At 34.5% G+C, this 72,089-nt stretch overlaps 2 protein-coding genes and 1 long non-coding RNA gene across 4 annotated transcripts; 1 reads left to right on the top strand and 2 right to left on the bottom strand.

The window, feature by feature from the left end:
- Window positions 1-19,806: 19,806 nt before the first annotated feature.
- LOC123554652 (perlucin-like protein) lies at window positions 19,807-51,862 on the top strand. Of its 2 annotated transcripts, none has more exons than XM_045344920.2 (6): window positions 19,807-20,016; window positions 49,494-49,591; window positions 50,130-50,226; window positions 50,665-50,751; window positions 51,316-51,442; window positions 51,743-51,862. In XM_045344920.2, the coding sequence occupies exons 1-6, from the start codon at window positions 19,968-19,970 to the stop codon at window positions 51,765-51,767; spliced, it is 483 nt and encodes a 160-aa protein (XP_045200855.2). In that variant the 5' UTR covers window positions 19,807-19,967; the 3' UTR covers window positions 51,768-51,862. The 2 variants fall into 2 exon arrangements, with proteins under 2 accessions (XP_045200855.2, XP_045200856.2); XM_045344921.2 differs by lacking the exon at window positions 19,807-20,016 and adding an exon at window positions 47,962-48,100.
- Window positions 20,454-22,660, bottom strand: LOC123554651 (single-pass membrane and coiled-coil domain-containing protein 3-like). The gene is made up of 2 exons (XM_045344919.2): window positions 22,513-22,660; window positions 20,454-21,507 (listed from the first exon to the last, which is right to left on the bottom strand). The coding sequence occupies exon 2, from the start codon at window positions 21,495-21,497 to the stop codon at window positions 20,826-20,828; it is 672 nt and encodes a 223-aa protein (XP_045200854.2). The 5' UTR covers window positions 21,498-21,507; window positions 22,513-22,660; the 3' UTR covers window positions 20,454-20,825.
- Window positions 25,324-29,084, bottom strand: LOC123554653 (uncharacterized). The gene is made up of 2 exons (XR_006687079.2): window positions 28,344-29,084; window positions 25,324-27,476 (listed from the first exon to the last, which is right to left on the bottom strand). It is a non-coding gene; the product is annotated as an uncharacterized LOC123554653 (long non-coding RNA).
- Window positions 51,863-72,089: the final 20,227 nt, after the last annotated feature.

Below are 72,089 nucleotides of genomic sequence, written 5' to 3'. Positions count from 1 at the left end.
TTAACAATTCTCGTCATATTATTTTCGTGTATGTTTCCCATTTTCTTTATAGCAAGAAAAATTCTGTCAATAGGGAAGCAAAAATACTAGACAAAGAGATTCAACCTTTATCAGTGATACATCACGGACTATTTGTAATATCCTCGCAAAAAAACGTCAGATCGCTCTGCTTTTTGTTGAATGTATCTGAACAGATATATGCTTTTGTAAATGTGCTTCCAGTATTGCGAGAGATGGTTGCCCACGATCAGTTCGTCGAATTACATAGTAGCACATTTTGATAAAATAACTGTTACGAGTAAAACTTGATTAAACTTCTAGCATATACGCTTTTTAAGGACTGAATCACTTTATATGTTATGCAATTCAGTAAATACTGATTTTAAATTTTGTAACATTATGACATTGAGCTTACACTAAAAGGACATCAATTTCTAATCTGAGAAATCCTTTTTATAATAGCGAATAAAAGTCTGAGAGAATCGTAGAAAACAAAACGACTTTTTGGCATGAAGGGGGCAATTAGCCGGATATGCCTCCGTGGTCCACTCGAATGTAGTCCATATCAATATATAGTGCAATTTTCCCGCCTAGTAAAGGCCATTTTCATGCCAGATATAAGCTTTATTTATGCTTGATTGTAAAAAGGAATGTCCGCAGATGATTTTAAGCTACGTTATATGCTTCAAAAGTTGATTGGAAGCTGCCTTGTAAAATGAAAGTGAAAGTAGGTATTTCCTGATGTCTACCTACGCAATATTAACGTTTTCATCACGTGTCTCAGTCACGTGACCATGGTTTCACTGCATTATGGTCAACCCCATATTTTTTGGGTATATTTTGATTGCCTAAAGACAGGCCTTCAAGACAAGGGTAGTCTCGCAGGAAGTGAAAGGCTAGAAATCTTGATAAAAATATGTTATAAGTTGTTAATTTTATATAGAAAATAGTAGCGGATGCATTTAATACCTTCATACCGTTTGAACGTAGCGAGGGTCTACAAGTAGGCTTTTGATTAAAATGCCGGCATTCAGACTGTTAACATGAAGAAAACTTATGACGGCGAATCTTTTAAACTATCCAACACAGAAAACACGTGGGTAAGTGATAGAAACTGTGTCACTCAGTTAGCATGGTTTGATAGTATTTGGCAAAATATTTAAGAATTCGTATACATGACTTGTGTATGTAGGAGTTGTAAACAGATTTTCATCGGTTTACATGTAAAACGTAACCTGAAATCGTTATTTGTTTGGATAGAGTTTTCAAAGAAGCTACATGAAACTTTGAGTCAATATGTGCATGAAAATACTTTATAACTGACATCAAACAATTAGATTATCAGTGTTGAAACAGATTAAGACTTATGCGCACCAACTGTATCTTGTTCCTTATATCACAATGAAAAGTCACTCATCAATATAATGCACTTGATTCGCTTCAAACCTATCTGTACAATATTTGTTTAGCATCAAGCTCGTATTTTATATTCATTTCTCACGACATGAAATCAATTTGCTCGGCGAACCAACTTGATGATTCTATATACATAATATTATTTATATATTCGCCCTATTCATTTCCATTGAAGATTTGCCGTTCATTTTGTATGAACAGCAAAAGGAAAAGCGCTTAAGTAAAGACAATGCTGCATAGTGATAACGGGCCGCTGTTTTAATGACGTCCGCGTATGGTCAGGGAAAACGTTCCTTAGATGACGTCTTAATTGTTCCATCTGATGAACAGAATGGCCGGGAAGCTGATTTTAATGTTAAATGCAATAAAATATGTGCAATTTATAATGTAACCTTCTTTACAAATGGAAAAGAAATATAATGTTAAATTATAAGAAATGAATTTTATATCAGAGTTTATGCAAAATTAATGACAGGAGAGGATGGTTCTAGCCTGTTTTTCTCATAATATCCTGAATTGGTTTGCTTACATGCAAAACGCAGTGTCTTTCGCCCAAAGGATATCAAAGTAAAAACAAAACGAGATCCCAATGATTTGCCATTGAAAAAAATCATTGATTGGAATCTAGATGTGGAGGAGTTATATCACTAGGATGCAGCCCGGGTAAAATAATATGTATGCATCTGACCGATAAGAAAAATGCATTTATTCAATGTTAAATCAATGTTTGAGATACATTATTTCACATGTATAAAGGATTAATATCTACATCTTCGCAGACAGTTATCAGTTCTGAGCTTGTTTTGTGTGGTTTTGTTTTCCAGCGCGCAGCTATGACGTTTGACGCTACGTCATAATAATTGTGACGTACAAACAATGCATATATCGCATAAAACACACAGTTTCAGAAAAAATATTTTCAACCAGATTTATATAGTGTCCTTTTCCTGATAAAGACGTTCAAAGACGCTTTATATAGCGAATTTATATAAATATGACACAAATAGATAAAGTATTAGAGATTGTGTTATGTAACTATAGACGGCAATTTTGGGTTAACACATGTGAATAAATGTTATCCACCCACACTAAAGCATCTCTCCGTCCAAACCGGTTCCCAACTCCTGATGAATATATTTCAACCATTTACATGTTTTGTAGTAACGTGCATTGTAGGTTTTGTGCATGTTCGAAAATGCAAGAAATCCGTAAGAACGCATTCATCTTTGTCGTTGTTTAAAGTAATTATCGACGATCCACGCATCTCTAATGTCATAACTTATGTTTTCCATTTGCATTATTATATGAAATGATTTATCTAGGAAAACAAATTCAGATAATATAGTCTAAAAGAACAAAGAATCAATAAATCATTCATTACATGTCTAATGCTCTCAAAATTTATGAAAACCAGTGCATAGAAAGTATACGCTGTCAATTAAAGCTTGGTTTACAGCCAGACGTAATCAATCTTTCTTTATTGACCGAAGCTAATGGAATTGTTCAGGATGTATTGATTAACGGAAGCATGCTCTGCAGCTGCGTCATTGACTTGTCTACACTCTACTTGATTTATATTTGTGTAAATGTCTCTCATTTTGATATTTCTTTTTTAAATCTATTTAAGTCTCAGAGAATTCATATTCAGTCAAAGCTAAAAACATTGTATCAGATGTATTGTAAAAACAAATTGTTGCAAGTGAATTCATTCAAACAATTTCACGCGATATCAGACATAAGTCATTTGACCAGTCAAAACTGGTCTATGTTATGATGTAATTATTAACAAGGAAATGATATTATGTTATTATGTTTCTTGTTTGTTAGTGTGTTTTTGATTTTACCATTTGACTAGATATTATGTTATTATGTTTCTTGTTTGTTAGTGTGTTTTTATTTTTACCATTTGACTAATTATGGCCTGACGACTTTGTTAGAAAAAGATCACAGTTTACTTTAAATTGTCATAAGATAAAAATTACTTTTCATGCATGTCTCATTGATCGTCCTGGAATCATTCTTATCTCGATAAATATAAGGCTACACTCTGTAATTTTCAAAGTTGCTAAAATGCGTGCACATGTATAATGCAGATAATGTTCGGCCTTGCCATTTTTCGACAACACCATAGTTCGACGACACAATAGCTTACGACTATTGCAGGCAGTTTGCCTACATGATAACAAAGTCAGGTATCCCAATAATGTCTATTTCAACCTTAAGGATACAGGTTACCTTGTGACAGGGAAGTCATGCTGCAAGTCATTTGTATCGCCGTGTAACTAAACGTTTTAGCTGTTAAAATATTATGTTTCTTTATCGGGAGAAGTTTTGAGCAGAAAACCAAAACAAAACAGATCAAGTAGAACAAGTGAAAGACCGCAGATCGCCCAACACGACATAAACGAAAATGTTTTGGGCTTGGTTTGATTGAGACTGTTCATGGACGGCAGTGGAAATGCAAGCTAACGTCCACGCCCTCTAGCCTCGGGTTGAGCAGAACTCAACATTTAACATGTTATAAGTACAATAATATAATTTAGAGACATCTGCAGATGTATTCATATGGCGGTGCGCATAGAACCTTCAATGATGCACAGAGTGCAATTTCATGAAAAATGGGGTATTGTCCCCAGTTAAAATAATGTCTTTGCCCTAAACGAGAAAACAATGAGAGGAACTAAACAAACTGAAATATACAGAGGGGATCAGAGGTTGTTATGGAGCCTTCATATCACAGACACTGCCAAATGACCCAAGCAGAAATTTTCAGACGAAATATGGAGTATTCTTGCATACCAGACGGGGATTTCCGGTATTTTTACCGGTGCTGGAAAAATCCATCTTACACCCCGGGGTGTAAGATGACTCTCGTGATGTAAATGACGTACTACGAACTACATATATGTAGAAGATTTATGTAGTAATTTATATTTTATTTAAAAAACGGAATAAAATTCAATACCTTGACAGTTCCTATTGGTTCCTGATAGTATATTTCTCGATTCAAATCACGTTGTTTTATCAAAAATTCATAACGTTACGCTGCAACTGATAAAACAAAACCGGAACTAAACATTGTTATTTGTTTTGAAACGTCATGACGTCTTTCCTGTTTACGGACGTTGGTTTCCCGCGCTTTGTTTAAATACACTGCTATAAGAAATAGTTCTAAAAAGAAAGCCGTTCGACTGATTTTATTTTCATTATTTTATCTTGATATCGGTATGCAAGAAAAAGATTCTGTCACTGGTTATAGGTGCAGATGGGAATATCCGGCTCTCGGGTAACTGTTTAGGCGGTAACTCGGTAGGAACCTCGTTACCGCCTAAACAGTTACCCTCGAGGCCGGATATTCCCATCTGCACCTACAACCAGTGAAAGAATCTTATAATACTCACTTCAGGATATGAGTGATCTGATTTAATCCACAATCAAGTATAAAAAGGTGCGTAATATTGCACTAACCAGTAGCTCCCGTGAATAGACAATAGAACAGTGTCTGTCGTCATGCGTTCCCTGCTCCAAACAATCTTCTAGATTTGTTTCAGAGTTTCTAAATCCAGTCTTTTTGTTTGATAAATGCACAATCTAAACATATATCAGTCGTTCCCACATAACAGGTTTAATGCAAATGCCATGAATGGCAAAACATCAGGAACTATTTGAAGAAGAAGAGCTTTGTCTTAAGTTTCAAGCATCTTGAAATACAATACAAATTTAATTGCATTTCATTAACGGGAAGGTCATTATAGAACGTTTTCAGTTTTTAGTAAATATACAGTTATGATGAACAACTATCTGCCTGTTCGTCAAAACATGCGTTCTAAAGAATTACAATGAACTATCTCATTAAAATGCAAATGTTTTGCACCTTTGCGAAAAACCAGTTGTTTTGCGAAACTTGCTAACAATTACATACAACATAGATATACAAGAACATTTGCCTACCGTTGGATATTTTAAACAAACAACGTTAGCTCAAGAGCTATTTTCCGACAAAAGATATGTATGAACACAGAACAAACAAAAAAGCAGCTGTGATGCACACATTAATCAATATGGCATATTAAAATCACATACGAACTAATAAATTTGCAGAAGGAAAGACAATCATAGCATGCAATCTGTAATATTTATCACTTGACACAGAACGCTGATGTTAATACAAATGAAAACCTTTATTGTTTCATTCTACAAATGTAATGTGATGCGCAATAAAATTGGCTGATGGTGATCCTGCTTGATCTACACCTGAGTCCGTGACAGAGATATCTGTACAAGACAATATAGGTCACAAGAAAACTTCAGAACTGTTGAAGGCATCCAAGCCAAAAAATACCAGACTTGATATCACGACATTTACCTTTCGAAGAGATGACCTTCATTTCTATAGTATTATTTTTTACTGAACACAAGGTGCTTCACATACATGTTTGATGCAAGATTAAAATCAAGGTTGCATAATGACGAACAGTATCCTTTTTAACCTACATTCTAGAATTACCATTCAAAATTGTAGGAAATGCCATTCCATTCGATTTTTAGTATCTTTTCTCTATCTGAAAAATATAAGTATGGCTTTTGTTGGAATTTATTGAAATACTTTGCAGTTTAGAAACATATATTGAAATATGCCAAATTGTTGATAATACACTAGAACATTTACATTATTGTTCGGCCTTATATGGCAAGCACATTATATTTTACTTGATACAATGCCAACAATAAGCGCGACTCCCGTCAAAGTTCAAAACCATTAAGATAAAGAAACGTTAGAAATGTCAATCATAATCTGTTGCTTATGATACAACTTTTTATCGTTTTAATGAAAATCGCATTGTTACTGCCAACAAAGTTTGTACCGTTGTAACATGTAAAGATATAATACTTAAGCTATGTACTAACCTAAAAGTATTAAGGTGGTGACCAATTTAACTTCTGGGCGAAGGTCGTTGTGGGGGAGGCGGATTTTACTTACAATAAGGTATTTATTTTCGCTTTCTATGAAAATATCTTTTGTTATTTGAAAATTAGTTAGCAAGATAAAGACATTCTTTCCTGTAATGAGTTTTGCTTTAATAAATTCACATGAAATAACTAAATGCAAGTCTCTTTTATTAGATTTTTACATAAGAAGCCGTTTGACACATGTTATAGTTTCTAAATTTGAGCACTGTCATATACCTCTATAAATAAAATGGATAACAATCTGCTGACTATGTACAAATATTTAATTTTTATGATTGATACCTAAAAGATAAAGACGAGCCATAAGGGTCAAAGCCAGCCAAAAAATGGATGTTGATGAATACAATGGTTGGGTCCCGGCAAAAATTGAATTGTACATGAAGCTCTGGTGCATTTTGATGTTTATTGCAGAAATGACCTCCCCTTTTTGAATTATTAATATAATGAATTATACCTGTGAATTATATGCCTTTATAAATTACACATTACAATAAGAAATTTTGTTAAAAATGAAATGGGTATTTAAGTGTACATTGTACTTGTATGCTTGGTTGCTCCACTGCTAATTTTGTCTTCACTGCAACCGATTCCTCAAATATGGAATATTTCTACAAAATTTGAACCAAAGCGTAATATGTAATACGCACACGTTAAAATTATTATTATTATTATACCAGATTTATATAGCGCCATTTTCATGTTAAACACGTTCAAAGTCGCTTTACGTATAGCAAACGCAGCCACACAGGGCACGAAATGTATCCTCTACTAGTACAGACACAGAGCGATCTGACCAGAGGGACAGAGTGAGATAAATCCCTCAGAACAGTCAGAGAGAACAGAGAGAGATACAGGCCTGTCTGGCTAAATTAGCCTAGCTCTTTGCGAATAGACAGTTTGGTTCTTTAACGTGCCCGATGTATAGCACCGATCCACGCAAAGTTGTATTTCCTGGGAAGAACCAGTACATGCCTCTTAGTCAGGTGGGAGACACTCAAGCATCTCAGAAAGTTCCAGTTCCTGGACCGGGATTCGAACCCCGGACCTCTGGATTGGCAGTCAAGCGTGTTACCACTAGACCACCGGCCCACCCAAATATTTCTTGAAGTTACAAAAATAGACTTCTGGTGTATTTTTGCACGTTCGATCAAGAACTAACAGGTCTCCATGCTTTTGCATGAACCAGGGAGCGAGGGTTGGGCAAAGGAATCGAATATCATCTACCTCTAACCAACTAACTCCGTAACTGGTAATATAAATGTTATTTAAAAGTTATTGCGTTCAACTGGTTAGACATTTCGGTTTATGATTTTATCATCATATTTACATTTATATGGTATTAGGCCTAGTAGATTTTTCTGAAACCGCCTCTCAAAGCAAGCAAAATTGAACTTTTGTCTAAAGACTGTGAAACCCTATTTTCTCTCATTATGAAATAATAAACAATATCGTGTGTCTGCGACATGATACTACGTGATGAAAGTCACGTATGCAGAATGCATTATCCTTGTATTCCCTCGAATAATCTAATTTTAAGTTCTATAATGATCTGTGGCTTCGCGTGAATTGGTTCACTACATCGCCAGGTTCTGCGTACAAAAAAGCTAGGCTAACTAAACTGGACATCTCTCTTTCTCTCTGCTCAGGCCTTTCTTTGTCTGCACTGGTAGAGGATGACTTGGCACTTTCGAGTGACTGCCGTTGTATGTGTTGATATATGTATCAATGTAAACACTTGTAAACCCGTTGTCATTAATAGAGTGTTATATGAAAACAGTATTACCTGTCTGACTTAAAGTACTTGATCTTCTAAAAGAAGATCTGAGAATGACCCATTCACATTCGTCTTCTGTATATTTTGGATTTCCAATATTGATATTTTTATTTTCGCAAATCTATTTTTATTTGAACCAATCAGACAACGTGTTCGAATGTCAAAGAGTAAGAAAAATGTGCAGTCAATCTAGGAATCGAACCCGGTACCCCTCGCTTACAGAGCAAGTGGCCTACCGACTGAGCTGACCGGCTATCCGACACATTACGACGTAAGAATTGTAAATATCAAAAATCAAGGCTTACTATAGATTTGCAAAATGTTGTACGTTAAGCTCTGATTGGCTAGCGAAAGGGTCGTCAGAACGAGGCTATCAATAGCTCGTTCTCAGATCCTAAGCGTAGCGTAATAGGAGATGTACTTTAGTCAGATTGTAGTATTACGTAACTAAATATATGTCAAGTGATGGTGTGATAAAAGATCTAAATAATGTAAAATTTTCCTGATTTTGCCCTGCTTTATTCCGAAATGCTTAACGCTTTAAAATATATTTATATATGAATCTGATATATACACCTACTTTAAAGATCTTGACAATATGAAAATAAAATGACACGGATTCCTATAAAATAATTTTCCCGGCAGTCTCTTGGGCAGGTTAATTATGTTAACAAAATTTAGAAAAGATATCAAATTCACTTCGAAAACTTAATAATGTCAGAGAACTTTATACATTAGGTAACGTAATAAAATTAGTCTCATCCTGAAATCTAATTTACGACATAAGGATGTGCGTGTCTTAAATGTCAATGGGAAATTATAAGTGATAAAGTCATTGACTGCTTCGATATTTCTAGTAATTTAACACACCACTGATAGTATTATTGTTCTTTTATTTATTGAAAGCCAATCTGTTAAGTACATTGAAAACAAAAATTGGTTACCCAGAACATGCAATTAAGCATTGATCAAGCATACGGAAATGGTAAATGATAAATCAAACCAAGAATAAATGGCGATCCTGACATATGAACAAGTTTTGCTACGTGAAAATCAATCTAGCTCAGGTTATAAATTCAACTTTAACTTGAAAAAAAATCTTTGTAGTTTAGGGCAAATATCTCAAAACTAATACATTTTCTTTAACGATTCATTAAATTTTTCGTTGTAGGTTTTAATATACCCTTAAACGACGTAAAATCTGTTATTTTTCATAGACCTATATTATGAAAATTTAACTTGCTTGAACTTTTCAAAATCAGTTTAGCAAAATTCAAGCACGTCTCTATTTTCTTCATTCGCTGATTTTAGTGCAATATGTTGCTTTGAAATTTCTAGTTAAATCATATTCTACGTTAATTTTTAGAAAATATTTTGATCCAATTGTGAATACTTTAATAAGGGGTATGTTATGTATCTAGAAATCTTACCTACAACCACTGTCTTTGTCATTAGATAATTTTCTACTTGCTAAGATATAGTCACCGGTTAAAATAACTTCACTTCTAAAAACTGATATTTTCGAAAATCCAACAATTTTTAAATGTGCGTATCAATTAAATGATCTTTCTTCATTAAAAGGATTTTTTCTTTTCACACAGCTCTGTCGATTCAAATTCTGTTTTCTTCAAGGATAATTACTACAGGTGGACTCACTTTATGGACAAATGTACCTTTGTCTAAGCTTGATGTAAAACCATCAAGTATTTTAGATTACTCAAAGGACATTAAAAAGAACTGAGACTTTATTGTAATTCTCTAAGGTTCCGATTTTCTATTTGTGTTCTGCTTTACAAAATTTAATATATATGCTAATCTAGCTAAACAGTTTTAAGAGTGCATAATTATAACGAAAACTCCCTAGAAAATTTACCATGAGACCCAACGTAGTAACATAAAAAAATGCAGACATTTTAACAAACAGCACTGAAGACAGCAAATGTTACTTTAATAATATGTTCTACACGAAGATGTTGAAGATCTGAATTAGTCTTAAAAGAAAATAATACATTAAACAATTGAGTTCAGTTTAAAGAACTGCTGTTCGTCATTCATTCGAGTTGCCAATTTAAACACGTGCACTATTGACATTTTGCACTTGTAAGAAGTCGGAACAGTTCTGTTTTAAGAGCGGAATTGAGCCGTGCCATAAGAAAACCAACATAGTGGCTTTGCGACCAGCATGGATCCAGTCCAGCCTGCGCATCCGCATCATGCTGTTCGCTAACGGTATTTCTAATTGCAATAGGTTTTGAAAGCGAACAGCATGGATCCTGACCAGACTGCGCAGATGCGCATGCTGTTCTGGATCCATGCTGATCGCAACCCCACTATGTTGGTTTACCCATGGCACAGCTCAATTCTACTGTTATTTCCTTCACATTTGATGCTGTATTTAAAAATGTATTAATTTAAACCAAACTGTCTGCATATTTAGAATAACCATACCATACGTTCAAAGTTTGTTTTATCATTCACACAAAGATGAATAAATCGATTAGGTCCGAAACTAAGTATCACCTATTTAGAGGGAAATAATCTCATAAAATGTGTGACGTATGTTCCTTTTGAACTTACTGTTCAAAGACCCGTTTTGATCATAATATTATAACAATTTGTATACAATATGTTCGCAATGAGTTGAGTAAAAACGTCAGCTGTGCTTATTTATTTATGTTCTTATAAAATACTGTGTCAGTCAGAAACAGATACTAACAAAATAAAAGTCCTCTTAATAAATAAATTTCACTTAGTGTGCAGAAAGCAGACTATAACCACTTTTCCGCGTAACCCTTTTGCATCTACATTCATCACTTCCAAGATTGATTAAATATTGATATCACTTGCATCAATTCCAACCACGTCATAATATATATCACTAAGCAAATGTCTTTTTGTGCATTAAATTGATTGAAAGTGTCAACCTCGCTTTTATAGTATCTAAAAGGATTTGTGATGTTTCCAATACAGATATTAGAAAACTAAGGGTAAATGCAACAGTTGCCTGTATGTATATAGGGCAAAAATTCCTACGGACAGAATTTCTTTAAACTTTGTGTACTGACTGATAATCGAGCTGAAAACGGAGATATGTATCAAAAATCAAACGTACTCAGGCTTGATCTTGAATTATCTGCACTTGAATGTAGATTTTTTTAGTATTTTCCGACATTCAAGTTCAGATAATTCATGACCAAGGCTGAGTTCCTATGGTTAGTTTTATGTCATATTTCTGTTTTTGATTTGATTCTCTGTCATTAAAATAAGTTTAAAGAAGAAATGCTTCCTCTAAGAAATTTTTGCCCGTTGTCAGTATAGAGACTGTTGCAAATGTCCTTAACTATGAACATGACAAAAAGATACCGCAATGTCCATGTCTTTCCCATGGACCGAATTTCTTTAAACTCTGTATACTGACTGCAAATGAAGTCTGAAACAGAAATAGAATTTAAAATGCACAGTTCTCTTGCCTTGATCTTGAATTGTCTGCCATTGAAAATTAGATTTTATTTAGTATTTTCTGATTTTCAAGGGCTGATAATTCAAGATCGTTTTAAACTTGATTCTCAGTCAGTACACAAAGTTTAAAGAAATATACATACAAGCAACTGTGGCATTTATCTTTAAGTGGTGTGTTCCCTAAGGTCGGCATTAAATCTCCCGCATTGAGTGTACGCACGTATTGAATGTACAGTGTAAAACCTATGTTAAACCTAACCCTAACATTTAGTCAGTATATAGGACACTCAATACGTGCGTACGAATAGGCACGTACATCCGATAAGGGTGGTTTAATGTTGGCGTGTTCTTTAATAAACATATGTTCAGAAAGGAGTATCAAGTGTATTTAAGTCGATCATAAAACAGGAAATTTAATGAACCTGGAATAAAGATATATATCACTTTCAATGCAGTACAAAACATGGCTACATTATATACATTAGTTTTATTTATGAATTTGAAGATAGATTGAAGATAGACTGTACCTTGTGGTTCGGTGGGAATAGTTTCCCTGATAATGCCAGAGGTTGTTGTCATTTAAGGAAACGACATGACAGAAAAAAGACACCTATGTCATTCTGGGAAACAAGTGGATTACGACGCACGTCTGTCGATTGGTCTTGCGTCATGAAATAAACTTTTTTCCCAAAATTATATATCTCTCTTTATGGGTTTGACTGTTTTGTCGTCTGAGAAAAGAAAATTGCGGTTGAATCTAAAGAAATATGCGTAAAATCTAATGTTCACTGAAGGCTTATTGTTACTTTAAAAGAGATTGTATAATGCATTTCTTTTCTTCGGATATAGATGTTTAAGGAGGTAGGATACCTTGTTACCAGGGTAAATTCAAATTAGTTGAACCGCAGTGATTTTTTGTATTTCGTGTAATTTAATGTTTTAACTGCTACAATCTCAGTTCCGTTTATCTCTGTCCCTTCAAGTACAATTTTTATCCAGGTTTGAAGTACATGACCCTCTTAAGGTATTTTATATAGAAAGAAGAAGGAAAATACGGATATTTAACACTTTTCAGTGTATTTTGGTTTCATTGTTATCCGTAGAAGTCTGCATAATTAATAGTTTTACTAGTATGCGCATTAGCTTTCTAATAAAAGCTTAAAATGTTTATGTCGCGGGGCTCGTGTTTCCATGGTAACGCATTTTCTCTCATTTTTCAACAATTATGTATGATAACGGGTTTTTCGACGGCTTCAGTGCCATTCTGTTATTGACCAACATGGAATATTTGGGTAATATGATTAGCAAAATACCTAGAACTTTACATGGTACTATGTTTTTCTTAAAGTTTAAAGTAACTATGGCAACAGAGATGTTTAAAATAGCTTATATGTTGCTTTTTATCGTAATTTCTTATAAAAAAATATTATATAAAATTATCTTTCTTGTTAATGTAGCTTTAAAACATCTTATTTCTAACGTTAGTAATATTTTCGTATGAATTGCAGTTAATTTAACAAATTTCACAGCTTAAAATACTTACAGCAGTTCCCGTCGTCTGACATTTTTATTGAAAAATCGTTCTGCATGCTGCTATTATTCTCATGGATATTGTTGAAATGAAAATAAAAAGCCGAAGCTGTGTTCCTTAAATAGACCAGTGTCAACGCTTTTGAATTTTACAATTAGACATATAGGTCACGGGCTTCGTTTCCATGGTAACATCAATTTAATTCAAGACACCACAATTTAATACTGAAAATTGAGCTTAGTTTTAGTATTTAAGTAACAAAATATCAACGGAAACTGGGAAATAGGTATAACAAATCAAACTGCCCAATTTTTATTTGTAAATGACCGTATAAGTTACCTTTCAGCCAACTATATTCCCAATCACATCAGTTACCATCATCCATTTTCTTACATTCCGCATAACATTTCCATATAATTACATAAAAGAAGCAAAATATTGATCATTTTTCAGAGCAAAAGACTAATAAAAAGTATTTCAGCAAATAATGGCTGTTTGAAAATAGTTCAAATAAAGAAAAAGCACAGAATAACGTACTTTCAAAATAAAAGCTTTTAATTTTGCGCGGTAACTGACACGTAACGTCATCACGTCAATGACGTCATTTTAAGGCAACAATGTTTTGAAGCGTTTCTGCGGCAATTCATTCATTATTTCTGCATTATTAAACCATTAAACATAAGATCGGAGGCAGGTTCAAGATTTATTTCCAGAAGAATGGATATACAAACACATTTAGTTTGTCGTAAACGTCGTCGTAAATGGTCAAGTTAGCTTCCGGTTGGACATGCGCACTTACAAATATCAAGGTAACCTACCTCCTTAAAGGTGATCTACTGTTCCGTTTAATTAAAGACGTTTTGTAGGTCCAGGACTGTATACTAATATACCTTTAAATATTAAGCGATGTAAACTCATATACGTTTTTAAGAAAAATCTAAATTTTAGAGATTGTTAAGCTTTTTTTTTCATGACACAACACTTTGGTTGCTACGTTAATGCTCGTGTGGATGTTTGTATTGTCTTTAGATGAAATGGGTTCTTTGTACTGTATTTTACAACTATTACGATTATTGTTATCATTTATAATGTGTCAAGGGTCTGTTTTCGTTTCTGTGCATATTTTCCCCGTTTCATATTTTCTTATAGAAATAATTTATAACTCGACAACACCCGCATTGCTGAACACTGCTGGCGATTCCATGTAGGAAACTTAATTTTGTTTGCAATGATTACAATGAACGAACGAATATCTGCTTTTAAGATAGGATCTGTTATGAAGTCCTGTGCAAGTAAAGAACGCAACAAAGCGGGGGATGGGGGGGGGGGGGGGGGGGGGGGGGGGCAGAAATAACGACACCTGAGCCATTTTTGATATCGCTCAGCTGATCCGTGTAGAAAAGTCAATCAAAAACCGCAGCAAACAAAGAACAACTTCCCTACACATCATAATGTGTGACATCCTTCCAGTAGATGGATTTAAGGCATATGTATGTTGCACATGTGAGCCAAACACTGTTTTCATAGGTTTTTCCTTTCAAAATTCAAAATGGTATATCAGATAATAAGACATGTATCCATACTCCTAAACACAAATGAGTATAACCCTTATCTATACATGTTCGGGACATTTTTGATATACCTATCTATGAATATTCATGTTTCTCAAGACGCCTACGGACAGTATGATGTCAGTGTCACCTTTCTTAAGTCACAATTACAATCTTTACTTTACTAGTCTAGGCAAGTTTATAGCGTGCACGATGTATTTATCAAAAACGTTTTGTTAATGTAGTAAGCATGTTTGCTAAACCGGAAGTAATGGCGTAACGTCATTCATAATGATGACATATAATAAAGCCAGGACTCGGAATACGGAAATGAAAATCATTTTATGCATTAATACCGACGCGTGAATAAATTTATTAAAACTTTGTTTGCTCGAACTCAGATAATTCGTACACTATCTTACACTCGAACACATCGTTAGGTCCCGGCAAAATATCTATATAACGTATAACTTGAACAAATATTGCTTGTCACGTCGAGGTTGAGTGAGCAAAGTTCGACTGTATTACTATCATTCTAAAAATTAAATATGATATTAAAACGTTTTATCTGATGAATTATTCCAAATGATGTATCAAAATTGCGTGAAACGCGCAGATCTTATTACTCATGTGCAAATATCTAAAAAAACTACCACTCGGAACAATTCGTCATTTCATTTAACTTTATCAATGATCATGTGTATGTTTACAACTTTAGAATACATCGGAGAAATCTTTCTTCTTGCAAAAATATCACCAAATTTGTGCATTTCCGATACACTTCCATTTTGAAAACTTTCGCGAGGTGCAAATTCATTGCAATAGTCTAGCAAAGATATCAACCACATTACATTATATCTTTACTTGCCAAATTTTGTAAGATCATTCTGAAGTTTTGAAAAAGTCAGGGTTTAATCAAACTCTGTATTGTAAGAAAAGGTTAGATCTAATGTGCAGAATTCTCTTGAGAGTCATCATTAAACGGTTTCTCTCAATATCAGAAAATGTCATTTAAAATTGCCCACGCACACTAGGAAAGATTACTACTCTCTCAACTAACATAAACAAACAAAATAACTCTATGATATTAATATTGTTTTACCACAAATATCTGCTTAGATAAGGCACTATCGGTTTAGTATGAAATCACACTGCATATGCATTTTCGGAATCTGAAAAAGTTGTCTTGATTCCTGACCCATACTCTAGGACAAGTTTTTTATGTTGCAACGTTCTGTAAATTACTAATAAGCACAATGAGGACCTTCATAGAAACTATTCAAAACATGCAAATATAAAAAATCTGGCTTGGTTACATTATAAACTTCCAAAGGCTTTAGTAATAGATTTTATAAACTATCACGTCAACAGCAATCTTTAGGTGCCGCATGGTGGCTGGGAAAAGTCTCCCCGTACCTGGATTCTGTGTTATTACATTTTCTGGTCCTTTGTGATCACGAAGTCCATTCAAAATATATGTAAGATATTCATAGCTTTAATTCTAGACATGATGCCTGTCAGTTTCATCTGATTTACAACCAGACATAACCGTAATCATATTAGGCGAAGCTAATGGTGTCTATTCACGACGTACTGATTTAAGAAACACTTTCATTAGTGACAATGACATTCATACGGTCAAAATCTTACAGAGAGATTCAACGTTTCTATCAAGAAATACATACGCGTTAGGTGCTTTATAATTGTTTGGAGAGCTAGCAACATTTCTTTTATTTTAGATGTTGTATTACATTAGGACTCAAGATTAATTTCTCCGACAGGGCCGTGGAAGTTGCTGACCTTAGATCACTTGCGTCACACCTTTCGCGGTTGGTACCCTACTCTGATTGTTTGCAGGTCAGTGCTTAACTCAGATGCCCGCTGGTGCCTGAAAGTCATTTAGATGGCAATATATTCGTACAAAGAATCTCATTCTAATTCTACAGATAAATGATAAATGATATAATCCCTTTTTACATATTATCTTTATCACAGAGATTTGCTTTGTATACATCTAGGGATGACAAAACAAAAAATCTAAATAAAGGTCATGCCTTCGCATTTGTACCTTGCTGCTGCAAATGGTTTTAATAAAATTATATTTTAAAAGAATTCTGGTAAGAGTGCATATAGAATTTTTGTCAAGCCAAAGTTAAATTCTGTTCATTTCTGCAAGGGTATCACATTGTTCCAAAGTAAAACCACAGTGTCGTTTTACAGGAAGGTCCTATAACCGTATTCTTTAATGATCAAAATTGTTTTAAAGATTCATTACGTACCATGTTCTAGAAATCTAAGGCAAGTCTATGCAATAACACCATTATCTAGACAGGACTATCTTGAGCTTTACTGTAAAATATTATAGCTTTCCCTGAAGAGTATTGTACTAAATGAAATTAGTTCCCAAAGTGTCAAGTTATATACTGAGTAAATAGTTCCTTTCAACACACATTTTGCAACACACAGATACAAGATGATCAAGATGACCCTATAAAGCTCATCAGAGTTTCAAAGCAGCTCAAACAGATAAAAAACATAACAAACTTAATGGCTTCCATTATCGCCAGTCGCATGTTTTATCATTTTGAAGAAAATTGAATTATGGAAAATATTTGAAATGTCTTTTATATTTACAGACGATAAAAAACGACAAAAGTGTCTACATACTTATCCGTTAAAATGTTGAAATATAGTTTCCTGTGTCACTATGTTTGGACCATCCGCATTTAATTCCTATCCATTTCAAATTTATTTCACATTTATAAATTGATCAAGCGAAAACAACAGACACAGCTAACGTATAATATATGGCACGAGATATAAGAATATATGTCATTTATATAAATTCTGTAAAAAAAAATATGCTTGTATTTCAAATTAAATATGAACAGACCGACAAAAATTCCGTATTGTTCCCCTTAAAATCCGTATTGTACCTTCCGTATTGTATGCTGCCGGACTATTTTCATTAATATGCATGACCCGACTCATTTGTATAAAAAGCACACATAAAAACTTAACTATGTTCCATATAATAAACATTGAAGATTTCGTTCAAGAACAAAACAAGAATCAAAGTGGTAAAGGTATATAATAAAAGGGTCATTATAACAGTAGCTAGATCTGGGACTTTGTATTCGGCTCTCGTGGATTTTGCAAGGTCGGATCACACTCGGCGCTTGCGCGCTTCGTGAGATCCGATTTGGCAAAATCCACACGAGCCGAATACTGCATCCCAGATCAAGCTACTGTTATAACAACCCTATTATATTTAATAGCAAAACAATTATTAGATATTTCTTCCTTAGGAGTCGTTCCCTTAGTCTGATAAGAGGAATTCTATTATAGAAAAATGAATTTACTCAATGATCCAAAAGGACCATAGACTTTATTAATACTGAGTTCAAGTATGGCGAGACTTTTAACGGCCGCCACACAGCACTTTGAGACTGCTGTTTTGATAGTCAATTTCTGTAAAAAGATCCTTTGGAATGCACGCAAGCAACTTAACAGCAGATTCGGTTTGTTGAGTCTGCTGATGAGGAGACAGAATGAAATATGCAACACCCTCACACCCACTAGCATCGGTTTAAGCGGAATTCTAGCATGTACTTCATAATTCCAAATAACCAAAAAATATAGCACCACTGAGTCGTTTCCTTTTCCGAGATGTGTTTTTTTTATAATAATAAGTTACCAATTGTTCTTGGGAATATGTTTTCTACATGACAGTATTTCTATACACGATTGATGTCAAATTTTCAGGAGACGTCACTTGAACGCTAGGAAAGAGATTGACGATGTAATGACTTTCATTTTATCGGGTAGTTCTGACAAAATACAATATCCACTAACTGTAAAAACGAGTTATTCAATTTGCCTTACATCTCTTGTCCGTATTTAAAGTCACATATGGCTTTAAATTTATAATATAAAGTTTCTTTGAAGTTAACTTATAAACAGAATCTAACTGTCCCCTTTGATGGCACTTTCATTATGGGTAGGTTTTGCTGGGACTGCATGAGGTGGGATGTGAGATGCCGTCGGTGGAAGATGTTGGGATATTGATCAAATAAGGAATTGTATTTGATTTGCTTTAAACCACTGTACTTCATTTTTGTCTCCTTTTTTCTGTTTCATTATCATTAGAACACATGCTCTGCACACAGTCTTTCCATTTTGTATCGACACTAATGTACCGTAATCTAGTGAGGACCGTTTACACGTGGTCTAATCCATTTGTAAATGTTTTGTAATGTATAATAGTATGTTGTTTCAAACTAAACTACAAGGGATGCATCAATTTGCAATCATAACTATTGACAGACGAAAATACTGTTGATTGTGTCCGGCTGTATTATCCTGGACAACATACTGACGTGGGAAATAATGCACGATGATCAAATTATCTTAAGATTTCTGCCTAGCTAAATTATTCTTCTATAATAATTATCAACGGAAATTGCAAATTAAATGTATGCAGCAAGTTTTTGTGGCGAACAGTACAAAAGGTGTGTAGGCTGTTTATTTGATACGAACGTAGAGCATTTTAAATATTTAACGATCGAAAATAAAAAAAACAACACAAAAACAATCATGAGGTCTGAAATAAAGAAGACCCCCAGTACAAAGTGGGTTTGATCGCTAGCTTACAATCCTTAGCCCCATCTGGCCGTTGGTTCGGAACTCCGCACAGAATACAAAACTATTGTCTTTGAGGAAATGATCAACTGGCCTGCGGGAGCCAATTGTTCAACCAACTGACAGGTACTAGCCCGTGATGAAATGAAAGCCCAGCTAGATGACCACCTAGACTCTTGCTCATGCACTCGCACTTTAAATTCGTTTTATGACATAAACTGAGTTGGTGTGACTTAAAAAAATATTAATTTCAACATTCTGATTTTGGAAATATATTCAAGTTTAAGTAAGAATTTTGAGCAGATTTTCTTGAAAGATTCAGTTTTGCTAATAATCGTTTTCTGTCACATTATTTTGGCATAATGCTTAATCGTATTTCAGACATATTTCAGTAACTCACAATGCAACGAGTATTGAATTTCGTTTTTATCATTAAACTATATAGATTTTGTTATTTTATATATTTGTCGTTATTTTGTAAATAGTTATAAAAGATTCAATTTTCAAATAGTAAATTGAAATGTAAAATGATTTTCAGAGTGTGGTTGCTTAGTGGGAACATCAAGGTGAATGTGCCGGTAGCTTTGTGTGTTTAAATCAAATCCTGCAAAGATCACGTCTTTATATGAAACCAGTGCTGGGTTTTCCGCGAAGCGGACTCAAAAACGATTCAAGTAAGTTACAAGATTACATCACAATCGGGTATAAACTTACAATTCGTAACTTAATCAAAATAGTAGGACAAGACAACTAGACGATATTTCATATGTAGACTATAATATTCATTTCAGAATAAGACGTATAGTATTGTACCTGAAAAAAAAACCCGAATAAATTGAATGCCTTTGACTGACAAAAACGTCGTATTTCTAGATAAATAGTTTTAAAATTAGGGATCGGGCTCTGTTACTAAAATTAGACAGGCGAGGTTTATCTACGATTTTGTTGGTAGACCCTGTTCAATGTTGCATGTGATTTTACTCTTACCTTTTACTATTGCCGTAAGAATTATAAAACATTAAAGAGAGACTTTTGATATATATCGTCTGGTGGTGAGTTCGGACTGTTTGATAATATTATGAAATGTTTATATAAGAAATGACACATTCAATGCTTTTTAGACTGTTTATTCTAGATATAGGTACATCATTAATACAGAATTGTAACAGGTTTTGTTAATGACCATGATTGAAATAACATTGCGAACTGGACACGCTATTATGACAGTAATTAAGAGAACGTACACTCTATTTGTGTACCTTGTATATATTCCATACAGTTTATCATTTAATAAGATAAAACAATTGTTCGGTTAGTTGAAAAAGATATAATATTATTCATTGTTTTCTCAGTTTGATTTAAATTTTTTACTAAATAAACAAAAAGCATTGGTATAGTTTTACATGTTAGGAAAGTCTGAAAAGTTACGTTTCTTGATTGTGTTCAGAAAGTGTAAATTTCTTCCAAAAATATCCAAATTGCTCTATTTTGATGGGATCATCTCAATTCTAACTTTAATTTCTTCAACATTTTCTATATAGGGCGCCGTCATTTTCTGCATGCTCTCGACACATTTCTCTGTTATGTCGATCTCTTCAATCAATTTAGCTCTTTCGATGGCTCCAATTATTGCCTCAGCTATCAATTCAATTCCAAAGAGCAAGACTCCAACTCCTATTGCAGCAAAGGCGGAGGTTGCTGTCTCACCGACCACTTCAACGACATTTTCTAGGAAATCCATCCCCGCAATTGTTGTTGAAGACAGTAATCCAACCACGCCTCCAATGGAGATAAGAGACTCTTCTACGTCTTCAGCAATTTTGATCTTGTCTTCAAATGAAACTGTAACATCCATTAGCTTTTTAAATATTTCGGGATCAAGCTTGGTTTTTATCTCTTCAACTTTTTCTTTGATGACCTTGTTTATGGCGTTGACGCAGTCAACGATACGCTGGGCGTTTGCTTTGATCGTGTCGTTGTTGTTGATTTCCACATGTGTGATATTTTGGTGTAAATGAGTATTGATGATATCAACAAGGTCATTAGTTGCCTTTACATCTATGGTAAGATTATTATAGAGAGCGCCTATATTCTGTTCCAGCTTAGCCCTCCTCTTTGGATTATCTGGATAAAATAGATCTTCAAATACTCCCATACTGCTTTGTCTGGAAAAGACAACAGGCATTCTGTTTACCATATCAATGAAAGTGAATAATTAATAGCTGTACTATGTAATCGATAAATGAATCCTTACATACTGTGAAATCATTACTATTCGTGGGGGACTAATTTTCGTGGATTTCGTGGTTGAGTCAATCCACGAAATTTAATTCCAACGAACAAGCAAAACTTCCATTTATTTTATGTTCAAAAGTTGATATCCACGAATTCATATACCCACGAATTTGCCGTTTTGGCCAAAACCACGAAATTTCATGCCCACGAAAATTAATGATTTTACAGTAAATCGGCCGACATTTTTGTGCTATATAACCGGTATATATTAAACACAGAACTTGCATGGCTAAAACGAAAATAATCTGAAAAGAAGATCCCTCGGAAGCACCGAGAACAAGGCAAACAGTGAAAAGAGCAGACTTGGTTTGATTTAGTCTGTTCATGAGCAGTAATGGAAAATGCAATACTGCCCACGACCCTACCCCTTCCCCCGAATGCCCAGAAAGTATAACAACACTGTGATGAAGTCCGGGCGACTTTTTACGGCCGCCACACAGCACTTAACACCCGCTGTTGTGAAGTAAATATAATCTGAAAAGTAGATCCCTCGGAAGCACCGAGAACAAGGCTCATGTAATACAGGACTTATTGAATTTCTTACCTGACTATTGACATATAAGCTTTTTAATAAGTTTCTCTCAAGGGGTAAGAATAAAGAGGTAAGAATACAACCTACATAAACCTCATATACGAAAACGTCACTTTACCTTTCAAACTGTCTTATATGTTTTATATTAGAGAATTAGCATACACACAAAATAAAAACATACACATTAAAATATAATACAAATGATATACAAAAAAGCATATACAAAATATGCAAAATTCAAAAGAATTTCAGTAATTGTTTTCAGTGAAAGCAAAGCTTCAGAACAAAAACATACGTTAAATTTTCAGAATACACATATAAAAAATATTAAGATCAAACTTACGTTTATCCTTTCTCAAAAGATAGGAATCCTCTGCACAACTTTTACCGCCGGTCCAGTATTTAAATTGTCATTTTCCACGTAGGCGGGCATACTTAGGCATAACTAAAACAAGTTGTGTTTCTTCATTTTCACGATATACCCTACGATAATGGAGCTAGAATTTAGGACCCTGATGTTTTACACACTTTTTATAAACTTTCAGGGAATTTTGCGAGTGTTCTTTAATCTACCTTACTCGCATCATCCCAGATATGTCACGTGCAATAGATATAGTTCAATAATACATTAACTCCATCTCTATGCGTTTCACCCTATGAAATTTGGGCTATTACGTAATGGCTTATCCAATGGAAGTGATCTTAACGTCCGGTAGGCAATATATTTGCAACACTATTACAGAGTGTACTTATTTTTTTTATGTGACTTATTTCGTTAATTAGCAAAGACCATGATGTTGACAATTTTGAAATTGACTTGCCGAAGTGCGATATTTGCAAAAATATTCTATCAGGCTTCTTATTAATTTAGAATAATAGGATGTCTGGATATATTAAAAGCAACTACACTTCGGTTTATTCATCAATCAATATTATATGATACTCAAAATAACTCCAAGACTGGTTATAGGTACTTTTTTTCAATTGGCTTGGTGACCTTTAAATTCATCGCCTAAAACGGTGTTCAGCCATTTTGTACTCCACATAATAAATTTCATTTCTTACTTTACTTTATTTGATGATGGAATGTTATAAAACTTTAAGAATAGTTTAGTAAGCTGAAGAAAACAATATTTACTTGTAAAATGTAAACAATATACAATTCCAATAATTATTCTAAAACGGGGTTTTGCTATTTTTCAACAAATTTTGTGATATCTTATTTTTTTATGATATCCTTAATCCATATTCTTTTGGTATCATAAAATAATATAATTGATTACTGTTTGATATATAAGAAAATATTTAAAGATAACTTATGCAATTAACAGGTATCTATATTTTGAAAATATGATATATTAAAATGGTTTCATTTCATATTATTGTAAATTCATTTTAATGACATCTTATTTATTATGAATACATCCATAAATTTGATTTTTGATTTTAAGATGTATGTTTTTAAAACAACTTAGCAGATTATAAAATATCTCGATGTTGTGATATTGCTTAAAAGATTCTATGATGTAATAGAACAAATAACATATATTTCAAGCTTGATTTTATCATTTAGATATTTTAATGTGTTTATGATATCAAAAAAGGATATCAATAAATCGAATTAAGGTAAAATTATCACATTTAGAGATATTTATTTTATTCCATTTTGCTTTATCTTAACCTCAATTGTTATATCCTTAAATCATTTTATGATAAAACAAAATTCATTCTATGATATTTCATATTACATTTTTTGATATCATTAAATATTTTTATTTCATTTTATGAAGACTTAAAACAAACAATTAGTTAAACAAACTTCAAAATGAATTACTGAAACAATATAGAGCTGACTCGAGTGATGTCTAGTGTCCATATCCTGGTTTCGCTTTCATATCCGTGATTATTCGACGACGCGGTAATTTGTGTGTACTATTAAATTTGCATTAAGATCTGTACTATTTAAAAGAACGAATCAGTCCACCAAATTTTTTTGCGCTGATTGTATTAATGTTACGCCAGATCTGAATGTAAGATACAGATAAGTTTATTTGAGGGACCATGTCAAAGAGACAACTTTCACGAAAAGACCCCTTTTCTATTTTAATGTTGTTTAATAAAAGCTTGTGTTTATCTGAAGATATGATTTGTGGCAAAAGGCCACCTTTTGCATTTTCTTCTGATGACCTCCTAATGCATGTTGTACTGCAATGAAATAAAGTAATTCTTAAATATGTGGAAAGATGCGGTCTCATTTCTTGTTGAAAAATATAATTTTAATTGCTATGCCACTGTAAGCTTAGTAAAATGTATTTTGTTTGTGTTTGCTCCAAAGTCACAACGACACAATTTGGATCAAATGGTGTCATTTTAAACGTTTGATAATGGAGGAAGACCCCCGGCGCCTCTTAAAGTATTATGTCATCATAGACGAACACCAGGGTAGAATCATCAACCTTCTGTAAGCCAGTTGGATGACTTTCTTTTACGAAGGTTTCTACACTACAGGCGAGGGTTCGCTTCACTACTGGCGAGGGTTCGATAACCACACTGGTAATAAATGTTGTCAACATAGAAGCTCAACGTTTCAACGGAAGATATAAAAATTGTTTATTATAAGTACGTTTTAAATAGATTTGCGCAGTTTTGTTGCAACGTTGTATTAATTATCCGCCTAGCAAATAAAAAATGGGCAAACAACTGTGTTTAAAGACCAACCACAACCTAGTGACCTTTTTTGTACCCAATATAAGCTTCATGAAAGTAATTCTGATCATACACATGTGCGCATATAATACAGCTATACATGTACTTAAAATGACAGGTGTACAGTTCCGAATTCTGAATTGTTTTCTCAACTTAACTTATTCCGTCAATTTCGTTTCAGTATAGTTTCTATATAATTATCTTGCGTTATAGAAATAAAGTGTGGTCTAAACGTTTCTATATACTCCATGCACTGTGCGTACTACTACATTACTGGAATACAACGCCAGCACATTAAACACATTATCTTGGCCTAATATTAATCACTGTCAATTTTAAGTAGATACTTGTATTACTGAATGTTGTCATGTAGTTCATGCATGAAAACACAAAAGAAAACTGTTATTATGCGGCGGGTCATTAAACAAAATAACAATTGATCAGTAGATTCAGCCTTGGTACATCATGTTATATGCATAAAGCTTGACAAATATACAAAGGCATTAGGTATACAACATCACATTGCTAAATACCAACAAAACAAAACAATATACAAACTTTATATTTTGCCTTTTGGCAATATAGAATTGTTTAATTATGCACTATAATAGGTTTTGCTTTTCAGTGACAAAACATCAAAGTTTGCTGAACTTCTTTCTGAAATAGTTGATGCTGCTATTAATTGTATTCAAACTATGTTTAAGACCAAAATCAGTCGAGCCATTATATTTTTTTTATTGTTTTTGCAATTTTGATATGTTATTAGTATATTGTTTTAGAAATACAAATTTCACAATTGTACTTCTAGCAATTTTAATTCAAGTTTCAAGTTTATTGGCATAATCAGCAAAACACAATTTGCCTTTGGCCATTTACAAATAATAAACAAGAAATATGGCAAAGACAATAAGCACAGCAACATATTACAAATAGAAAATATACAGTTCAGTTTAAGAAACAGTCATAACTTCCAGAGTGCTATTACGAATTTCAAAAGCTTCTTTAATAAAACGACACAAATCATTCAATGTTTTTTATTTGTAGACGACATTAAAGTATTAAATTTATTAATCGTTGGTCATGATATGTGAGTCAGGTATTTTCTACGGATTTGCAAGTATTTTGTACAGCATAATAAAAAATGATATTCAGTTTCTGTGACATTCGCATTACACATTTTACATAATCTGTCAGTTCTATCAATCCCTCTAAATCTACCCATTTCAATTTCTAATCTATGTGAGCTTAATCTTAAGCGAGACAGCTCAATCCGAAGTGAATCATTTTCAATTTTATCCAGGTAATGTTCGTAACCGAATGAACTTTTAAATTTCTTATAACAGTCTAATTTAGAGCAATTATTAAGTGAACCATTCCAGTCCTGAATATATTGATCTCTTAATCTTCTTTTTATCATACTTAGGAAAATAATTAAAATCTTTGTTGAAATTATTCAAAAGATGTGAAAAACCCAAATGGTCAATAATAGAATTAATACGACTTGCCCAGCAAGTTCCAACAATATTATTACACTGGTCAGTATACATATTATATAATGATGAATTGTCAGATTTCATTATCTTTAACCAAAATTTAATAGACCTCTTCTTTGCTATAATAGATAGTGGGAATCTCCCCAGTTCACCATAGACAGCATTATTTGGTGTTAATGATACTGGTCAAATTATAAGAATTGCGTAAGAAGAGTAAAGTATTATTTAAAGATTTAAAGGAATAAGATTTAGAAAGTATCATTTATTTATAGAACATATTTTCCGAAGTCTAGTCTTTGTTTTAAATATCAAAATTATTCATATTCATGTTACCACTTTAACCACATAATAGTAAACTGTACTAAGAATTCCATCACTCACAGAAGATTTAGCCGGAAAACAACCTCGAAAGATCTGTCTGATTTTTTTAAGGTGCATTTATCTCTTCTTTATATTATAACAGGAGTAAGATTTGCTTGAATGTATAAAAGTTTTTCGAAAAGATACAAACATAAAAGGCAGTAAAACTAGTATATGGGCACATTATGATTCCACCTTAAAATCTTCTAGTGTCTGCCGTCTACCAATGGCTATATCATTTCGATACCATAATCATGCTTTTGTGCTTTATAAATTGGATCAGGCCATGCTCTCAGTCTGAACCTTAATTGATTCAACATCTTCGATATATCGTCCTGTATTTTTCTCTAGGTCTGTAACACATGTGTTTGATTTTTCAATGTCTTCTTTCAACTCGTCTGCTGTTGTTGGCCAAGTTGCTTCTTCAGATGATATTGTAATATCCAAAAGATTCCTGAAAATTTCAGGCTCTAACCTTACTTTAACGTCTTTCATATTCTTCTCCACGAAGTCGTTTATAGTATTATTTAATTCTACTAAGCGTTCAGCATTGATTTGAATCATCTCCCGTTCCGTAACTGTCACGTGAGGAAGATTTCCATGGAGATGAGTGTTGATGACGTCGACAAGTTCATTAGTTGCGTGCGCAATAATCGTCATGTTATTGTAAAGTTCGCCGATATTCTCCGATAGTTTTGCTATCAGTTTTTCATTGCCATTGCAGTTACCCATGCTGACCTCTCTTTACCTGTAACAAAACACTGAATGTCTTTATACCTCCAATCATATTAATTTTAATTCAGATATATTAGTATATTGTAGACCTAGAAATTTAAGAAGACATGTTTAAAGTAGTTGACCCATAACTATGATCGGCAATTTCCGTGCGATGACGTATTCTCGTATGTTTGTTCAGCATCCTTCAGCCAAAGAGAAAAAATGCTTTTACATAAAAATCGGAGAATGCCGAAAATACACGGAGAATACGTAATATTAAGCAGCAAATAATCTCAAGTAGCATTTTGGTCTTTTCTTCATTGCATTTGGATACATGATTAACAGACCAAATGTATCTTATTCAGTACAACTATATTAAGCGAATGCATTTTCAGTGGTATAATTAAAGTACCCGAAGACAAAGTGCTCCAATGGTCTTGATTGATCACGTTTGTTTACATATTCCACGTCATCAAATGAAATATCTGCATTTGACCGGACATGGGACGTTGTGACGCGACGTCAGAACGTATGCTTTTCTCCCAACGATTTTGTCGTATCAGAGCAGTATGCAAAACTGTATCAATTATATAATGTGATCGAAAGAACAAAAATAAGATATGAAGCGCAGTTTGAGTAAATTCCGCTTACATACTTAACTACTCGTGGAGAGTATTTACACACTTAACATAAACTATTAAACAGAGATATACATCTTAATAAAAACCGCATAAAGTGTCATTTAACGTAGATGAGATTGTCATTTAACATAAATCACATGACTCATGTTTTTACCATCATGTTAAAATAAATGAGAAATCGTTTAAGAAAACAACTTCTGCTATCAATTGTTTAAATCAAGAACTGGCTGAAAAAGTTTTGAATAAACTCAACTCACCCCTTTTAAAATCGCTATTAAATTTAATCTAAAAATAACAAGTTTGAATAACTTGTTTTCAGATGCGGACGTGTTCTCGTGCTAGATATCCGTGAATGTAGGCGTTCTTTTCAAATGTATAAAAACACATGTAAATACTACAAAAATAAGGTTTGCATTTTGTAAGAGACAGCGATAAATTACCAAGTTATTGTTCAACAAAAACCTTATTCGAACTCTTCAATCAAAGACAATGTCATAAGTTAATACACTCCTGTGTCAAGTTGGTGCAGCAAAGAACACTTATAACTAAGATAGGATTAAATAATTTTCGACTGTCATATTTTGCTGAGATCTACATGTATTTTTATTTAAGTTCATAAGTTTAAATAACTTGTAACTGTAATCAAAATCCAAACACATAGCATAGTGCATATACCGATATATAACATTAATGTCTAGAGAGTTTCCGGACTTATATAGCTGGTTCTCAGCTTGCACAGACAGCAAGGTAAAGATACCTCTATGGTACTTGAAAGTTTCGGTCTTGGCTCGTGTTCTAAAACAAAATTCCTATTGTAAAACTCTTAGAGACGGGCCGGAATAAATATAGATATCCAACGATCATAACGTAAAGCGTTCAACGTAGCGCTTAATCCAAATGTTGCACGTTAGTATCTCGTCGGAAGCAGAACTGGATCGGTTATAAAATTTCGTATCATATGCATGTGGTATTTATAATACAACCTTCGATTGAGAATATGAAATTCTTTCATTTCACTGGTGGTGGGTGCGGACGGGAATATCCGGCTCGACGTAACTTTTTGGCGGTAACTAGGCTCTGTCCAGATACCGCGTAAACAGTTACCCGAGAGCCGGATATTTCCATCTGCAATTTCCACCAGTGATTAAATCTTTTTCTTGCGTGCAATATTTAACAAATAACAGTAAAATTAAATTCAAACAAATAATTTTCTTGTGGCACATTTTTTTTATAGAAGCGTATTAACAAAGAGCGTTACATCTGTTTGTTTTATTATCTGAAGTAAAACGTTCTGTTTTTCCGTCAAATAACTTTTTTTTTAATCGGGAATTGTATTGTAAGGAACAAAGAAGAACTATCCTGGTATTTGATTTTTATCCAAGTTTACGTAAAATCATTATAATTACTACACAAATCTGCTACAAAGATGTAGTTCATGATACGTCGTTTACAGCACGAGAGTCATCATACAACCCGTGGTGTAAGATGGAGATTCCTAGCCAGAAATCTCAGTCTGGTATGCAAGAAATTATTAGATTGCATGAAATCTGATCTGCAAAAAATACGCAACAAAATTAACAAAACAAAACTTAATCTGTCCTAAAAAGCAAGATTTACATTTGTGTTTACCTGCATTTCTTAGGTGGTGGTGATTTAAAGGATTGGCTTACTAAGTATATGTCATAATATCCGTGTTTATGAATGTTTTATCTGACAGAGTACGAGTTAATGACAACTAAATTCATGAAGATGAGGTTGGTTTAAACATGTTTTATTTTGAATTCTAACACGACCAACGTATAACCTACATACATGTATAGAGCAAAATCTATCTCGGGTTATCCTGCAATATACCACTCGCGTGCTGTACTGCGCGCGCACCGTGTTTTGGCTATTCCATTTATACATTGCGTGTAAAAATCTATTAATGAAAGTCACGTGATGTTTGTAAATACTACCGTGGGAATCGTAGTAAAACCGGCGTACAACAACAACAATTTCGGCTGCTTTTTCTTAAACAACAACAACTTCGTAAACAATGTCGAATCTGTTGAGGGAAGGGGCAATATGCCATATTCCTCGGGAATCTGGGGACTGGATAGTAATAAATCATTTGATGGGCACGTTCATCAATATCTGATGCAGTCCCTCAACAATGGTGTCACAGTATGGAGATTTCTACATGAAATAACTGAAAAAAAAACAGTTCTACATATCAGGAGCTTAATGACTTTCTGCAAACTGTTGCAAATGTTTTTGATGAAGATATTTTTGAAGATAATTTCATAAACAATGATGATGGCAGCTCTTTACTACAAGTTATTGACAATGAAACTGTTGAACGTGTAAGCACAGGACCTCCTAGTTTCAAGCAGGTCACCCAGTCATCTATGAACACCCTAAAAGGCTAGCAACACAGAAGCCACAACAAATAAACAGATAAAATGGGCTGTGAAAATACTAAAAGGTAATTATAATATCATGTTTTGACAAGGCATAAAAAATTGTTTGTTTCCGGTAACATGCTGATATTATTCAGGGTAAAGAGGTCGGTAATATTATTTTTTGTGGGGTGGGGGGAATAAGAAGAGAGTATTTTTTTATCAGATATAAGTGGGACTTAAGGCCATAAATACACGAATGGTCAGACAAAAAAATAAGTGTTGGTTAGGATACCGGAAACAAACACTTTTTATGCTCCAAACATTTAATATACTTCCCTAGATTCAGATTTGCGAGAAATATTTTGCACATAATGTCGGACATGTAGAAATGAAGAATGTCGTGTATTTTCACACGAAAAGATATAACAATAAAAACTCGATACTCGTACCTTTTATTTATTCAAATATTACACATCCAGCTCTCGAGTGAAAATCAGTAAATAATCCATCACTTCACAGAAATATTCAATTTAAAGCAGCGTGATCTTTGTTATTAAAATCCCATCAGCAATTTTTTTGAAATTTTTTCTATTTATCCTGATGAAGTTTACTTTAATAATGACTATATATTAACCAGTCAATTCAATTGAAACAAGAAATATCTTTAAAAATGATGGTCGGCGATATGTAATAAGGAAAGAAGTTTATGAAATTTTCATCTAACATTCATCTTTCATCTAACATTTTTCAAATTGCAAAACTAAACACCGCACTTTAACAATTTAAATGGTTCTCTTTTAATTTTTCGCAAAGGTTTCGTAGGGTTGCAATTTTGTTTCGTTTATCCTTAGACGAATAATTACAGCAGTAGTTTGATGAAGATTCATGAAGCGGTTCATGAGAAGAGGTCATTAAACGTGTTTATATTTTTAGCTATATTGGTCCCTATCCCTATTTGTAACAAAATAGCAGGAGACCTAACGATATTGTTACACATCGAGTTTGATAAAAAATCCATTACATTTTAGTGGTTAATGCGAAGAAAGGCATATCTACTTTTAGCTATAGTGGTCCCTAATAGGGCCCAAATTCATATATAAATAAATTTGGAAGAGGACCTTATAATGATGCTCTTGACCAAGTATGACAAAGATCCACCAAGCTGTTCATGAGACGCTGTATAAAGGCATTTCTAGTTTTAGCTCTAGCAGCTCCTAAAATGGGTCAAATGTTCCAGCTGAACAAAGTTGGCTGCGGGCCTAATAAAGATGCTACAAATCAAGTTTGATTAGAATACATGAGAAAAAAATCAATTAAAGGATTTTTTTATTTATTATTTTTATTTATTTCTAAAATAGGCCAACTGATCCCGCTTTAACAAATGCATATTCGCTATTCATGAATATTTGGACAATGACGTCACACCTATAAAAAAGTGAAGGTCAAGCAAAACATACAATTGTAATTATTTCAATATTTCTGTTTCGTAAGCAAAGTTTGACCGTTATAATATCACATACTTCATAATACAGACGACAACTGTAACAAGGAAAATCTTTTAAAAAGCACTTCTCTACATAAAAGACTCTTATCACACCCTTATTCATGTGATACGCGGACCGTATTCAGCTCTTTCTTTAATTTGATATATGTTGGTATCTGAACAGGTTTTTATCATATTTATTAATTTAAAACTTACTTATCATTTTGAGATATATCAATATTCTTGCTAAATATACTTAGCCAAAGTTAGCTTTAAAACTGTGAACAGCGTCTTTTAGTATAAACGCTTTGCTACATTTCACTCAGCGTAGCACAATCAACAGAGTGAAAGAAATTGACACTCTCGTCCAATCAGGCAGAGCGTTGCATAAATCTTCCATTTTGATAAATTACTATAATGCGTTATCAAGTAGTTTGATTTGCCAACTGAAGTCACGTGGCATAGGAAACGAAAACGAATTTAGACGGCGTCGCCGAAAAAAAGTTTATTTATTCCGGTGTTGTTCCTTGTCCAGTTTTGTGTATGGTTTTCCGTTTTTTTGATATATTTTAAAAGGAATGTACTGAATTAATAAAATCAAATTCGTTTTCTTCAAGTTCTTTCCTTTGTCGCAAAGATATTTGACTTGTTTCTTACACTTTGACAGTATGTTTCACAATACCAACAAGTGAGTGACTAGATCTAGATTTTTTTAGTTCCTTTAAAGTACATATAATAATGTGCACTCTATGCAATTATGTATTTCCCATTTTCAGATTACATCATGGAAGCTTGTTTTGGTCACTCAGAGTTTGAAATTATGCCGGTAGCAGAGCTAGGTGCACTACTAGTATAAGAGCAGTTTTATGCAGCTCTTCTCTCTAAAACGGGGAAGGAATATTCAAAGCCCACACTCGTCTCCATCCGTGCTGGTATTAATAGACACATCACTGCTCTTCCATTCTCTAGAAAGCTGTCACTTATGCGTGATCGTGATTTTGTAGAGTCCAACAAGGTCCTGTCTGGTAAAATTAAGACACTGAAAAGAGAAGGAAAAGACATGAGTGAAAACAAAGAACCGATCAGTGAAAAAGACTTAGAAAAATTGTACATTAGTGGGGTATTTTCTCTTGAAACCCCAGTTTCATTACAGAAAAAGGTCATGTTTGAGATAATTGCACAGTTTGGGCACAGGGGTAGGGAGGGTTTACAAAATCTGCGAAAAGATTCTTTTGTTATTGCTGTAGATTCTGATGGTGATAGATATGTAAGGATGTCTTATAATGAGGCAGATAAGACACACCATGGGGTAGATGAAGAAAAAAAAGCGAAACAGCCCCGCATGTATGAACAAAAAATGTAATAAGTGTTGCCCGGTCTTGTCTTTTGAAAAGTACATAAGTAAACTTAATCCATATTGTGACCGCTTCTTTCAAAGATCTTTGAGAAAATACCAAAATAGTAGTGTCTGGTATGCAAATTCACCAGTAGGAGTAAACACAATTAACAAGCTGATGCCAAACTTATCAAAAGAAGCTTGCCTCAGTGTTAAGTATACAAACCATTGTATTAGAGCTATGGTGTCTTCTAATTTACATAAGGCTGGGTTTTCTAGCAGTTCAATTATGTCTGTGACTGGGCACAGAAATGTGCAGTCTCTCAGTCATAACATAAAAACAAGTGATCAAGAAAGGAAACAATTAAGTTCACATCTTTCATATGGAAATTCAAATATAAATGAAACAGCAACAAGTTCTTACCTTGTAAATCCTACTCTATGCATTCAAACATGTCAGAATAATGAGAATAATATTTCGGACATCCAATTTGCTGTGAGTTCCAAAATGTCAAAATCATTAGATGTTAGTCATTCCGGTAATTAAGGGGACGCATATTGCTACATTCACAGTTCATACAGAAATGAAGAAGGGGTGCATATTCAAGAAATCGATGGTGGGAAGATAAAAAACATATTCCTAAACTGATATAATACTGATGGACACCTGTAATATTCAGTACTTTGTGGATAAGGATGTGGTACTATGAATGCAATTGGAAAACAGAGGTCTTTGTGAAAGAACATTCTACACAAAATATTAAGCTTTTGTATAAGGAAAAAACAGGTTTTTTACAATAACAGTATTCCAAATAATGTTGAAGGGATGAAATTTTCTTTCTAACACACCAGGTTTGCTTAAACATGTAAAAATTTAACGGCACGTAATTTCAGCTCGGGATGGACGCCATATTTCTCATTGATAAAAAATGTAAACAAAAGAAAATCAGAGTGGGATTAGCATTGCAAGGGCATAACATGACATTCTACACAATGAATACCTTAGAACAGATATCTAAGATGCTACACAGGTCAGGCGGGTTAAATGCATAATGTCGATCACATGAAGATCATCTTGAAATGGTGGTCAATTTTAGTTTATTTACATGTTTTCCCACGACTTCTCGGCGATTCACTGCAAAAGTATTATTGCGCCGGACGAAAGGTAACTCTAATAAACAACGGGAGACAACTTAGGTGACAGCACGTGTATGACTTTTAAAAAAACATGTCGATGATTATAATTTCTTATCAAATAATGAATTCTATTCAGATATTCGTCTTTAATATTAGAAAATTATTAATTTCTGTGGACATTTATCAAAAAATATTACTTACAGTGGACTATTTTGCGCATCAAACTGGTTTCCGCTTCAGTTGTGAGGCACTTCCGTTATACTTTTTGACAACAATAACAAAACACAAAATGAATCAATAAAGTCACTTATAAACCGACTGCTTCTTATATCAGTGTAAGTATAGTTGTTGTTATAACATTATACTTGTTCATTACGTTATGAGATAAAGTTTATCTTGAACTGCATAATCCATTAATTACGTTTAGATGATATTGCATTTACAACTTATCTGACCCCCGTTTTTACGTGAATGACAGCATTCTCGTGCAACTCGTGCAAACAGAGTTATGAAAAGTATGGTGGAGAATTCAAGGACAAATTATAAATGGCATTAAAGTGAGGATAACTGTATATTCGTCCAGTTTTGATCATTGACATTCCTGCTGTGTATTAGTAAGTTCTGTGAACAAGATTAGAATGTTACTTTTGCACATATACACATTGATTGGACCTCTCAACCAAATTTCATAACTTATTTTAGGGATTTTTAAGACAATACATTTTCAAACGTTTGTTGAATGTGTTTTAATATTTAAGTGCATTGTAGTTCATGAATACCAACTTGAAGTTGAAAATTAATAATGGCAACATTTCTAGGCCCTTATTGTAAGCCACTCGACTTCTGTAACGATATATGTTTAAACTGAGTTTTATGAATTGTGTAAGGAATGAAGTTTTTTAATTGGAAGAAATTTGAAATATATCACCTTTGACTGATTCTGCTACATCAAATGCAATCAGGTACACAGTAACTTAATGCTTCTCATTTCTATCCACTCTGGGCAGATAAAACGCGAATAAGAGGCACTCTGGCCATATATCATCTATCCGACCCTGTCCTTTTAAGGAGCAATTTCCTTTTCTTTCCTTTTTATTTTTCGCACCGACATGATTGTCTCTTCTGCATATAATACATAAAGAGAAGCTGCCTTGTGTAATTGTCGTGGGGTGGATTTGTACATTTTGGTCCCTGTTAGCATCTTTATGTTTAATAGGTCTTTTTGAGAAATGTATATTTCAACATGTCAATTGTCAGTCTCGGTATTCTAAAAGAACCCGTTTTATAGCAGGAATAGTGTATTCTAAATAGTTTAATTAGTAAAGTATGTAGTCGTATTTAGAAATTTAGATAGTCTCTCCGTCACTTATCCCATTTTGTTCGATTAACTTTTGCACTCGTCAATAACCAATCACACCACTCTCCGCTTTCTCCGCCATCATTCAAAACGTAAACAATGCCATTTTGTGCCCCATCAAATGAAATCCATTATTTGTGATTGTATATTTATATAACTACAGGTAAACATGTGTTATAGTTACCTTTATATGTGTTTCATTGAATTGTATTGGTCGATAGATGTACTTGTATGTATTTTGTTCATTATTGAATAGATTTGTGTGTACGAATGCGTATATATAATTACAGGATCATATCATACAGGATCGTATCTGTTACATCCTTATTACCAACCCCAGGGTCCCAAATACAACCCAAAGCTCTACCGAACCCATACAAAAGCTAGTACGTCGACATAATCATCGTGCAATTGGTCTTTGTTTATTAAATCTACAAGTCCATTAAGTCTTTCTCATTAGTTCAGACAGAATCGCATGCTCCAAAACCATATACATGTTTAGAACTTCAGTAGTGATGTCATAACGTTATGAAGTCATAACTTTATTTTTATGATAAACAAATATTGCCTTTTTTATTTTGTTACCTTAGGTTGATATCACTTTTCCCAGCTCGACTAATCCTCATATTACCAACGTCTAAATATTCTTCAGTTATTAAATACAGCAAAAAGATAAAAATAGATCCAAACAGTTACAACGTTGGTCATTCTTTTTCAGTGTTGTGTATGACGTCACCATGTTGTAATGTCAAAATGTTAAGATGTCACAGCTAAAGTTGAATACATATTTTTGGTTCCAATTAGGCGTCAATACGACTTATAATTTTTAATCGTGTGACTTCGTTAGGCTATGTGGTTCGATATCCAGGAAATTTTAACAAATACATGTACCAAATATTCTAGTCTTTTATTGTTTTGCAAAGGTGACAAACAAAATGACATTGATATTATATACAAATGTTTTATACATTGCCGTTTACTTACATATACCTTTTATTGGAATTACAAAGTGCTGAGTTTATTGGATAAGACGGAACAAATTATTGATCAATGTGTCTTCCTCAGTATAGTTTTCCCAAAATTGTTCCTTTAGTGTCAGTGAAATTGTGATTTTAAGATTAGATTAATGCATTCCGCATTGTCAATTTCTGACGTTTTATCTAGAATCTACGAGACTGCATATTGTACTTTTGTAGAAGACAAGATAAATTGCAACATACACCGAGTACTTTTTTTCAGTGCTACATAGCGTACATGGATAATTGAGACCTAAGATAAAGTTCCGCTAACCACAACATGAATTAATATCAGTGTTATTCACTTTGTAATATTTAGACTTTAGATGAACCATATTACTTTCAGTGCTCAGTCACTATGTAGCATTCTGTATTTTCACAGGTGGCACAAACTCATAAAATGAATTATTTCAAATATTTAGTCTCTTTGAAATTCTTAAAAGTACAATGAGAACTAGTTATTGATTCTGATCTTATTCTGTCGCATTTTTTGACACTTTGGAGTCTGTTTACAGTTTTAATACTGCTATTTAAGAAGGTGGTGACAACGAACAATATGTTCCCTAACAGTGGTAATCGCAAGTCATGTCAGATGTTTCCTTCCTAAATGCATGCAATTACTAAAGGCTTAAAAAGATAGATATATTTGTGATAAGTACTGCCAATGTAAAAGCTCCTGATAAATTTGTTAATCCTGTACCTTCCTCACTTTAATTGCCCATTTTTTTCCATTTGGAACAGGTATTTGATTCCCTGTATATTGTAATCATTTATTAAAACCAGATAGTTAGAATACACCCACTGTTAGTGTAAAATAATTGTATACCGGTATATTTCTAGTCATCTAAAGATATTGGCATGTCAATATGTACAGTTTCTAGTGTTAACTTTCAAAACATAGACATAACTGTACCTAAAACAGTTTCGGCGGTTTGAGAAGTTTTAAACACGGCATTCGTGACTGTATTTAGAAATACTAGCATGCTAGGCATATTCATAACGAAGACACAATGCAGTATTACGGTTATCAGATGCTAACATCGAAATTTTTACTTTACAAAAAATCTTTCTACTCAAAGCTGTCCATGTGCTGGGCCAGAATGAAAGCCTTCTAGTAAACTAGAAGGCTTTGTAACTCTATTTTGACAAAAATATCTTTAACCAGTTCATTTAGTTTCTAAATTGACATAAATGAAAAATTGCCATGCAGGATGATAAATATCAATTATCAACACTTGAATACCTTCCCGGTAATGTGAATGGCCTATAAAACTAAAGATTGGGTCATACGACATTGAATAATTTTGTCATTACTAGAATCGAATTTCTCATAACAAGGCTTGGCATCCTGGCAAATAAATCGTCTGGTGGGATTATTCTGTGATACTGAAACATCTCTTTTTTACAGATGTCAGTCTAGATAATGCAAAGTATTTCCTTGTTTCTTGAATTTCTTCCAGTTATGGAGACATGTATTTACGCAACAGGGAAGTTAAAGATGAAATAATGAAATAGACGCAACTCTCCATGTCTCTGTCATGTTCATGCTGAATCTATGCTTTGTACACACTTTTTGATACATAAGCAATATTTATTCTATGTCTAATGACCACTGCCAAAGAAATTACGTACTACTTGTTTGTGACTCTGAGATGTGAAAAGCTTCCAGACAAAATAAGGTTATGTAATGTAGGCGGAGTGTCTCTGAAATATCAAACAAACTAAAATGTTTTCAATTAAGTGCGAGACTGATTACTTGAGTAGCACAAAACCTCTCGGGCTCTGGATAATTTGAGTACCTAATTTAATCACGACTATTTCTTTTATGTTACACGAACAGGGATCCTGTTTTTGTTGGTATCTATGAATTTTTGCCTTTTCGTTTGCTTTGGGTAGTCTCCTCCAGAACATTTTGCACTCTCAGCTATGTGGAAGATATGGAATACTCGCGTGCACAATTACTTTCCACCACGTCACTCATTTTAAAGGGAAATAAAAGATGTTAGTAGTGTTACTCACACCACAGTATTATTTAAAGGTTCGGCGTTTGGCACGGCCGGGAAGAATACAAAAAATGCCAATATCAGAGCAAAAACGGAACACTAGCAATTTCGTGTGGAACGTAACACTTTATTTTCATTTTGGGTACCAGATGGTTTCGTTCATTACCAGCAAAACCATTAAGAAATTTCTTTGGAAGTATGGAATGCAACCAAATAAATATCCAGTTCGACTTGATCGAGATTGTTAATGCGAGGTGTTATATACATGTAACACCCCTTACAGTCCTAGCACCGTCTCCATGATCCCAAAAGAGACATTGAATAAGTCCGTAATATGGTCGCTTGCGTGTCTACTTTTAACTTGATTGGTTGCATTCATTTCTTTCAACGGGTCTTCGTATAAATTTGCAGTTAATCAATCAGTTATGCACAGATTGGTTTTATACACCCGTTTTATAAAAAGCTGACGAATTGTGTTATGGCGTGTGCGTCTGTCCCGTCTGTCCATCACATTTCGTGTCCGGAGAATAACTCAGTAATCGTTCAAAGTATTGACTTAAAACTTTACATATATGTAGATGGCGATAAGACGATGTGCAGAGTCGTCTGTAGATCAAAGGTTCATGTAACAGCTAGGTCAAATCTCTCTGTCATAGTTTGTGTGCAAAGCATAAATTAATAACCATTCAAGGTATTGACTTCGAACTTAGCATATAGGTAGGTGGCAGTAAGACGATGTACAGAACGCATGAACTTGGTTGTAGGTCAAAGGTCAAGGATATAAATTTAGTTCAGAGCTGTATTTTTGTGTTCGGAGCATAACTTTAAAACTATAAGGCATTGACCTGGAATATAGATGGGTGGTTTTAGGTGATTTTAGGACTGCAACAATCCACATTACTCTCCAACTCAACCCATACCCACGACTAAAAGAAAGAAAAACACTTTATATACTTGTACCCTAGTATTCAAGCGCAAAAATTCAGGCCCAAACCGACTACTTCTCTGAGAAGGTGAAGTCGTGTGGCACTGACCAAAAAAATTTGGCCACGATAACCAAAAATCTACTAGGAGACAGCCATGATTCTTCCCGTCCCTCTAACTCATCATCAAGGGAACTTGCGCAGAAGTTTAGTGACTTTTTCATCGAGAAAATTGAAAACATTGGGAATGACATTATTTCGCACAGCCAAACTGATTGTGGTTCAGTTGAATTGCATTGTTCAGAACGCCAGGAAGTAGCAAACTGTCTTACTGATTTGGCTCCTACAACGATAGAAGAGGTAAAACAAATTATACAAAAATCTCCAAACAAGTCCTGTGAACTTGACCCTTTACCAACATGGCTTTTGAAGAAATGTCTCGAGGAGCTCTTGCCATTGATAACAAACATCATAAAATACATCAATGGAATTAGGTTATGTACCAAAATAGTTTAAAAGTGCTAGGATAAGACCCCTGCTTAAGAAACCAGGTCTTGAACCAAACATTTTCAAAAACTACAGGCCTGTGTCTAACCTCCCTTTCATTTCAAAATCTTAGAAAAGGTAGTAGATGCGCGTCTTCATCGGCACTTGAGTGAAAATAAGCTACATGAGGGACTGCAGTCTGCTTACAGAAAGTTTCATTCACTGAGTCGGCTTTGATAAAGGTACAGAATGACATGCTCACATCCCTCGACCAAAATTCTGCAACAGTCCTCGTGCTACTCGATCTGTCTGCAGCTTTCGACACGATTGACCACCAAACGCTGTTACATCGACTTTGGAGTCACAGACAAAGCACTTGCATGGATGTCATCATATCTTAGTGACCGCTATCAAACTGTATGCGTTGACGGCGAGTTGTCGGCGCTTATGTTGATGAAATACAGTGTGCCCCAGGGATCAGTGCTTGGTCCAAAGAACTATATCATGTACACTAAACCCGTGGGTGCCATATGCAGACGTCATGGACTTCCACACCATTTCTATGCCGATGACTCTCAATTATACCTATCCTTTAAGCCGATAGAGGCTGTGGCTAGAAGTGAGGCCTTGCGCCGCATTGAGAGCTGTCTGGCTGAAATTGTCTCGTGGATGCATTGCAACATGCTGAAGCTCAATTCTGATAAAACGGAGGTAATGCTATTCACATCAAAGCGTAACTCCAAGTACATTGATGACGTGTCTATTAAGGTCGGTGACTCTGTGATAAAATCCACAACATGTGTTAGGAATCTTGGTGCAGTACTTGACAACAATATGGATATGGAACAACAAGTCAACTCTGCATGCCGGGCTGGATATGCACAACTTCGCAGAATAGGTCACATCAGATGGTATCTTACCAGTGATGCCACAAAGACCCTTATCAACAGCCTGGTTACTTCACGGTTGGACTACTGTAATGCCTTTTTAAGTGGTATTCCAAACAGCACACTTAACAAAGTGCAACATGTCCAGAACACGGCAGCTCGCGTCATCACCAAGACGCCCCGTCGCAATCATATAACACCGGCTCTGAAGGAGCTCCATTGGTTGCCAGTAAAATACAGGGTGCAGTAAAAAGGTTCTGACCCACATCTTTAAGGCTTTACACTATCAGTCCCCTGCCTATATTAGGGATATGATAGAAATGTATAAACCGGTCAGAAACCTAAGATCACAAGACACGCTGTCACTGGTTATGCCAAAAACTAAAACCATGATGTATGTCAATCGCAGCTTTTCGTGCACTGCTCCAAAGCTTTGGAACTCCCTTCCCGTTAAGATCAGGGAAGCTGACACGCTAGCTACTTTCAAAAGCCTGCTAAAAACCCACTTCTTTTTACAATATTTTGTTAACTGACCGATACATTGTTGCTTTTTTTTTCTTCTTCTTCTTCATAAAACTGCGTAGAACAGTATTTTATCCTAGGGTAACCTAAATACTTTTAAATATGTATGTATGTTTATCTCGTTTAATCTATACGTTTCACATTTATGTGGAATGCATTATTTTTGTATGCGTATTTGTTAGTATTTTTGCAATTTTTCTGTGAAGTCTTTTTGAATGTGTACACGTGCATGAAAAGAGTGCTATATAAATTTGGTATAATAATAATAATAATATAATAAAGTCGATTGATAGGCCAAATGTCAAAGGTCACGGTCCCAAATCGAGTTCAAATGTAAAATATGTCCTTTGTAATTTGTAAAACTTCAAAAATATTCAAGGTATCGACTTAAAACTTGAAATATAAATGGGTTGTGATAAGATTATTTGAAAAATGCAGAAATCCACATTACTTCCAACACACACACATTCCCCACCCCTACCCCGCCACAACGCCCACCCCCACTGAAAACAAAATTACTTTTGCCGCCGCACCCCCTCCCTTGATTGACCCACACTCAGAAAACTTAGTTTGAATGTTACTCTCTGCTCCTCTGATCTAGGACTGTTGGGGCGTATATTGGCCCGCTTGGCGGAGCTCCCATTTACTGATTGTTCTCATACCTCGTACCTCGACACTTATAATCATATTGCCATTCGGAACGATAAAACAGTATTTGCGTAGCAAACAAAGGGTATGTGCTTATAGGAAAGTTGCATGTGACTCACAATATAAGATTTCTTCCACTGTTTGTAGGTGCAGATTGAAATATCCGACTGAATGGTAACTGTTAAGACGGTAACGAAGCACCGACAACCAGTGACAGTATATTTTTCTAGCATGCCATATTCAACAAATAATAATAACAGAAAACCATATGAAAAACTTTCTTTATAGCACAAATTTCTTATAGTGTAATTTTGTCTTATTTTAAAGCGCGGGAATTTATGTCCGTGATCAGGAAAGACACAATGGCAAACAACAAAGCAGAATATCGGTTTTATTTTATCATCTGCAGCGTAACGTTATGGTATTTTCGTAAAAATGTATTATAATATGAATTGAGTAATATTCTATAGACAGGGAACAAAGAATAACTATGAAGGTATTAAAATGATCTGAATTTACGTAAACATACTGCATGACTCTACATATCCTTTCCGTGGCCGTAACGTAATAAACCTTGTTAGCGTCTGATGGCCCTTTCACGCTTCCGTAGAATCAACATTTATTTCACGAAATTCATTTTGAAAATATTTCTGAAAAAAAATCTCAAATACGGAAATATCTGACATCCGAGGCGTATACTGACACTTTTAGACAACATCAAAAAGGACCTTTTGAACGATTTGACGAAATTCCAAACATTTCCATATACCATTGCTCCGTTACGGACCTCTGTGGAATTTGTGTTTATTCCGAGTGCAAATATTTTTTCATAGATGAAAAGCTGACATGTCGTGCTAAAGCCCAGGCATATTCAAATTGTTAGAAAGTGCTGAAAATTGACTCCTCATTAGCAAAAAAAAAGAAAACAACAGAGAAGAAGTCCACGCGCATACATTTAGAAGGGGGTGACCCCTGCGCGTGAACCCTGGCTATTGACCATTGCAAATGTGACTTTCGTTTTCAAGTTTAACCTGTGTACTTTCATTTTCTTTACTTCCGTGAAAAGCTGAAGGTCATCTGACGTCATTTTCTGTGTTGTTTTGATATCAAAAAATAGTCCGTATTTCTAGATATCAAGAAATGATTTCTTGATATCAAGAATTCTATTTCCAGATATCAAAAATTATAACTAATTTTTTGATATCAGGAAATGATTTTCTGATATCAAGAAATCGAATTCCTGATATCAAAATATCGATTTTTATATCAAAAATTCGACTTTTTGATATAAAACAATAGACAGCATTTCTTGATATCAAAAAATGAATTTCTGATATCCAAAACAAATAAATCGATTTTCGATTTCTTGGTATCAAGAATCATTTCTTGATATCAAAATTAATTCTTGATATCAAGAAATCAAATGTTTGATATCAAGAAATCATTTCTTGATATCAAAAATGCCTAGAAAATAGTAAAACGGCGCTCCATACCTTTGGGCCATTTTATGGCAGAGAAAAATACAAATGCTCGATCAACGCTTCTATGCCAGAGGTAATCACTGTTTAGAAAAGAAATGTTGACGTACGTAGTTAACTTCCAATACATTTTCAGGATAAAAATTCAAACGATTTGATAGTCACAAAATGGTATCTACTGTCAATGGGAATATGACCTGTTCCTGTGGTTTTATACAACAAGAAAATATCTAAATTATAAAATCTTGTTGATATTACAGTCAGTTCTATTACTGTCTAGAGTCGGCCTTACCACTAGTCCAGTACAATCTTTTCCGATTCAAGCATTTGCAACGTTCAAAACACGCATTAAATTGACCTCTTGCAATTTAATTTCCGTTTGCTATTGAAATATTAGACAAATTATCTATTGATGTACAAAATTGATTTATTAACAGAATTCATAAGTTTAACTTCAACATTAAGAGCGCAAATAACAGACAATTGGCGTCTGTTCTCAAACTGAAGAATAATCGGGACCTTTCATATACAAAACAGCGTCTGGAAGCATGATTTACACCAGACGAAACGCTACAGCGTCACAAACAATAATAATTGAAAACAGGAGACTAACTTCTTAGTCCCTGACATAATATAATCATTATGCCATTGGCATTATAAAAAGAAATACTGCAAAATCATTTAATTTCGTAGGCATGAAATAGAAAACGGAAACTCCACAGGTCGCTCAACACAACTAAAACGAAAATGTTACAGGCTCGGTTTGATTGTGCCTGTTCATGGACGGTAATGGAAACGCATGCTACCGTCCATGCCCTCTAACATTTACACATGCTACAAGTACAAAAAACAATTTAGAGACATCTGCAGATCTGTTCATACGGCGGTGCACATGGAACCTTCAATGAGCGTGTAATTCCATGAAAAGCGACGTATGGTCCCCCGTTAAATAAATGGGATTGCCCTAAACGAGAAAACAGTGGGCAGAACTAAACAAGCTTGAACTTAGAAAAGGAGTTCCATGACTGAGCAAAACGGTTACTTCATGGGAGTATGAATTCGTGAGCTTCAATTTTGTAGATTGAATTAAATGGAATTTTATTTTTTCGTTGGTACTTAATTTCATGGATTGATGCAACTACTAAATCCATGTCAGAAAATATTTTCCTCACGAATATTAATAATTTCACAATATCAGGTCTGAAAAATTGTTATATCTAGTTAATCTACCTGTTTGGATTTATCTACAGATAATGAATTGTATCCATTTGAAATCTCTTCTCAGACTCGTGTATATAGAAACTTAACGTTAGACATGCTTTCTAGTGGGTTCTATAAAATATCTAAACTGAATTATTATTTTATATTATTCTTTTTTGGGGGGATAAAGAACTACTTGTAAATAGTCGCGCTTCTTCTTACCAATGGGAAATATATATTACGTTGATTTCATATCTTAGCATGTCAGATTTAAAAGTGTACTTCAGTCATGTGGTATGCATCAACATGTGAACGGACCAACCCATACCCGCGGCCATACATTAGATGTTGTAATAACCAGGAACGACAGCAAAATAATATCATGTGTCGAGGTCATCGATCCAGGTCTTTGTGACAATACTGGTAATATGTCACAGGATCACCATGCAATTCACTTCAACGCCAGTGCCGCAAAACCAGCTCCGATACGGAAGCAAGTTTCTTTTCGGAAACTACGCTCTATTGACGTAAGTTCTTTCAAACAAGACATCTCAGCGTCCCTTGCACTAAATACGCTTCCAGAAGGCGCAGACGTGGATCAGCTAGTAAATGCATATTCAAAAGGATTATCCTTACTGATAGATAAACACGCTCCTTTACGCACAAAAACTATCGTTCTTCGACCTAGCTGTCCGTGGTTTACAGACGAACTTCATGAGGCTAAACACTTAAAAAGCAGCTTGAGCGGAAGTGGCGTAAATCCAAACTAACAATCGACCATCAACTTTATAGGGACCAATGTGCTACCATGAATAAACTCCTAATTCAGGCCCGAACCGACTACTTCTCTGATAAGGTGAAAATCGTGTGGCAGTGACCACAAAAGTTTGGCCAAGATAACCAAAAATCTACTAGGAGACAGCCAAGATGCTTCCCGTCCCTCTAACACATCACCAAAGGAACTTGCGCAGAAGTTTAGTGACTTTTTCATCGAGAAAATTGAGAACATTAGGAATGATATTATTTCGCATAGCCAAACTGATCGTGATTCAGTAGACTTGCATTGTCCAGGACACCAAGAAGTAGCAAACTGTCTTATTGATTTGGCTCCTACAACGATAGAAGAGGTAGAACAAATTATACAAAAATCTCCAAACAAATCCTGCGAACTTGACCCTTTACCAACATGGCTTCTGAAAAAATGTCTCGATGAGCTCTTGCCGCTGATAACAAACATCAAAAATACATCAATGGAATTAGGTTATGTACCAAAGAGTTTAAAAGTGCTAGGATAAGACCCTGCTTAAGAAACCAGGTCTTGAACCAAACATTCTCAAAAACTACAGACCTGTATCTAACCTCCCTTTCATTTCAAAAATCTTAGAAAAGGTAGTAGAAAGCGCGTCTTGAGCGGCACTTGAGTGAAAATGAGGCTACATGAGGGGGCTGCAGTCTGCTTACAGAAGTTTCATTCAACTGAGTCGGCTTTGATAAAGGTACAGAATGACATCCTCACATCTCTCGATCAGAATTCTGTAACAGTCCTCGTGCTACTCGATATTTCTGCGGCTTTCGACACGATTGATCACCAAAACACTGTTACACCGGCTCGAACATCATTTTGGAGTCACAGGGCAAAGCACTTGCATGGATGTCATCATATCTTAGTGACCGCTATCAAACTGTATGCGTTGATGGTGAGTTGTCGACGCCTACGTTGATGAAATTTCAGTGTGCCCAGGGATCAGTGCTTGGTCCAAAGAACTATATCATGTACACTAAACCCGTGGGTGCCATATGCAGACGTCATGGACTTCTTCATCATTTCTACGCTGATGACTCTCAAATTTTACCTATCTTTTAAGCCGATAGAGGCTGTGGCCAGAAGTGAAGCTTTGCGCCGCATTGAGAGCTGTCTGACTGAAATTGTCTCGTGGATGAATTCCAACATGCTGAAGCTCAATGCTGACAAAACTGAGGTAATGCTATTGACATCAAAGCGTAACTCCAAATACATTGATGACGTTTCTGTGAAGGTCGGTGATTCTGTGATAAAATCCACGAAATGTGTTAGGAATCTTGGAGCAGTATTTGACAGCGGTATGGATATGGAACAACAAGTCAACTCGGTGTGCCCGGGGTGGATATGCACACTTCGCAGAATAGGTCACATCAGACGGTATCTTACCAGTGATGCCACAAAAACCCTTATAAACAGCTGGTTTTCTTCACGGTTAGACTACTGTAATGCCTTGTTAAGTGGTATACCAAACAGCACACTTAACAAGTTGCACATGTCCAGAACACTGCAGCTCGCGTAATCACTAAGACGCCCCGTCGCAATCATATAACACCGGTTCTGAAGGAGCTTCACTGGTTGCCAGTGAAATACAGGGTGCAGTACAAGGTTCTGACCCACACCTTTAAGGCGTTACACAATCAGTCCCCTGCCTATATTAGGGATATGCTAGAAGTGTATAAACCGGTCAGGACCCTAAGATCGCAAGACACGCTGGCACTGGTTATGCCAAAATCTAATACCATGATGTATGGCAATCGCAGCTTTTCGTGCACTGCTCCAAAGCTTTGGAACTCTCTTCCTGTCAAGATCAGGGAAGCTGACACGCTAGCTGCTTTCAAAAGCCTGCTCAAAACCCACTTCTTTGTACAATATTTTGTTAACTGACCGATACATTTTTTTTTTTTAGCTTGTTTTTTTTCTAAATTATACTTGTTTTCATTCATGATTTTTGTTAATGTGGAATGCATTATCTTTGTATACGTATTTGTTTGTATTTTTGCAATTTATTCTGTAAAGCACTTTTGAACGTGTACAAGTGCATGAAAAGAGTGCTATATAAATGTGGTATAATAATAATAATAAAATTATCGGTAACGGTACTAATTACGAATTCTCAAATTTTAATTTCGAATTCAAATTGTTTGCATATTCTTTACGTCAAAACATGTTCAATTTTGAATTTTGCTGGTATTCTATATCAAGATTTGAACCGAGCCACAGTCATTTTTATGTCACTTAGGCTATCAGCTTATTGATGTACAAGAGCAAAAGATAAGGACTGAATCTATTGTACGACATTTTAGTTATAGAGAAAAATGGTTATAAAATATGTGGTTATTTTGTTTTCATTTGGTAAGTGCAGTAGTTTTATAGTATTAGGCACAGCTAATAGCTGCAATGATAGAATGTGCATATAAGTGATTCATTTAGAAATCAGTATGTGTCTGCTGAAATGTCGTATTCTTTTCATATTTCTTATGAAAATCTCTAATAAAACAATAAAGAAGATTGTAAATATACAATTTGTGAATGTGTGTAAATATGTTGCGTATGTAAGTAATGGTCGTTGAATATTTTAAATGCACTGCATATCCGTATTGTAAAAGGTAAATTGTCATTTCGTCACGAAACTCTTTCGGCCTATTCATTTAGTATCAATGAATTTTGGTCGATAAATACAGTATTTCTTGTAATAACATGGATTTCGGAAAAAAACATCGTGACAAGCTTGTCGAAATTTTTGTTCCACACTTTGTATCATACAAAACTAATGAAAGAATGGATGTACACTATTATCAAAGTAATATAAATCTGAAATGTTCAGATACCAATTTGATTCCATTGATTGTATTGCATTTTCTTGCTTCTAAAAGAAGTATTTTATTTATCAAACGCATGAAGTTAATAAATATAACTTTGATGATGCGAACAAAACCAAAGAATAATAGGATTTGATAAACTCTTTCGTCTCATCATTGTGTAATTCCGTAAGTCTTCCATCGATTTTGACATGTTCTAAAATTTATTACAAAATTCGGATTTGTTTCTAAACTACTTTCATGGTGATAATATTGTTGCAGTCATGATTCCTCTAGTGTATACATTTCGTAAGGAATACATGTTTTAGTAATCTTGTACTCTTCAAAGCATTGCCATCATTCAGGTAAAGTTAAATTATATTTTACAACAGTTTCGACACTTAAAATCTAAATGTATGGTTTAGATTTCATGTTCAATAAAGAAAATTGCACATTGTATATATATTTTAGACCATGTATTGTTTAATATTTGTTAGATATTTTGGTCCAACAGTAGCAGAATAGTGGCAAAGTCGTTTGCAATAAACGCATATATTATTAAAACACTAATTGTATGGTCTTTCCAGCAAAGCATTACCTGGAAAAACTTACTAACTGTTTCAAAATCTTTCGTCTGAACATCATCTTGGATTCATTGCAGACAATTTCGGTTCAAGAGAATTGGATTCGTTAGTCTTTGTATGTTCTTAACGAGCCTAATAGTTCAATACCGGTATAAAGAAAACATGTACAATTTTTATATGCTGGGCTATACTGCACTGGGCAACGTTGGGTTCCTTAGATGCATAAATCAACATGAATTACAGAGTCAAAGATAGCTTCCAGTAAAAAAGTACGTTCTATGATAACTTAACAGTCGCATTTTATCGATGACTAATTATGTCTCCTAGATTTTATCGTCTTGCACTTCGTTTTGTCCATTTCAGTTCTTGTGACAAGTGCTAGTTGTCCCGATGGATGGGTGTCACATAGATCATCGTGCTATTGGTTCACCAAAGACAGATTTTCATTCCATGATGCAGAGGTATGTATGTTACATGAAAACAACCTTTTCTTTACTTTGATATATTCTCATTATTAGTATGCAATAGAGCGCCGATATGCTTGCCAACTGTTCAGCAATGTTTGTGTACAAAGTGAACATGTCTAATACCTTTCGGCATTCTTCGGATGCACACTAGGGTTATTATAACAATAGCTCGATCTGGGATGCTGTTTTCGGCCGAGTGGATTTTTGTCAGATAGGATCTCACGAGGCGTGTAATCGCCGAGTGTGATCCGATCTGGCAAAATCTACGGGAGCCGAATATAAAATCTAAGATCTAGCTATTGTTATTATGACCCTTTTATTATATACTCCAACATTTTGTTTTCTTATTGAACGAAATCTTCAATGTTTATCGATATTAAAATGGAACTAAGTGAAGTTTTACTTGCGCTATTTATAGAACTGTGTCAGATCATGCATATTAATGCAAGAAGTCACCTTAACTCGGCCACGGAGCCCAACCCCCACTCCCACTGATATATTCCTATGCATTTTGTTATATGTTTCTATACAGAATTACTGTCAGGGACAACATGCTTTTGGCCACTTAGTGCAGGTAGATGACAGCACAGAAAACAGTTTTATAAAGGACACACTTAAAGCGATGCACGGTAGGTTATAGTACGTCTTGACATGACTCAGTGTTGATATAACGGTTTAAGTATTTATCAACGTTAAGAAGCGGTCGTAATAGTTTTAGCAATCAATCATATCAAAAAGTTACTTGGTAATGGAGAATGTTAATGACAGTTATGTAAATTTGTTCTCAAAATCTACTTTTCAAGGCAGATGGTTAAAGAAGTGGCAAGGAACGTTGTTCTATATTCATGTCTATGATGATAAATTTTATATGACTCCTTATATAAATCGCTGATATATACTTTTTATAGTATGACCCATCTATATTCAACACATGTTTGCCGGATTAAAATCATCACTCGTCTACGTTGGTGGGGGTAGGGGCACAAAAACAAATAAATATAGCCCGCGTTAAGTTCAAAACATATGTAGGAATCTTGTTGATTTTTTCTTATTGTTGGTTGTCACAGGAGCTCATCGTTGGATGGGTCTTACGGACGAAAAAGAGGAAGGAACATGGGTGTGGGTTGGCTCTAATACGCCAACAAATTTTACAGGTGATCTTATCGGTCGATTCATTTCTATTTCATTTTAAGTGGAATATTTCTTCCTTTGAAATGAACAAAACCTACACAGTATTCCATATCATATTCAACATTCGGAATATTTTTACAGCTTGATAATGATAAGACACATCAAAATCACTTCTTCTTTTCTCATATATTTACAACATACATTCAAGCAGTAGTTTTGTAGCCTTCCAGCCCCTTAAACCAAAATCTGAAATTCAAATATAGATTTGTGGATTTGAAAGAGGTTAAATTCCACTTTGAATGTCCATGTCAATGAGTGGAAAATATCTCTGGACAGTAAGTACATGCTTAATTCAAGTCAACTACGTTGTATTTCGACCTCTTTTGTTGCGGTCTAGACAGTACAAAAGTGCAATTTTCACCAAACCCGTTTTATTCTGTAATTTGCTAACGACAACCCGTGTCAGACTCAGTCTGCAGTTACAATTTTCTTTTATTTATCAAAGATGCATTATTTCACCATCAATAAAGATACACGCTTTAAGCAGATGTAATTAATATATTCTTTGCCTATTTCATATCTTGCAGATTGGTTCCCAGGGCAACCAAATTCAAACACGGGGGAGGAAGATTGTGTGATATTTACAAATTACAATGGGTATCGTTGGTATGACGTCTCTTGTAACTCAAACTATGAACCGATCTGTGAAATGCCGTAAGTAACAAACTTGATAGGTAAAGAGTTGTCAGAAAAATTGAACCTATTAATCAAATTTATCGGATGCAAACCACAGAAACATATATATTAAGCACTTTCATAGCGAAATTTTGACAGAATTGCAAACAAAAAATGACAATTATGTCAGAAACATAGTAAATAGAGTTATATATATAATAAGTTACAATAATTACATACAAAAATGCTGTTATGCAAAAAAAAACAACTTGATTTTCAAGATAATTATTAAAGTGCTACTTTTTGTGAACTGATTACATGTTTTTGTATTTGCTTCAGATCTTCAGGTCCAGTCGTGGGGTAGTATATTACACAAATCTGGACTGCAATGTTGATTTTCAAATGAATAACGTTATTTTCATTTTCGAAACAATAACACCCAAGTCTTAAAATGTTTAATTGTAATTTTGTTTACGTTAAAATACGAATAGTAAACAGGTGTACATAATCACCTTGTTCAAAAAACCATGAGCTATACAATACACAAACTTATACACAGAATTACGATTTGGTTGTCTAATTTCTTAGACAAACTGCCAAATTGTTCAGTCAAGTAAACTTGTGTTACTGGAAAAAGTGGAAGGAAGAAAATCTGATCTGCGAATTGTACACTTTGACGAATTGTTTTGTCTTCCAGCCTTGATAATCTGTTTTCGAACAATGCCTAAAAATATATACTTTTTTCTTATGTTTTCCTTAATGACGAACTTATGTGTATATTTACATAATTGGCATTGATCGTTAGTTTGTTTTGCAGGGGTTAAAATCACACGGCCACAATTTAAGTCATATGACTACCCTCACAGACTTTCTTGGTGGATTGGTGGACATAAAGCATTGTTTCAGACCTGGGCATGTACCTTTGTAGAACAGGCCAGCTGGTTATCTTTTTCATACAAACAACTCAATAGCATAAAGGAAGTTTCGAACGCACATCGATGAGGGGCAGGTGAATCGTAGTTAGCACAAAAAGTCACGGCAAATTTTTGCGAAACTAATAGAATTGTTCAACTTTCTGAATATCATTTGAAAATCACAATTGGTACACGTTTAATCGTCAATTTCAATGGATGTGGATCTGCATAACAAAATAAAATTATATAAAGCTCATTACAATGAGCAGCCTATCTTGCTTTATAATAAGTATCCATCTTTTATGCATAAAGTCAGACTCATTTTATGATTAAAACTGCTTTCGTGACGTAATTTTCAAACGAAACCTGTAGGGAACCAGTCAACAATACGGAACGAAAGGTATAGGAATAAGGTCAGTAATTCGGTCGAAAATGTGCTTTCGTGGTGTATCGAAAGAAGTCCAAAGTAAATAGATCATAGCACAAATTCGTGCAGAACGAGTGCTTTAATCACACCTCTTTACTGCTAGAATACGTTCTGCACGAAATAAGACGGTTTTCATGTTTATACATCCCATGTGGCAAGTTTTGCAAATCAAAACCGAAAGTAGGGGGTTATTTTGCGGACAAGAGCAAATATGCGCCATTTGTAGGGTAGCATAACTGACTGGCATTTTACTAAGAACTATTCAACCCCCATTTTCTTTTTATTTTTTTCGTTAATTCATAATAGAAATTTCATGAAAAATAGGTTGAGGAAAACGTGATGTTCTATAAAGACACGTAAAGACGACCGGAAGTAATGAAATATTTTCGATTTTATGGCAGACCTTTTATCTATACTCTTATTTGCTTTAGACTTGCGGTTGTCATGAAAACACAAATAGCATTAACTTGTAGAACATAGTATGATTTGATTCGCCTTTAATAACTGAATCACAATATACTAGTTTCTAGACTTAAGACAATCACGTGTATTCCAGTATTTGTAATTATTTTTATGCATTAATTATAATATTATCATGTCAGTAATACATGTCTTCTCATAGTACGGCCACATTTTATGTAGCACCCTTGTAATAATATACATGTTCGTAGGTGCTTTACAATTACGCCAATGTATATATTAATAGTCTGGGCAGAGGGAGAGAGCGAGAAAATGCCAGCAGAACAAAGAGAACTTTCAGAAACTTTCGTGTCCGGCTAACTTAGCCTAACTCATTGTGAATAGACAGCCTGGTTCTTTAATCTGACCGGTGTAGAACACTGATACATGCAAAGACTCCTTTCCTGGGAAGAATCTGACATGTGTTCGGTAGGAGAGCATCACCGACATTTCCTTCGACCGGCAATCAAACCCTATATCTGCTGGATTGAAAGTGAAACGTGTTACCATTAGACCACAAGACCACCTATACTGTTAATACAATCTTTGTGGTGCAATTTGTCATCTTATAATCTTTAAAAATACCCCCACCCCTCCAAAAAAAAAACAAAAAAAAAACGAAAAACAAATATAAGTCTTTTATTTTCTTAAAAAGAGGGCAAAAAAAAAAAGGAAAAATGTCAGAGATGTTATGTACAACTTGTTTAAACATTGCCTGTTACTTACTCATTCCTCTTCTTGGAATTATGAAGTTTTTGGTTTATTTGATAAGACGGAACAAAATATTGATCAATATGTCTTCTACAGCATAATTTTCCCGAAAATGTTTCTTTTCTGTCAGTGAAATTGTGCTTTTAAAATAAGATTAATGCATTCAACATTGTCAATTTCTGACGTTTTATCTAAATTTACTAGACTGCATAATGTACTTTTGTTGAAGATATAAGATAAATTGCCGCATATACCGTGTTTTTTTTTTCAGTGCTACATAGCGTGTTTATGTATGAGACCTAAGATAAAGTTCCGCTAACCACAACGTAAATTAACCTTACCCTGCTAAATTTCTAAAAAGGACAGGTCCATCATTCAGTTTGGGCCATAAAACTTATTATTTAAAGGGGTGTTAACTAAACATTTATAGACTGAATAGCGAACATTGCAGACCATGATCAGCCTGCATGGTTGGTCTGCACTGGCCGCAAAGGCAGAATCCCTTGCCGCCAGCAGGCTAAGGGTTAATATCAGTGTTATTCACTTTGTAATATTTAGACATTAGATGAACCATATTAATTTCAGTGCTCAGTCACTATGTAGCATTCTGTATTTTTACAAGTGGCACAAACTCATAAAATGATTTTTTTTCAAATACTTAGTCTCTTTGAAATTCTTAAAAGTACAATGAGAACTAGTCAATGATTCTAATCTTATTCTGTCTCATTGTTGAGTCTGTTTACAGTTTTAATACTGCTCTTTAAGGTGTCAACGAACAATATGTTCCTAACACTGGCAATTACAAGTCATGTCAGATGTTTGCATTGCAGATGCATAAATTTACTACAGGCTTGAAAGATAGATATATAAGTACTGCCAATGTAAAAGATCCTCGTAAGTTTGTTAATCCTGTACCTTCCTAACATATTTTTGCGCATTTTGTTCATTTAGAGCAGGTATTTGATTCCTTGTACATGGTACTAAACCAGATCGTTAGAATAATCTAACAAATAATTATTCCTCTTTTTTAGCTATACAACCGTCTTTGAAAGGAATGGAATGGTGAATCAATGTCTATAATTGATATTGAAAAGTTACATTAACATGAAAATTGACATTACACTAAGCAGAGCTACATGTTGCTTATACATTGATAATGTTTATCAATCCACTCACAAGTAGATGGATAAATTTACCAAGAATAAAAACAGCATAAATCTTCGGTCGAAAACAGAAATCTTTCTAATCTGAAAACCCATCTAATCCGAAATTCTTTTCTGGTCCAAGCATGTTCGGATAAGATAGGTTCCACTGTAATGGAATAAGATACGTGGAACTATGTACACAATATGTGAAACTTAACTGTTTAATTCAGTTTTACGTCATATAACTTGTACTGTGTTGGTACGCCGTAAAACCAAGATTCTAGAAATGTCTCAAAAGTTGTCGCAAAACATCGTGTCACGTAGAAGTGTAAATCTCAAAGTGTTGGTTGTTTCAGGACAGGATGTTAATTCATATTCAATTGAACGGAACAGGAGAGTGAACTTGGACAAAGTCCATTAAATATGCACTATTTCAAGTCAACATCGATGAGCGACAAGAGATTTGAAGTAAACATTTACCACATGGCAATGAAGGACCGCTAGAAATTGTTACTCACTGTTAGTGTAAAACAATTTTATATATTGCTAGTCATCTAAAGATATTGGCGTGTCAATGTGTACAGTATCTAATGTTAACTTTGAAAACATAGACATAACTATACGTAAAAGAAGTTTCGGCGGTACGAGAAGTTTTAAACATAGCATTCGAGACTGTATTTGAAATACATGCTAGGCATATTCATCACGAAGAACACAATGCAGTATTATGCATAATCAGATGCTAGTTTTGTATCTTAATTAGAACATCGAATTTTAATTCTTTAAAAAATCTTTCTTACTCAAAGATGTCCATGTGCTCGGCTAGAATGAAAGACTTCTAGTAAACTGGACTTACTTGTAACTCTATATCTTTAAAAATATCAAAAATATCTTTAACCAGTTCATTTAGTTTCTAAATTGACATAAATGAAAAACTGCCATGCAAGATGATAAATATCAAATTATCAACTTGAATAGTTTCCCGGTAATGTGATTTTTTTGTTGGTTTAACGTCGCACCGACACATGATAGGTCATATGGCGACTTTCCAGCTTTAATGGTGGAGGAAGACCCCAGGTGCCCCTCCGTGCATTGGCCTATAGAACTGGAGATTGAGTCATACGACATGAAATAATTTTGTCATTACTAGAATCAAATTTCTCATAACAAGGCTTGGCATTGTGGCAAATAAATCGTCTAGTGGGATTATTCTGTCAAAAAGCGATACTGAAACATTGCTTTTTTTTGAAAAAACCACTAACATATGTCAGTCTAGATAATGTAAAGTATTTCCTTGTTTCTTGATTTTCTTCCAGTTATGGAGACATGTATTTACGCTACAGGGAAGTTAAAGTTGAAATAATGAAATAGACCCACCTCTCCATGTCTCTTTCATGTTCAGTTCGGTTGAATCTATGCTTTGTACACACTGTTTTGATACGTAAGCAATGTCTATTCTATGTCTAATGATCACTGCCAAGGAAATTACGTACTACTTGTGACTCTGAAATCTGCCAGACTAAATAAGGTTATGTAATGTAGGCGGAGAGTCTCTGAAATATCAAACAAGCTGAAATGTTTTCAATTAAATACGAGACTGATTACTTGAGTAGCACAAAACCTCTAGGGCTCTGGATAATTTGAGTACCTAATTTAATCACGACAATTTCTTTTATGTTACACGAACAGGGATCCTGTTTTTGTTGGTATCTATGAATTTTCACATTTTCGTTTGCTTTGGGTAGTCTCCTCCGGGATACATATCAAAATGGTTTGCAATCTCGGCTATGTGCAAGACATGGAAGATGTTTTTCCGAATACTCGCGTGCACAACTACTTTTCACCCGCCACAACGTCAGTCATTTTGAAGGGAAATAAAACACTTTGAACAAAACGATTATTTCATGGGAATATAAATTCGTGAGCTTCATTTTTTATATATTGAATTGATTGAAATTTTATTTTTTCGTTGGTACTTTATTTCATGGACTAATGCAACTACAAAATTCTTTTCAGAAAATTTATACCTCACGAATATTAATGATTTTACAATATCAGGTTTGAAAATTGTTATATCTAGTTAGTTTGCCTGTTTATTTTTATCAACAGATAATGAATTATATCCATTTGAAATCCCTTCCCAGACACTTAACGTTAGACATGCTTTCAAAGACTACTCAATTTGTTTATCCTGCCGATGATTTGTAATGACGTATTTTGTACATCGACATCAGGTTTATTATTTAGTACTCATAATAGATTTTTCACGTTATGTTAAATATGGAGACATAAATATATATTGAGTATAACAATAGAATACGTTTTCTTTGATGGGGATCTGAATAGACTGAATGGAAACAATTATTACAGAAAACTAATATCAGGGTTTTTTTCCTTATCTAATTTCCCTATACAATATGTACTTTGTTGCTGTTGTAAAATAATGGATTTGGTGCAGGAAACTGTGCATGAAAATACGAAACTAAATTTATATCATAGGTTGACTTTATTGTTTTATTTTTAATAGAATGGCAACACATTTGTACCGTTGGAATCAGAAACAAATATTTTCCACTGGCAATAAGTTCAGCATCGGCAACAGCAAAAAGGTCTGTCGATTGTTGCCAGTTGCATTATATATAGAACCTAAAATGTTAGCACACTGAATAATATAAATGGTTTACAATTATACAAAGGCAAATGTAGATGCTGCTTCAAACATGCGTGTTATTTAACAAAGATGTTAAGATAAAATATAAAGATATTTAGTGAACAGAAGAAAAATAACATTCAACTTTGTGGTATCGTAAACTGTGTGTCATATATGAATCTGATACCATTCTTTTCATTCGTGTTTTCGAAACTCCAAAGTAACAGTAATACAAAAGAAAATTTGAGATAAGAATATATCAACTTTATATCGCATCTATCTCCAGTTTCTTAGATCATTGTTTTTACTGTAGGCCTGTTAAGCTTAATGGGTAGTGTTCAATCAATTAAACGAGAGTTTGCAAGTCCTCTTCTCTGGTGAAGCGTACGGTTTCAATTACGATTTGTCCGAAGACACTGCATCTCAAAGTATTCGTCCTCTACCTCTTATTTCATTTTAGGAAACTTCCAAGTTCTTACTTAAAAGAAAATCGGTACCCAATAAATAAAACGTTTTTCCAGAGTTTTTGCCATGGGACGGAGGTCTGTAGGCCTATTTTATTCAAGGTTCATCAGACTCTTGGGCATTTTGAAAGCTTCAAGAGATAAGGTTTATACGATCATGAAATAAGAAACGGAATCTGACTATTCAGAGGTAAAATTTTTGAGCGAAGAAAAATGCCATAATCCCGGGTATTATTATGTCAAACATTCAGGATGTAAAAAGTATACCACTGGCAATTCCCAAATTATAAAAGTAATGTATGAACCAACAAGATATGGTAAAATATCAATGAGAGAATTTGTTTTGATATGACTGCCGTCAACGTTAACTGAAAATCGCGAGGGACATATTTGTAGTTTACTGATAAATAAAATTTCGACAAACGAATTTCCCATATGTCTTTTATATAAATTTGTCATACTGTAGACAGAAAGCCGTGACATGGAAAAAATAGGTCGTCCTTAAAGCCGTGATAATTGGGCGCTTGATATATTTTTTTCTTTTTTGTTGGGTTAAACGTCGCACTGATACAAATGTATGTCATTTAGCGACTTTCCAGCTTTTGATGGCGTCTTACGTCACAAGGTATACGTCTTTGTATTTGTATTATTTGATAACGGTAGGGCACTTGTGTAGACCACCTACCTTCCGTGGCTTCCTTAGATGAAGAGTTCAATGTCCCGAGTGAGGTTCAAATCTGAATCGATGCGGGACAAGTGATTTAAAGCCAGCGACCTTAACCACTCGGCCACGAAGGCTCCTCAGACATTTTCTAACAATATTTCAGCAGTGGTTCTAAAAGGAATATAAACTCCAGTCGCCATATAAGACAATTAAGCTTAAATTTATGCGGCAGCAGGAAACGCTTAAAGTTTAAAACGGACGGAAAAACAGGCAAAGGGGTGAATTTATTTCCAATCATGTAGACCAATCTATTTGTAGATATTACTGTAATTATGTTTTTAATATTTTCACTGAAGTTTAAAATTTGCTATTAAAATGATATTTCTTTATGGTGTTTGTTTTAGTCTGTTAAAGTTTAATGTTTATCAATCATTAGGCGTCGTTCTTTGACATGTTTTCAATATCTGTTAAAAGGCTGGGAAAGGTTTTATAAAATACTTGTTGTTTTCTCTACAGCTGCGTAGCAAACTAGGACGCAAAATACTTCACCACATTTACTTTGACCTCAGTGTAAGACATTTTTATTTTGATGCTCAACGAGACACTTCATTGTTTGAAGACAGTATAATACATCACACAGAAAGGTGAATGCATTAGATAATGTCCTATGCAATTTCCTAAAGCTAACTAGTCTAGCCTACTTTTGTGTTATTGCATTTTTTCTGGAACTTGTAAAGCGTGTTCCTTGAATTGAGAGAATAAACCTCTCTGCACCTAAGTCTCATAAAAGGCAGCAAGAGCAAAACTTGATCAACTGGGATTACTTTTATTATTTCTTAACATATACCAGTTGTTTTTAGTATGAATATGATTCAGACGATGTTTATTGGTCAACTGCATCTAAATTTAAATCACTATATCTGAAACGGTAACATAAGATTATTTTTCTATTAAGAAACGTCAAAAAAGGTAATTTCATTAATCATAAAGTAACATTTCTCAGGAATTTTGTCTGCAATATTGGAATTTGTAGAAGATTGAAAGCTATGTTTACTGCACTTTCCGTGAACTTATATCATGACAAAATAAATAAAGAAAACCTCGTGCAATACACCATCCTGATTTGTTGTGCAATTCAATTGTCTGAAGACTAGATACCTAGATACTAGACTAGATACTAGAGTTCATATAAATTCCTACGCAATTTTCAGCTTGCGTGGTGAGTCCAGTATTACCATTTTGTTTTTAATATCCTGTCGCTAAAAACTTCAGCCGAAGTAGTGCAATTACATTTCTGCATTTTCATATCCTTGAGATGTCAGAAATATTTTCCAATTTATCTAGTAATCAAGGCCAAGCTAGGTAGGCGCTGTTAATCATCTAATTCAAGATGATTTCAGAATTAAGTTGAGTAGGAACTAAACCACCAGAGTATTATTTGTAAAATGTCCAACCATCTGAACGATGAAACGCAGTAAATCCTGCAATAAACTACAAGACCTTGTTTATTATACCCCACCACCAACACCAGACTTTCTTCGGGGAGCCAAAAAAGGATTCACCTTGTAGCGTCCCGCCTTCATTCTCAACCCATCAATATCTAATTCCATCCATTAAATAGATACAGGTACAATTTTGAACATTGCAGCAGGTGTTTAGACCTACCATATAAGGTCAAACACCAGGTCCACTAAGTCTTGCCTGTTTGGACAAAAGTAGTCCTCTTTTTCAGTTTTAAAATGTCCAAAGAATGATATTTTGACATCTATCCATGCATTTGATTGGAACTGTACACGTTGAAGATCATAATATTAGTTAGATATCAAGTTCTGCTACCCTTCATTATATTTTACCAAACTTGATCCCCTTTTTCCCTGTAAAATTTTCAAAAAAATGATATTTTCATTAATATCTCTGAAATCTTTTCATGCTTCACATAAACCTTTTAGATCATTAAATTAGTTTACGTAGTTATACAGCTCTGACTTTTAATTCTGGCAAATTTTTGCCCAATTTTACTTAAGAGTTGTAGCAAAATTGTTGCTATGAAACCTGTGAATATATTTAAAAAACAATGTAATAGAATAGGACACTTTGTATATAAGTTTCCATAATTCTTGCGTTTATTTCCCATTTTTGCATTTGGAAAATAGCATAAGAATGCAATTCCTTCAGTAAAACTGATGGCACTTTACACTACATGTAATAGACTAATACGGGATCATAATGTAATTTATATACTTTATTATACATAAATATACTTCTTAATCTAATTCGCATGGTCAGAAACTATTTCAATATCAAAATTCACACCAATTTCATACAATTAAAAAAAACAAGCTAATTATATATAAAAATCCGTCCAAGTAAGGAAATACTGCCTCGAAGTTTCGTCAAATCATCTCGTGGCACTCGAAATGACCGATTTATTGTTTATTACAGACTCGGAGTCGCGCGGAGTGGCCATAAAATACCGGAAATCATTAAAGTGTTACCTGTATAATTTCGACTCGGAGTTCCGTCAAGTAATTTCTCGGAGTAACTCGACGAAATTCCGCTAAGTAATAAAACTATAACAGTCGGTACTCCGAGTCAGAATTAGGCAGTACTCGGAGGAATTCCTCGCTATACAAGATGTTTCCTTCGAGGAAAAACGGAAAGTGGGTTTTCCGCGTGAGCTGATCTGTTATACACTAATACGGGATCATAATGTAATTTATATACACATCAAGTTTAGTCCAAAAGATTGCTTGAACTGACTGTCTGAAGTCTAGACATATGAATTAGTACATAGAGGTAGCTCGCATATTTAGTATAGTATAACACATTTGTATTTAATCTCCGGCACTTAATGTTGCTGTCAGTTTGGTGCAGTTATATACTTAAAAATCTACCAGACTATCATTTGGAAGCCTTGAATGCAGTCAATCAAAATAACAGTAGATTCGTTTTGATTGTGCCTGCCTAAGAGAGGTAATGGAAAGTGCAATACTCTTACACCTTCTAGCACCGGCAAAATTACATAGATATTGCATGGACTCCCATGATTCCAAGTCGTTGAGGCTTCTTACAGCCTCCTTATGAGACCTGTAGATTGTTGGGATAGTTGATAAATGTTTACATGTTATGGGACATATACGTTCTGTATTGTACAAAGTATTGCCACATTTGATTGTAAGTCAAATGGACAGTTTCAGCTTTTTCTATAAATTTCATCTAACTCCTCCCTCTATTGTTGTTCTATTCATACCATGGTCAAGTGCTCACAAGCCGAATCACAAAGAAAACGCACGTGGTTCATTGTGTAAACTAGGTCAATCGTATTGAACAGTCCTGATTGGACTGTCTGTTTATGTAAACATTAATGATTGACAATTTTGGGTCCGCCCATTTGCTTTCCTTTACTGTTATAACCTTACATTTGTGTTTGTTTTGTGTGTTTAACGCTGTTTTTGAAACAGTATTTCAGTTATGTAATATGCGGCCAGGTAACCTAACAATTCAAGTTTTCTTGAGTTCTTTACAAGAAGAGGTGGAGGACGAATGATTTCAGACACACAGTCTTTTATCAAATCGTCACTGAGAATATACTCCTCGCCCGAGGATCGAACTAACGACCCTGCGATCTGTCGATCAGCGCTCTCCCTCTTGACCTAAATGGGCGGGTTAATGTTACATGTAAGTCCCTAGGTAGACATTATAACGGCAACATTCCAGTTATTTGTCGAATTTATGACACACTAAGCATCGAAGGAGGTGAGAGCTTTTCCCCCAAACTCAACGAAAAATTTTACAATCTCACCGCTGCCACTGGTGTAATAACTGGTCAAATAATCTCCTCTACTCATAAAGTTACATGTAATGTATTTTAATCTTAATTTATTTATCCGCAACTGCTGAATTCATTTGATCTATTGGTCTTGCTTATTTTTGACTTCTACAATAAAAGGTCATTCTAAAAACCTCACCGAAATCTCCACAAACCTCCGACATAACAGAAATACCCCTTCCTCTATCCAACATTGAAACACTGAAAACTTCCCCTTTACTAACGCCAGGGTGGACAACCCATGTGACTTTTTGATGCCGTACACAACGAGAAAATGCCCCGATTCAGGTATCATTTTGCGTATATTTTTCTCGTTACTTTATGGATTTGCATAAGATTAAGTGCGTAGAAGACAGATAAATGAGCGTTTAAACCCCCAGTTTCCTTTATTTAGGTTACTGACCATTCCAAGACGGTGCCCCTATTTTCAACAGGTTGTTTTTTCTGTCTTGTATCGTGTGTTGCGTATGTTTTCTTGTTTGTTGTAAGCGTTTCTCCTCCGCCCTACTTCCCCCTTTTGCCCTCTCCTTTACCTTGCATTTACGCTACTTTTTGCATCCCATCCCCTTTACTTTTAGTAAGTTTTCGTGGCTCCTCTTTATTTTGGCAGCCGAATCCCAAGACGGTACTTGATTGATTTTCCTACTTCTGTGGGTGCGTTTATAAGCTTGTGAGTCTATAACGGTGCCCTACTGTTTTCTTATGTGTTGCTTGTTTGTTTTTCTAGTAATTCAGTTGATCGTCTTTGAGTGTTTGTCTTTGGTACATGAGTATCTGCGCTATTGTGGTTTACGTTTTAGTGCGACTGTTTTTAAAGAACATTACATTCCCTTGTATATTTGTCCTTGTTCAACTTTCCCCTTCGGATTCCTCCCCCACCCCCGACCCAATTTCGTCCCTTACCATTTCCTTCCCCTTTATCAATATTTAGCTTATATTAATATGTTCTTGTTGGATGTTTGAAGCTACCCGTCTGAAATATTTTTCCATTACAGCTTCTTTTTGTTGTGGGCCTACTATGTAAATGCGTGGCTCTGGGGCTGTGTTTTTGGTGCTGTGTGCTTCCGAGAAATCTACCCTTACCTATTATCTTTTTTCCTCCGCACCATTCTCAGTACTTTTCTCAAACACGCAGTTCAATTGATTCTTCGTGAAAAAAAAATGTGTCGATAACGTACATATTTTCGCAGTTAGGCCAAGTGTTTGAGAAAACTACAGAGAACGGATGTTAGACGAGGAAAGCAGTCGTTTTGCTGCCTTCGGCACTTTTTATCTTTTGAAAATAATGTGAATACAGGCAATTGTTACATCACTGGGGACGTTTTCTCCGTGTGTACGGTATCCATAAGTCACGTGGGTTGGACACCCTGAACTCATTGTAAGCCATCTCATGAATCATAGCATGTTGCCTGCTTGTTACATATTTAATTCATACTTAAATTGAATTTATTTGACTTTTTAGGACCACCGATTATTGCGCGAGCCATGGCTATTGCATCAAATTTGGGAAACTCGTAATCTAAAATTGATGACATTAAAAAAAAAAAAAATGATGATTGGTAATTATGATAGATGATGACCGGTTTATATTGATGAATACAAATTAAACATTTCTTTTGCAAAATGTTTTATTTGACAAACATTGTAATAAAGTATGTTTTAATTACTGTTAACATAGTTTATTTTTATTAACAGTAAAAACTACCGGTTTACAGATGTTACTAAAAGTGCTATTAAAAGATCACCATATCATGAGACCACTTTTTTTGTCTCCTTGGCGGTCTCTAACTACAGGTTTGACTATAGTTAGCATAAACCTAACCGGACTCTAGTTTAATTTAAGGAAAAGCCAGTAAGACAACATCTAAACTAATAAAATATCATAAAATATATTTATTGCGGTACTGAAATTACTTCCTCGAAGAAGAATGTGCCAAACTATGTGCGGAGCTCTTGAGGAAAAATTAATGTTGTTCTCCCTCAAGCGACGCAGATGCGTCACATCTGTGATCGGGTTCGAGAAAAACAAATTAGCAGAGCAATGCTCCTGATAAATGCTTAAATTCTGACAGTTCTGAACATTTTATACATAAAGCTGTCTGCAAAATAAATGAGGTTAGATGTTTTGCATCAGAAGTGTTTCCAATATCATTCGTTTGCCTTGATATAAGACGGCAACTACCAGGGTCAGACACGTGGCGATATGCATATTGTTTATTCATAAGAAAATTTTCATAATTGATTTTTGGTTGTTATATAACATAGAAAAGAACGTGAAATAGTATGGAAATTGATTATTGCATAACAAAACAAGAAATATTTTTAAAAAAGATGGTCGGCGAATTGTAATAAGGAAAGAAGTTTATGAAATTTTCATCTAACATTCATCTTTCATCTAACATTTTTCAAATTGCAAAACTAAACACCGCACTTTAACAATTTAAATGGTTCTCTTTTAATTTTTCACAAAGGTTTCGTAGGGTTGCAATTTTGTTTCGTTTATCCTTAGACGAATAATTACAACAGTAGTTTGATGAAGATTCATCAAGCGGTTCATGAGAAAAGGTCATTAAAAGTGTTTATATTTTAAGCCAAATTGGTCCCTATCCCCATTTGTAACGAAATAGCAGGAGACCTTACGATATTGTTACACACCAAGTTTGATAAAAATCCATTACATTTTAGTGGTTAATGCGGCATATCTACTTTTAGCTATAGTGGTCCCTAATAGGGCCCAAGTTCCTATTTAAATAAATTTGGAAGAGGACCTTATAATGATGCTCCAGACCAAGTACGACAAAGATCCATCAAGCTGTTCATGAGACGCTATCTAAAGGCATTTTTAGTTTTAGCTCTAGCAGCCCCTAAAGAGGGTCAAATGTCCCAACTAAACAAAGTTGGCTGCGGGCCTAATAAAGATGCTACAAATCAAGTTTGATGAGAATACATGAGAAAAAATCAATTAAATGATTTTTTATTTTTAGCTTTAGCGGCGCCTGAAATAGGCCAACTGATCCCGCTTTTACAAATGCATATTCGCTATTCATGAATCTTTGGACAATGACGTGACACCTATAAAAAAATTGAAGGTCAAGGGACACATACAACTGTAATTATTTCAATATTTCTGTTTCATAAGCAAAGTTTGACCGTAGTCATATCACATAGATAAACTGTATGAGGCGTACCTTCAATTCAATGTAATGAGATTCAGTCATTATATAGCATTATACATAATAAAACAGATTTATTCATATATAATAAATCAGTTAAATAATTTATAACAAATATATCAAAGCAAACAAGTACTCATTTTAATATGCAATCTGAGTATTATATATTATTAAGTAAAAAAGCAAGAAACCTTTTCATATACAGACGACAATTGTAACAAGGAAAATCTTTTAAAAAGCACTTCTCTACATAGAAGACTCTTATCACACCCTTATTCATGTGATACGCAGACCTGTATTCAGTTCTTTCTTTAATTTGATATATGTTGGTATTTGAACAGGTTTTTATCATATTTATTAAACTTACTTATCATTTTGAGATATATCAATATTCTTGATAAATATACTGAGCGAAAGTTAGCTTTCGTCCGATCAGGCAGAGTGTTGCATAAATCTTCCATTTTGATAAATTATCTATAATGCGTTATCAAGTAGTTTGATTTGCAAACTGAAGTCACGCGGCATTGGTCGGCAAGGTCACGAATTCGATCCCAATGACGGTCACATCATACTGGCGTTTGACAGTGATTTTACTCATGAGGGCAAACCCCATCTCACCGCCCCCAAATCTCCCCCCGCATGCCAGATTACTCTCGTGCTGTTGATGACAACTAAAGACTCGTGCATTGATTATATATTGTTTCATGTAAAATACGAAAAAAAATCAAATATCTTGAAAGTCTCTCTTCAGTCGTTATAGTATATTTCTTGATTCAAAATAATAATTTTACGTTGAAAATAATGTTACGTTACAAACAATAAAAATTGAACTGGAACTTCGTTATTGTGTGTCAATGAAACGTCAAGGCGTCACTTTGGCTTACGGACGTTAATTCTTCGTGCTTTGTTTATACGTTACTATAAAAAGTAGTGCTACAAAGAAAGTATTTCGGTTAGCTTTAGTTATTTTATAATTTAGTAAAATACGGTTTGCCAACAAAACAAAAACATTGGTTTTTGATACAGATGGGAATATCCAACTCCCGGGTAACTGTTTTGATGGTAACTCGGCATCATCAATAAGTGAAAGATTATTTCATTCTGTTAATTGCTGCCACTGTATTTGCAAACATATCATTATAAATCACAAAGGCCAATGTCCAACAGGAAATGCCACATTAGCTGGAAGGTTTCTGAAATTGTGTCGATTTTCCCACCGTTTGTACCGCGTCAAGCTATATTACGAAAACTGAAACATTTAGAGGACGGAGTAATAAAGCTCTATATCAAAGCAAGACCATTCATTATTATTTATTATAGCAAAAGAAAACGCATTTACTTCTGAAGTTAAAATGTAAGTTATTCCAAAACCTTAACGTAAATCAAACATAGGAGAAATTATAAAGCTCAAACATCGTATCCAAGCGAGCAATCTATCAAACACGGCAGAAATTATAAAGTTCAAACATATCCAAGCGAGCAATTTATCAAACACAGCAGAAATTATAAAGTTCAAACATATCTAAGCGAGCAATTTATCAAACACAGCAGAAATTATAAAGCTTAAACATCGTATCCAAGCGAGCAATTTATCAAACACGGCAGAAATTATAGAGTTCAAACATCGTATCCAAGCGAGCAATTTATCAAACACGGCAGAAATTATAAAGCTCAAACATCGTATCCAAGCGAGCAATTTATCAAACACGGCAGAAATTATAAAGTTCAAACATATCTAAGCGAGCAATTTATCAAACACGGCAGAAATTATAAAGTTCAAACATAATAGTTCTTCTTCTACAGTAAACGTTACGAGTGTCTGGTCTTTGTATTCACTAAAACTTCGAATGTTTCTTTTATATTGTACTAGCAATTTTATCGTCTGATTGGAATGTTATATTTCCCATTACAACAAGTCTGATCATTCTTTTTCTAGCTCTGAGTACCTATAGGATATGCAACCTTGCTTTCTGATGGCATAACAAACGCTTTAAATGAAACACCACAGCAGCAGTCATAAAGTGTCATATGGTGGTCATAAAACGTTTCCCTGTACCTACGCTTAGTGTTGTTACAATTTCTTGTCCCTTTGGGATCAAAGCGTCCATTGATTGTTTCTGCACAATTGTGTATTGCTTTGGTCCATGATAGGGTATTTTGCACATTTCTAAATTTTCTAACATGTCTTTACTTCTCATGAATCGATTTCAATAAAACCGAGATTACTTTCAAGTTGTTAAGCTGCATTCTTTGCTCCAACGAATCTTCTTACACATTCTATTGTTAGAAAATACAAACTCAACATTTGAACGATCAGTCGCTTAAAAGAGTATGTTCGATCCCGAGATGTTAAGAATAGCACTCTTGCAGACTAATAGTTTGGGAATTCTTGAAGAGGCTAATCTTATAAAACAAATACTACAAGATTATGTACTTTACACTAGCAACTAAAATGAACTAGAAATTGTTGGTGAAATGTCTAGCAAAGTTAATTTGCTGTTACGTGATGATTCTGCACGTCACAGACACAATACATGAATGTTATATTACAGCTTTATCTAATTTGACTTCAAGCACTGAAACTCCTTCTGCCAAATTAGTATTTTCCCAGAAGTGTAATTAATTTCAGTTGTTGTTTTTCTAAGAAGCAGTACAAAATAACATAGTTTTTATAAATGTTGGGAATTTGAAAACAAAAGTCAAACCATAAGATCTTCATTCAGAGTAGAAAGTCATGTTCAAAACTTACCATATAATCAGTTAAACGTTTTTAATTAATCTGAATATAAAGTTATAAACCTTAATCAAGTGATGCAAAATTAAGTAAACCAATTCTAAACGATTTGTTGCGATTTCATGTGAAATTGATTTTTTTTCTCAGATCGTTAACATACTAAAGGTTTGATAGAACTAATCTGGAATGAGCGAATTACTTCAAAATACTCTTGTCGGATTTATCTTCCTATACGCTGCCCTTAACTGAAGAACATGATCGGAGGAAGCTTAAGGTTTGGTTCGCTTCCAGTCGTAGAGTACTGTGCTCAAAAGGGTATTATCTTGTATTGCTTGTTATATAGAGAACGCCACACACGTTTTGCAGCCATGTGGCATAGGTCTTATTAGTCCTATGACGAACAGCTGGTCTGAGGTGGTTGTGGATTTGGAAAATTAAAAGCCTTGAGGAAGTAGAATTAAAATACCAATTTCTCGTGGTGTTCGAAGACACTGATAAATTGATTTTTAATTGAATAATACTGCGTTCTTTCAAACAGTCCTCTTAACATGAGAATAATTTCACATATAAAAACATAAAAACTGTCCCAGTCTAAAATTGTACTGCAAGTTGTTCTCGAATGACCTATGACGTCATCAGAGCACACACTGTAGCTACTGGTGTCCGCGACATAAATGCGATTGCTTTACGTGTTTGTTGTAAAATTTCCAACACTTTTATTCACTTGAGAATTTTCAACATTTTTACTACCTGGAGAATTTTCAACGAATTGACTACATGGATATTTTTCAACACCTCTACTATCTGGAAAATTTTCAACAACTTTACTACCTGGAGAATTTTCAACACCTCTATTGTCTGGAAAACTTTTCAGCACTTCTAGTACTAATGAGAATTTTCATCAAATCTGCTGCCCGGTGAATTTTCAACTCCACTACAACCAGGAGAATTTTCAACACAACTTCTACCTGGAAAATACTTAGCACCGCTTCTATCTGAAGAATTTTCAACACCTTTACTACCAAAATTTCAGCACCTCTATAACCAGATTTTCAACATCTCTACTTCCTGGAGAATTTTTAACACCTGCGCTACTTAAATGGATGGAGCGTTTCACTTCAGGATAACCGAAATTCGACTTGAAAGGTACTTATGTGCGTGTTTTCGGGCTTGAAAATGTCTTCGGGATAGCCGGAATTTCGAGATAAACTAGTTTGAGATATTGAGTACAGCTGTTGATTAATATGTTACTTGATGTAAGCTTCAAAACAAGTGAAACGCTAGTCCATCGAATCATACAACGTTCTCTGACTAGTATAATTATATACATGCTAGAGTGCTATGTCATGGTGCCTTTCGCCATGCAATGATGTCACGAAATTAAACGTAAGGGTTTTTTTTGTTAATATGCGTAGTCAAAGAATTGAATGTCTGGAAAAGTTATTACATACAAAGATCACTAAAGGCGTCATATTCGCTTCCCCATCATCCTGTCTATGTCCAGAAAAATGCGACAATTCAATTTATCAGCCAGTACAAAACACTTTATCAGAACATCAGTTTCAAATAGGGAATAAAACCCAACGGTAGCTAGCACTGTAGTCCAACGACTGCGTCACTGATTCCGATTCTAAACGACAGCAGCATTTTTATAATTTAAGTATGTTTTGCAACTAAGGCAATACTCAATCACTAGGAAATGAATTTTGTAGTGCGTGCCTACGGTCTTTTTCACCAATGTTTCAGCCACAAAAAACGACTATGTCTACTTGTAGCAGAGAGCATAATGCTGAACTTTATAGTGCTGCCACACTGGAATATCACGCCGTAGACATGTGACATAATACCCTACCAAGTCACATGATACTGAAACCGGGCTCACCTGTCCTGAAACTATTCTCTTATGCTGAGCGCCAAGCAAGGAAGCTACAAGAATGTTTTTCACGTCTTTGTTATGACACGGCCATAGAGCGAACCCACGATCTTTTGCACTCGAAACAGGCGCTCTGTCACAGGCTACCAAGGTGGTATATGAACGGAAATGTTATTTGTTTCGTGTTTAATAATATATACATATCAACGAAAGGGATTTACAGCATAACCTTTCAGTAATACAAGTTTAATAATAATCTCATTCTGGCAAGCTTGTGTTAAAATTTCAAAGAGTACCATTATTATTATCAATGTCAGTTGCAGTAATGAAAATAACTATCGTATTAACGACAAGTTCATAGACAAACACACATAATTCAATTACAATCTTCAAAAACGGATTGTCTAAAACCTATGATGTAATCTAATGATTAGAGACGTGAAAAATCAATCTGAACAAAATTTGAACGGAACAAGTATAAATTATCTTTCTATTTGTTAGTATAAAAATAAAATGTTAAGGTAAATTTCCAGGAAGCAAAGAATAAACCAAACACAGCCAGAGAGGCACGCATCTCATTTTAGGCCTGCTACAAAAATGTAGTGAAAAGGTATAGAAGACGAGTTGCTTCTAAAATCCAATAAGTGCATTTTAATCATAGGCAAGATACAGAAATGGGTAAGGGTTAGTAAGAGGGGGAGGGGTGTTCAAGGTAGTTGGGAAGCAAGGGTTACTATTCAACAGGAAAAACACAGCCTCCATACACCGCAAACTACAGCAGCGCAAACACGGACGTGTGCACGCACACAAGCGCACGCACACACTCCATTTCCGTAATGAGGAGATTTTAATTGATATAAGTTGCGACCGTGCGTTAGATTTCCAGTTGTGACTGATGTACTGATATTTGTTTTATGCTGAATGATTTCTTATTACATGGTGGGCATCTTACTTCACTTTTTAGAAAAACGGGAGTGCGAGAGTATTTTTATTATTTATTAATTACTTTTCAATATTACCTGCGTAATTAAGGACAACATGTGATTGCATAAAAATTGCAATTATGAAACTAGATACCAGTGGATTCATGGATTTTGTACAGTTCAGTATGGACCAAGCTAACATCGCCCCCCCCCCCACCCCACACACACACCCCGTACACAACAAAACTTCTTAGAGACGTTCTCTTCAACTGCAATCAGAAATAAACAACAAATAGTTTAAAAGCTGTATTATGCGAGGTTTTCTAATGCAGTTTTAGTGTTAAACAATATATTTCCGCTTGCAGCATATCATTTGTCACCTAATAAAATGTACTTCTCTACTTTGTTTTACTTGTTACGCCTTGAGTCAGTTTCGCAATGCTACACTTTATAGTTTAATGGTTACCGACACGACATTAGACTTAATAACATGATTTAAGAGAACGTCTTACTTGATTGATAAAGTCATTTTCAGACGATGCGGCTTGTGATGCTAATGCATTTGGTTGATTTAAGACAAATTGTATGTCTTGCAGTGCACTTATCATTAGAAAAAGATATTCCCTTATAAGTACAGGACATTATGTAATGTCCACTAAGTGCATTTGTGCAATTTGTCACGAACAAAATCCAATACAACACTCATTGGTCAAAATGACA

This window comes from Mercenaria mercenaria, chromosome 7 (genome assembly GCF_021730395.1).
Source record: "Mercenaria mercenaria strain notata chromosome 7, MADL_Memer_1, whole genome shotgun sequence".
Lineage (NCBI taxonomy): Eukaryota > Metazoa > Mollusca > Bivalvia > Venerida > Veneridae > Mercenaria > Mercenaria mercenaria.
This window is presented reverse-complemented; position numbering and strand designations above follow the sequence as displayed.

Excerpts from the sequence above, each read along its gene's own strand:
- LOC123554652 (XM_045344920.2), top strand. The coding sequence starts at position 19,968 with ATGAAACCAGTGCTGGGTTTTCCGCGAAGCGGACTCAAAAACGATTCA. Across the intron at positions 49,592-50,129 it reads TTTCATTCCATGATGCAGAG|AATTACTGTCAGGGACAACA; the intron begins GTATGTATGTTA and ends GTTTCTATACAG. Across the intron at positions 51,443-51,742 it reads GAACCGATCTGTGAAATGCC|ATCTTCAGGTCCAGTCGTGG; the intron begins GTAAGTAACAAA and ends TATTTGCTTCAG.
- LOC123554651 (XM_045344919.2), bottom strand. The coding sequence starts at position 21,497 with ATGGGAGTATTTGAAGATCTATTTTATCCAGATAATCCAAAGAGGAGG.